General features: G+C 37.7%; 1 protein-coding gene and 1 long non-coding RNA gene across 6 annotated transcripts; both read right to left on the bottom strand.

Moving 5' to 3' along the window:
- Positions 1–46,300: 46,300 nt before the first annotated feature.
- On the bottom strand, positions 46,301–53,426 carry LOC104108492 (uncharacterized). 5 transcript variants are annotated; one of them, XM_018775066.3, is made up of 5 exons: positions 53,053–53,425; positions 49,391–49,596; positions 48,921–48,959; positions 48,615–48,784; positions 46,301–46,918 (listed from the first exon to the last, which is right to left on the bottom strand). In XM_018775066.3, the coding sequence occupies exons 4-5, from the start codon at positions 48,778–48,780 to the stop codon at positions 46,371–46,373; spliced, it is 714 nt and encodes a 237-aa protein (XP_018630582.1). In that variant the 5' UTR covers positions 48,781–48,784; positions 48,921–48,959; positions 49,391–49,596; positions 53,053–53,425; the 3' UTR covers positions 46,301–46,370. The 5 variants fall into 5 exon arrangements, with proteins under 5 accessions (XP_018630582.1, XP_018630606.1, XP_009615868.1 ...); XM_018775090.3 differs by lacking the exon at positions 53,053–53,425 and adding an exon at positions 49,993–50,091; XM_009617573.4 differs by lacking the exon at positions 49,391–49,596.
- Positions 47,361–48,608, bottom strand: LOC108947341 (uncharacterized). The gene is made up of 2 exons (XR_001971785.3): positions 48,114–48,608; positions 47,361–47,798 (listed from the first exon to the last, which is right to left on the bottom strand). It is a non-coding gene; the product is annotated as an uncharacterized lncRNA (long non-coding RNA).
- Positions 53,427–72,089: the final 18,663 nt, after the last annotated feature.

Below are 72,089 nucleotides of genomic sequence, written 5' to 3'. Positions count from 1 at the left end.
CCGGGCATGTGAACAGGAGAGGCCCAAATGCACCGGTGAGGAGGTGTGAGAGGTTAGCCCTGGAGGGCCTAAGGAGAGGTAGAGGTAGGCCGAAGAAATATTCGAAAGAGGTGATTATGCAAGATATGACGTTGCTCTAGCTTACTGAGGACATGATCATGGATATGAAGTTGTGGAGGTGGAAAATTAGTAGAGGGTTAGGACAGGTAGCCGCTTGTCCTTGTTAGTAACAGTAGCTTTCGTACGTGATTTAGTGTTATTTATGTATTCTCGTATCCCTTTACTTTGATGATTACTTGTTATTGCTTTCGTGTCGGCTTTGTGATTGCAATACCTAATGTATTTAGTTTTGTATTTTTGCTTCGTTTTCTAATTGCTATGCTTGCCCTTCCTTTTACCTATCCTAAGCCGAAGGTCTTCCAGAAACAATCTTTCAGCCTTGTTAAAGGTAGAGGTAAGGTCTGCATAGACATTATCCTCCTCATACTTAACTTGTGGAATTATACAGAGTTTGTTGCATTAAATTATCTCATCATTGTAACCTGAAATAACTATCCCTTACCAAACGATCCCTTAATATTTCAAAAAATTTATTGCATTTTTTTGTACGAGGTAGGTGTCAATTAACATATAGTACTATATTCAATTATTCTTCATTGAACAAAATTACACGCTTAATCCTATTTGAAAGAGTGGCTTGGGGAAAGCCCAAAACTTCCGTATGACAGTAAAAAGAGCAGTCAAATCGGATGCGGATAATGGTGAGATTTTTTGCCCAAATCCTTTTGTAAAAGTGAAACTACCTCTTTTCTCAACCAAATCCTGGAAATGCTCTTGTTCATTTAAATTAAGCCCGTTTGGACATAATGTTTTTTAAACTTTTGTTCATTTTTTTAAAAATTTTTTCGAAATCATTATTTGGCTATAATTTTTTTTTTTTCAATTGAAGATGAATTTTGAAATTTTTCAAAAATTTCAAAAATTCCAATTTTTTTATTAATTTATAAATTAATAAAATAGCAAAATAATCATAAAAATATATAAAGTACATGAAATTTTTTTAAAAATTAAAAATTTAAAAAGTCACAAAAATAAAATATATAGTATTTTTTATAAATATAAATAATGCAATAATGTTAAAAATTTACTATAAGATAAAAATCAACTATAACGTGTTATCTTTCAAACGATTAATATATCATAATATTTTTAAAAATATTATACAAAATTATACGATTTACCTCTCTAAAAGTTGATAATCAATAAAGTCCATCAATATTGTAACTTGAAATATTACTACTTACGATAAACTCCATCAATTTTTATTATCTTAAATATACTAGTATCTTTATAAAGCTATTTTTAATTCATCTTTAGAATAAAAGAAAAAATGAAAAAAACAAAAACACAAAAAGAAAGAATGAGAAAAGAGAAGAAAGGAAGGAAATCATGTCGAAGGGGAATTAATTAATGAGAGAAACATTCGACAAAATGGAATAACCAACAATCTCACAATTCACTCACATTGGAGAATTTTGGGACCACACGATTTTCCCTTTTTTCTTGCTCACAAAGGCACACACCTGCATATAGATATCACACATACTCACACACAGGGGAGAGAACAAAACAACAGATGATGATTGTCTTGAGCCATTGATCCTTAGAGTGTTATACTGCACTGCCACAGTAAATTAAAATACTGCAGTCTTAAGAAGCTAATATAGTTGTAAAATATATTTTTGAGATGACTGATTTGTGCTATGAAAATTAGCATGCTATTAGGTGTTCAATTTTGGGTTCAAAGTTCAAAAGGCACCATAAATCAATTATGTTATGTAATGAGTAATTTCACAACACTAGAACCCGAAAACAATTCAAGAACGCGTTAGTATGCTTTTAGACACGCTTTTTATTAAGCAAATTATCGTGATTATGTACACGTTCGCGTGACATAATTATGATTCGCAAAATAAATCAAGGTATGCGTTCACGCGACTTTGACCAAACAATTTTAATATTAATTAAATGCTATTAATTGTGTACACGTACGTGTAACATGATTTTTAGCGCACTAAATAAATTGAGTATACGTACGCGTGACTCGTTTCAAGATAATTCAATAATCACGAATAATCGAATAATTAGAAGCGGTAAAAGGTAAAATACATATGTGAGCATGTAATTTTTACATAGGACCAGAAGGAGATCTAGAATTTAAGTTTTATGAGTTCCACTTGTAAAGTTATTAGCATTGAACCCATTGTATTTTTAAAGTTACCGGTTCATATTGCTATATATTGCAATATTATTAAATTTTTACACATAAATTTATGATGCACGCCAAAAATACTGGGTTCAGTTGAACCCGGTACCAATGCCTTGCATCCGACTAGGGAAAATTTCCCCCACACAAGGTTAGACAAGTCACTTACCTCGACTTGCTCCAATTTAACTAAGTATTATGCTTTTTCCTCGAATTTTTGAATCCGATCGACTTGTATCTAGTCATAATTAATTCGATACAGTCAACAAAAACTATAGTAATCAATTTCATAAGAAAATATTACGTTTTCATTAAAATCCGAAATTAGCTCAAAATTTGTCCGTGGGGCCCACATATCGGAATCCAGCGAAACTTACAAAATCCGATAACCCATTCAATTACGAGTCCACCCATACTAATTTTACCAAAATCCGATAAAAACTAGACCTCCAAATCTTAAATTTTCGTTTCTATGAGATTTTCTAAAATATTTCAAATTTCAATCTCAAAACACTAATTAAATGGTGAAAACAATGATATATTCGTGTATATTGACCAAATCTGAGTTAGAATCACTTACCCCAATATTTTTCCTTGAAAATATATCAAATATCGCTTCTGCCCAAGCTCCAAGTTGTTAAAAATGGCGAAATGGACGAAGCCTCCCTGTTTTTATAACTTACAGATTTGTCCAGGGTGACCTCGATCATGGGGTCCGATCATGGAGTCCGATCATGGGGAGTCCGATCATGGGGAGTCCGATTATGGGCTGCCTCGATCATGGGTTGCCTCGATTTGTAAGGGACCTCGATTTTGTAAGGGACCTCGATTTGTAAAGGACCTCGATTTTGTAAGGGACCTCGATTTGTCATGGACCTCGATTTTGTAAGGGACCTCGATTTGTAAGGGACCTCGATTTGTAAGGGACCTCGATTTGTAAGGGACCTCGATTTTGTCAGGGACCTCGATTTGTAAGGGACTTCGATTTATCATGGACCTCGATTTTGTAAGGGACCTCGATTTTGTCAGGGACCTCGATTTGTAAGGGACCTCGATTTGTCATGGACCTCGATTTGTTAGGGACCTCGATTTTGTCAGGGAGCTCGATTTTTGACAGGGAGCTCGATTTTGACAGCAGTCCGATTTTGACAGCATTTTCAGTAGAAAAATTGCAGCAACTTTTGTAGTAACTAAGTCCCATTTTTAATTCGTTAACCATCTGAAACTCACCCGAGGCCCTCGGGACCTCAACCCAAAACACCAACAAATCCTAAAACATCATACGAACCTATTTGAAATCTTAAATCACATCAAACAATGCTAAAATCACGAATCATGCTCCAATTCAATCTCAATGAAACTTAGAATTTCCAACTTCTACATTCGATGTCGAAACCTCTCAAATCAAGTCCGATTGACTTCAAATTTTGCACACAAGTCATAAATGACATAACGGAGCTGTGAAAAGTTTTAGAACTGAATTCTGAGCCCGATATCAAAAAGTCAACTCCCTGGTCAAACTTCCAAACTCTAAATTCCTATTTTAGCCACTTCAAGCCTAATTTTACTACGAACTTCCAAATAAAATTCTGATCATGCTCCTAAGTCCAAAATCACTATACAGAGCTGTTGGAATCATCAAAACTCTATTCCGGGGTCATTTGCACATAATTCGACATCCGGTAACAATTTAACTTAATCTTTAAATTTTTCATCAAAATTCCATATCTCGGGCTAGGGACCTCGGAATTTGATTCCGGGCATATGCCCAAGTCCCAAATCACGATACGGACCTACTGGAGCTGTCGAAATACTGATCCGAATCCGTTTGCTCAAAATATTGATCAAAGTCAACTCAATTGAGTTTTAAACATCTAATTCACATTTTAATCCATTTTTCGCCTGAAAACTTTCCGAATTTAAAGACGGTAATGATTCGAGTAATGGTAAATAGTTCTTAGATCACATAATTAATCATTAAATTTAAAGATGACATTTTGGGTCATCACATTCTGCATCTCTAAAACAAACGTTCGTCCTCGAACGGAGTTAGAAAAAGTACTTGAGCTGATGAATAAGTATGGATAACAACTGCGTAAATCATGCTCGACCTCCCAAGGCGCCTCCTAGACCGGATGACCCCTCCACTCAACCTCGGAAACAATGTTCTTTGACCTCAGTTTTCGAACCTGCCTATCTAAAATAGCCATTGGTTCCTCAACGTAAGATAGATCCTTGTCCAACTGAACCGAACTGAAGTCTAACACATGAGACAGATCGCCGTGATATTTTCGAAGCATAGAAACATGGAATACCGGATGAACCGCAGAAAGACTAGGTGGTAGTGCAAGTTTGTAAGCCACCTCTCCAACTCTCTCAAGAATCTCAAAAGGCCCAATATACCTAGGGCACAACTTTCCCTTCTTCCCGAACCTCATCACACCCTTCATAGGCGAAACCCGGAGCAATACCCGCTCACCAACCATGAATGCTACATCACGAACCTTCCGATCCGCATAACTCTTCTGTCTAGATTGGGCTGTACGGAGTCGATCCTGAATCAACTTAACCTTTCCAAGGCATCCTAAACCAAGTCTGTACCCAAAAATCAACAAAACCTTTCCAACGCCCATAAAGTAATACTAATACCAAAAAAAAAATCAGGATAAAGGAAGTAGTATTCAATTTTCATATTAAAATACTTTGGTTAATCAACATTTTTGTAAACAAAAACTCCTTTGTGTTTAAGAAAGTTGTGCACCAAATTCTAGTGGAAAAAAAAACGTTGTAGGACCCAGGCTGGAATTAACATGAATTGATTTTAGCAACAGAAAATAGCCTGGTGCAAATGCAAAAAAAGCTGAAAGATGGACAGCCTCTGTTTGTTTTCTTTTTGTCCTTTTGTGTGCATTTCTGTTTAGGCGCGTGGCACAATGGGTATAGTATACAAAACGTACGGATAGCTGAGTGCATTAAATGCTTTAATCTTAACAAGCAAAAGATTTTGATTGGGTGGAACAAAAAATATATACTTTGCTTTTGATCAATTATTTTTATTAACGAAAAACAGTAGAATTTATTCAGGTTAAAAAGTTATTAAATGTATAAAAATATTAAATTTAAAATCCAAATTTCCTTTAGATGAGGTTGTCTTCTAAAATTAAAAAATAAAAAGTTTAAATCCGAACCTCTACTCTATATTCAATTTATGGTTGAAACAACTTGACCAACTATAAAGAAATTTACTATATATGTTAGCACTCGTGAATTGTATTGGATAATACTACTTAGGGGTGTTCAAGTCTGAACCGGAAAATCGCAACAAACCTCAAAAGTCAAACTAAACTAATTAAAAAATTTGAATATGTTTGATTTGATTTGTTTGGTATTGAGTAATAAAACCTAAACAAAACCGACATATAAATATATAACTTTTAATATACTTTTAAGATTTTTTATAGAATTTTCTTTTAAAATGTCTAGAAATATTTTGAATCCTCTTGTGGGATGTAATATTTATCTGAAATGCATTCATTTCTATTTACTTTAAGTAATGGTTGTATCACTTTCTTATCAAGTGATATTAAAATGGGTCAGTTATCTCTTTGTTCTTTCATATTCATATGTCAATATTTCTTATATCTTTTTCGAATTTGAAATAGTATTTCAATAATTTAAAATTAAATAGAATATATTATTATTTAGGTATCATATTGATTTTTATGTTTAAGTACTAAATTTGGTTAACATTGAAAGCGTACATCAACAAATACTTATTATTAAACGCCTAAGAAAATAACTATCATGTGTTACTAAAAATCTCTTCTCTAAGAACATTTTAAAACATCATATATTTGTCAATTTTTTTTACTTTTTACTAAACATATATTCAGTTATGAAAACTTTATCAATAAATTTAACAAAATAAATATTAAAAAAATATTTACATAACAAAAAAACCTGAAAAATTCAAAAAATTCGATAAAACCAAATCAATCCAAACTTATATAGTTTATTTGGTTTGGTTTTTGATAATAACCGAATAAATCCGGTCCATATACACCCCTAATTAGTACTGGTATGAGAATGCAGAAAATGACAAGCTCAATTATGGGGGATAAGTATTTTATAGTGTAGTTATTTTCTTTATTCTAAGAAGTTGTTACACGTGACCTTTGTTATTCCTAGTGAACCCCTCAATGAATATTCCAATATCCATTCTTTAAATGCATGCATTTTAACAAAAATCACTTTCTTTCAAAGAGCATGAAATTGAACTTGCGGATAATGATTTGCTTTTGAACATCACAATGAAAGATTGATGTTTTTTCTTTAGCTTTTTTTTCTTCACGCAATGCTAATATAATGCAAAGGTAAAGCTTAACATTTTAAAATCCATATATAATCAAAATAGTGTTATGTGAAATGAACATCAAGAGTAAATTAAACAACTCTATTGAAACAAGACCATAGAAATTATAATATGTATCAAGTAAAAAAAATTAGTTTGAGTTTGCATTTTAATTGGAGAATGGGATTGAAATGCGCACATCTTTTTGCAATTGGATATAGAATAAATGAATAATCCAATATATGTCAATTAATCAGTTTAAGTTGACTTTGAAATTAAATTTGTATACAATGTGTAATTTAGTGGTGTATTTTATTTGCAGAATTATGCTATTGTTAATTAAAGGTTTAATTTATCAAATTGGTTGAATCTAAAATAGTAATATACTCTTTATTTGGTACGACCCCACTATACATATCGATATATATCTAGATTCACCAACAATATTTCAACAATTCAGCTATATATCATATTTTTGTAGGTATCCGAGTTTTTTTCCTTTGTGTTCCGTGGGAGCTATTAGAGCGAGATCTACTTTCTGAAGAAATGAATTAAAATACTAATAAGAATCTTACTAGTAGAACTTTCATAATTACTGGAGAGATGGTTTACTAACAAATAGAAGGATAATTAAGTCATTAGGTCCAAAAGAAGCAAGTATTATGCTCATCCAACAACAACAACGTATGCAATAGAAATAAGCGGAATAAAGAAAATTACTGATAAAATTTATCGAACAAGAGGAAAACGCCATGATAATATGTATTGGTTAGTTCACATCTCAGGATCACACGTTGTTGAGCACATTGAACTATCCATTGGGCTATTACGTAAAGGGGATTTACTGAAAGTAGAAGTAAAAAGTAAACACAACTGTATGCACTAAATATTTTCAGTGTTTACACTTCCACTACAATTTTACAATGTATGACTACAATTTTTGTATCTCTTATTTATTAGTATTTGTCAAATTTATCAATGAACGAGAGTGAAATTGATAGAGTAATAAAGAGATGAAGAACGGATGAAAACTTGGAGAGAAATCTAACTGATTCTCATTTCTTCTGCATACTACAGTAATGAGGTGTACCTCATATATATACACATATCAGCTAACTAACTCTTCTAACTAACTAAGCTTACTTTTAACATAAATAACCAACTCATTAGCTAATTAACTAATTGCTACACATCAGCTTGCTATGCTCTCAACACTCCCCCTCAAGCTGATACTTTGAATATATTTTCAATTCCAAGTTGATTCAACAAGACTTCATGTTGTGCTTTCCCAATGCTCTTAGTCAGTAAATCTGCTAGCCGATCCTTTAATGAGGGATGATGAGTTGTAATTACTCCTTGGCTCAGTTTTTCTCTCACAAAGTGACAATCAATATTTATGTGTTTGGTTCATTCATGAAATATAGGATTTGGTGCTATTGGATTGCAACTTTACTGTTACAGAACAGATCAACATGCTGATGCAATTCAATTCCAAGTTCCCTGAACAAACCTATTAGCCATGTGACTTCAGCTACACAGGATGCCATGCTTCTGAATTCAGCTTCAGCTGAACTTCTGGCCACAATTTCTTATTTCTTTGACTTCCATGACACCAATGCCTCTCTAAATTTTACAAGATAACCTGTGACAGATCTTCTGGTCTACAGACAAGAGCCTCAATCAGAGTCACAGAATGCCTGCAGATGTTTAGTCTCTGTTGATGGCATTAGGAGTCCCATGCATGGTGATGCTTTCAGGTATCTAACAATCCTTAGAGCAACTTCCATGTATGATTATTTTGGGCATGCATATACTGACTTAGAACCTGTACTCCAAATGAGATATCTGGCCTAGTCATGGTCAGATACAAAAGTCTCCCTACAAGCCTTTGATATTCTCTAGCATCATTTAGTATAGGATCTTCATGACCTGCACCTTTGTTGAATGTTCTATCATACTCGATTGAAGTAAGTTTTTGATTGCACTCCAAAGGAGTACCAGCTATATTTGCTCCTCCTAGGCCAATTTCAGAGATCAACTCGAAAGAATACTTCCTTTGACATATATGTATTCCTCTGTTTGACCTGGCAAATTCAATGCCTAAGAATTTTTTTAGTTCTCCTAGGTCTTTCATCTTGAACTTTTTCCAAAGGTCTTCCCTATTTTGACCAACAGATCAGTGTTGCTTCCGGTAATGATCAAATCATCCACATATATTAGGATCACAACTATGTCACCTCCTAACTTCTGTGTGAAAAATGAGTAGTCAAAGTGGCTTTGCACAAAGCCAAGTTGTTGCAAAGCTTCAGTCAACTTGAGATTCTACCGCCTTGGTACTTGTTTCAGACCATACAGTAATTTTTGTAGTTTACAGACTTTTTTGGTCTCCCCATGTCTAGCAAACCCATCTGTAATAGTCATGTAGACCTTTTTCTAACAGATCTCCTTGCTAGAAAGTATTGTGAACATCCATTTGATAGATGAACTAATATCTTGAAGCTGCCACAACCACCACAGATCTAACATTAACCATTTTAGCTACTGGTGAAAAAGTTTCTTTGTAGTCCAATCATGCTTGTTGGCTATAGCCCTTAGCTACCAATCGTGCCTTATACCTCTCCACTTCTCCTGATGATTTATATTTAACCTTGAACACCCATTTGTACCCAATGAGAGTCTTTTCCTTAAGAAGGTCCACAATGCTCCAGGTGTTATTTTCTTCTAGTGCTGCAATCTCTAATTTCATGGCTTCAATCCACTTTGGATTTGTAGTTATTTCTTTGTAACTGGAAGGGTCCACAATAGATGAATAGGAATTTAAGGCAGCCTTATAGGATGGAGTGAGATGTTTATAACAGACATATGATGATAGAGGATAGGCACAATTGATTTTTTTTGTTAGTGACAAAATTATGCATCCACAAAGGTTGTTTTACAGTTCTAGAAGATTTTCTAATTGTTTCAGGTTGTTGTTGCTCAGTAATAGGTAACGAACTGATGATAGATTCATCAGTTATTGTGCTATTAGGGAGAGCTAGTCATATAAAGTGATCTACAGCTGTGAAAGGGATTGAAGATGAAGGGCTTTCTGTGACTCAGTCTTCTTGAGTGGGTGGAGGAATTGTTATGTTGCTAGGTATTGTGTTTGGAAAAGTTCTTGGTGGATAGGTGCAAGGTCTAGCACTGGAAACAGAGGTATAATAGAGGGTGTGAAGTGTCTGAAAGGGAACAGGTCTTCTCTGAAGACTACATTTCTACTGACAAAGAAAGATATAGCATGTAGGTCATAGAGTTTGTACCTCTTTTGAGTGGAAGAGTATCCCATTAATGCAGAAGAAATGGCTTTAGGTGACATTTTATCAGTAATATTAGGATTTGATGTATAGGCAAGACAATCAAAGGTTCTCAAATGGCCAAGGTTAGGAGGATGTGAATGCAATATTTCAAAAGAGGATTTATACTGTAAGATAGCAGAGGGTAACCTATTGAGTAGATAGACAGCTGTAGCAACACATTCTCTTAAGAACTTCAAAGGCATAGCTCCTTGAAACCTTAAGGACCTGGCTACATTAAAATTGATCTATGCTTCCTCTCTACTACACCATTCTGCTGAGCTGTATAGACACAGGAGCTCTGGTGTACAATACCATTTTCCTTTATCAACTCATCAAACTGAGAGTTAAAAAATTCATAGCCATTGTCTGTGCTCAAGATCTGAACATTAGAATTGAACATATTCTTTACTAAAGCTAGAAACCGCTTCACAATAACAAAGGTTTCAGTCTGTGCTCAAGATCTGAGTGCATTAAATGCTTTAATCTTAACAAGCAAAAGATTATTTGTTCATAAATGACATGAATTTCACGTTTTTCTGACATTTATTTCAAATGTCGCTAAATAAATGTCGTCGTATCCTCACTTTCTTGTAGTGATAGTTGGTGAATCTGTGCTTAGCTTGCTTTTTTTCTTCAACAATTGTATGTATTCATGTGGATATAGGGTTTCATTGTTGGTTCGCTTTTAATTTGCTCTGTCAACATAGTTGATTGAACTATGCTTTGCTTGCTTTTTTTCTTCAACGATTGTATGTATCTGCTGCTCTAAGGAATCATTTCATTTTTGGTCGTCTATTGTTATATCCACTAATAGAGCTGTGTGATTGGATTGCTCTTATGTAATTGACTGTAGTATCATTTTGAGTGATGCTTCATCTTGCAAATGTTACGTTCTTTCACCTTGATACTTAACAGCGAATTCTTAAATGGTGGAAAGTACATGTTATGTCTTTGAGCCATGCAGTTGTGTAGTTACCACAAACAAAACTTACATTTGAATTGAACTTCTGCTAGCCTTTTCAGAAAAAATGTTATCTACTCAATATTTGAAGTAGATTCTCATGAAGGTTTTGTTACTTGTTCTCCTTGTTCAGAATCTTGTTTTATTATTAGGAGGTAGTTTTTTAACATTTGGAAATGCTGCAAGTTTATCTGTCATTATACACAACTATTGGTCACGATAAAAAATCCCAACTTGTTGTGATGTCGCATATCTTGATACTAGGCAAGCCGATAATATCCATGATCAACAATTTCTTTCAAGTTTGAAAATATAATATTTAAATACAATACAAAATCCCACAAATACTAATATGAACACTCCCCAAAACCTGGTGTCACTGAGTACATGAGCATCTACTATGAATACAAGTCTGGAAAAGTACGGTCTACAATAGTCTAAGACCAAAATACAGTAATACAGAGATAGGGAAGGAGAGAAAAGGTCTGCGAAACACGGCAGCTACCTATGAATCTCCGAAAAATTAGCTGTATGGAAGAATCAACACCCGTTATATCCGGAAACACCTGGGTTTGCACACGAAATACAGGGTGTAGTATGAGTACAACCAACTCAGCAAGTAACAATAATAACTAAGGAACTGAAGATAATGACGAGCTACACAATTATAGTTAACTTTAAGTAATTCCAGCAAAGAATAGACATGCTTTCAAATCCGACAGTTTAAGTCAAATCAATTTTATACAGTTCAATTTCATGTAATCCGGATATAAAATCTTTCAGAGATTTCACAACAATGACAGATAGCAACCAAGTGCAACAACAAATGCAAAGCAAGTATAGCCTCTCACGCAACAGTCACTCAACTCATCACTCGGCTCTCAGCCTTCAACACTCACACTCAATGGGTACCCGCGCTCACTGGGGGTGCACAGACTCCGGAGGGGCTCCTACAGCCCAAGCGCCATAATCTGCACGGACAACTCACGTGCTGCACAGATAACTCATGTGCTATAATATCCTGCACGGACAACTCACGTGCCATAATATCCTTACCTCACCGACAGGCCCTCGGCCTTACTCAGTCCTCAACCTCTCTAGTCTCTCATGCTCTCCGAAATCACAAAGATCAGCCCAAACAAAGACAACATAATGCATCAACAAATATCAAGAAAATCTGAGGTATGATACGCAAGTAAAATTATGACTGGGCACAAGATAGAAATTAGCAAATAATTCAATAAGTACGTGCCCTCTGTGAGTCCTAACATTACTATCACATAGCCTAAGTATGATTTCTAACCTGATTTATAGTCAAATTTCTTCAACACATAGAGAGCATATAGCTAACAACAAATTATTCAACTTTACAGTTTAATGGGAGAGACCAAGTCGGAATCTCCTCGGTGCACGCCCACACGCCTGTCACCTAGCATCTGCATCACCTCTAAAATAATCACATGACACAAATCCGGGGTTTCATACCCTCAGGACCATATTTATAACTTTTACTTACCTAAAGCCATGAAATTCTTATTCTGCAATGTCCTTTCCTCGTGAATTGGCCTCCAAATGCCTCGAATCTAACCATAAATAATTCGTTTCAGTCAATAAAATTCATTGGAATTAATTCCATAAGAAAATGCTACTTTTCCATAAAAATCGGAATTTTAGCTCAAAAATCTCCAGTGGGGCCCACGTCTCGGAACCCGACAAAAGTTACAAAATCCGAAATCTCATTCCACCATGAGTCTAACCATACTAATTTTACCAAAATCCGACATCAACTCGACCTCCAAATCATCAAATCTTATTTCAAGTCCCTAAGTTCAAAACCCTTGATTTACACCTCAAAAACATATAATCTAGTCGGATTATTCGATGATAATTTAATATTATGGAGTAGAAATGATCACAAGGGACTTACCTCAAGTTTTCCCGTGAAAACCTAGCTCAAAATCGCCCAATCCTAGCTTGAAATGCCCAAAAATGGCAAAAGCTCGGAACCCCTCTATTTTTGTATTGTCCAGGGATTTTCGCATTTGCGGAAAATTGGCCGCTTCTGCGCCAACTGCACATGCGGAAAAAGTCCCACATCTGCGCCTTTTCCCGCATCTGCGCGCCTATTTGCGCTCATGCGCAAGACGCTTCTGCGCGAGTCCCTCCGCATCTGCGCTCACACAGGTGCGGAATTTCCCTCGCACCTACGACCACTGCCCCACAGTCCATCTGCGCTTGCTAGGCTCGCTTTTGCGAGTTCGCAACTGCGATGGAATTTCCGCAGGTGCGATTGCAGCAGAGGGCAGAAACTTTAGCTTTTCTTCTAAGTCCGAATTTGATCCGTTAACCATCTGAAACTCACCCGAGGCCCCCGGGACCTCAATTAAATGTACCAACAAGTCCTAAAATATCATACGAACTTAGTCGAACCTTCAAATCACATCCAACAATACTAAAACACGAATTACAGATAGATTCAAGTCTAATGAACTTTGAAATTTCCAATTTCTACAAACGACTTCGGAACCTATCAAATCACGTCCGATTGACCTCAAATTTTGCACACAAGTCATAAATGACATAATAGAGGTATTTCAATTCTTAGAATCAGATTCTAAATCCGATATAAAAAAGTTAACCTCCAGTCAAATTTTCCAAAAATTAAACTTTCGGCATTTCAAGCCTAATTCTACTACGGACCTCCAAATAATATTTCGGACACGCTTCTAAGCCCAAAATCACCATACGAAACTGTTGGAATCATCAAAATTCAAATCCGAGGTTTATTAGACATAAGTCCACATCCGGTCAACTTTTCTAGCTTAAATTTCAATTATGAGACTAAGTGTCTCATTTCATTCTGAATTCCTTCTGGACCCGAACCAACTAACTCGGTAAGTCATAAAATAACTATAAAGCATAAATTGAGCAGTAAATGGGGGAACGGAGTTATATCAAAATGACCGGCCGGATCGTTACACTATTGGTTCCATGGTCGATCAGATTTCTAGTAGATCCAGCAATTTATAGGACACACTGTTCATCTCAAGTTTGAAGGTATCTATTGTTTGCTTTGTACCTGAGTAGCTGGTTCAATACAATGAATTTTCTTAGAAGTGATCTTGTTTCTGTTGGGAATAAACCCCCTACAAAAATAATATTTACAGTAATAAAAGCGGAATAATAACATAGCACCGAGATACGATAATTAACAAGAATAGAAGAGTGACAACGACACCAAGAGTTTTACGTGAAAACTCCTTTTGAATAAGGGAAAAGCTACGGCCCTGAGAGGAGCAAGTGATATCACTATAGCAAGGAATTTTACACTTTCTAGGTCCGAGTAAAATACTCCAAAGACCACTACAACACTCAAAAGAAATAACCCTCTTTTGATATTCTCACCTTACTACAATATCGCACTCTCTATTTTCGTCACAGACTATTTTCTTATACCTTGTCTGTGAAACCTCACTCTTTCTTTCTCTCTTTGTTGGTGTGTGTTACAATGAGAGCAAGACACATATTTATAGTGTTTAGGATTGCTTCATTGATGTCATCAATGATATCTTGAGTTTGGCAAGAGTCAAATATTCAATGTGAACCCAAAGAAATATTTGCCATAAAATCTTCCTTACTATTCCTTTAGTTGGCTTGACAACTTGTCACGACCCCAAATTCCCTCCGTAGGAAGTCGTGATGGCACCTAGTCTCTAAGACTAGGTAAGCCTATAAATGCGGAATAATCATAAATATCTGAAATAAATAAACTACAATTCAAATAATTACAACTCCCAAAATTCGGTAGAAATAAGTCACAAGCTTCTAAGAATTTATTCTCAATGTGTCTATATGTCAAGGTCTAAATAAAATATAAGGAAGCAACATAGAAGGGGACTCCGAAATCTGCGGATGTTGGCAGATATACCTCGAAGTCTCTGTGCGCAGGTAACTCACTGACGTCTAGGCTGGTAAAATATACCTGGATCTGCACAAAAAGATGTGCAGAAGCGTAGTATGAGTAAACCACAGCGGTACCCAGTAAGTGCCAAGCCTAACCTCGGTAGTTGAGTGACGAAGTTAGGTGAGGCCCTACTGGAATATAATAATGGCATGGTAAAATATTTATCAATGTAGTAAAATAAAATGACATTGGAAATGAATCAAATAGTATGTTACATTTAATGACACCAAATAATTGCAAATAATATCTCGTGGAATCAAAACAGAATTTTCTTCAACTTTATGAAAATCACAATAATTAATCAAAGGCAACTGCGGCCATAAATCAATATCAACAAGGGCACTACCAAGGTACCGCCTCGTAGTCCCAAATTATAAATAATTTCACAATATCTCATTTTCTTATATCACCGCGGGAGCCTTCATACTTTATTTAAAAAAAATATTTTTTCCCGAAATAGCATCCCGCGTTTTAGCCTCCCTTATCACACCGCATGACTTCTAGTAGTCACCCCTACTAATCACGCGTATCAAGCCACCCTTATCTCACCGCATGTGTTTCAATCCCCAGACCTTATACCACCGCATGCGTATCAATATCACAATTTGCACTTCAAGTGCCCAATATTTCAATTTTCCAAAAATAAATCAACAACAATATTCTTTCAACAATAAAGAGCTCACGGCTCATACCAAAATAATTCAAAAATAATAGTTTTTCACAATAAAGAGCTCACAGCTCCATCACAATGAGTACCAAAAATCTTGCGAAAATAATCAGGAATAAAATAATTCAGGAAAAAAATATTTCATATTAATAATACTTAATTTAAAGAAAAATCAACCTTCAAATAATGCACACTATAAAAGAAACCAAGTTTCAATCAAATAGGTAAAACAATTAACAGGAAAATGTCAAGCAAATTTAAGGCATACAAATCAAATCATTAATGGAGAATATAACAAGATTTAATAATTTAATTAATATGTAACAGTGATCTTCATAATTTGAACACATAATCCTTCACATTTAGTCCGTGTACACACTCGTCACCTCGTGTACACGACTTTCATCACATTACAATTAATACCAATCCTAGGATAATTTCCCCCACACAAGGTTAGACAAGTCACTTACCTCGACTTGCTCCAATTTAACCAAGTATTCTGCTTTTTCCTCAATTTTTCGACTCCGATCGACTCGTATCTAGTCATAAGTAATTCGATACAGTCAACAAAAATTATAGGAATCAATTTCATAAGAAAATACTATATTTTTCAATAAAATCCGAAATTAGCTCAAAATTTGTCTGTGGGGCCCACATATCGGAATCCGGCAAAACTTATAAAATCCGACAACCCATTCAATTACGAGTTCAACTATACCAGTTTCACTCCAATCGGACTCCAGATCGACACTGAAATCTCAAAAATTCATTTCTATGAGATTTCTAAAAAAATTCAATTTTCAATCTCAAAACACTAATTAAATGGTAAAAACAATGATATATTTGTGTATATAGACCAAATCCGAGTTGGAATCACTTACCCCAAATGTCTTTCCTTGAAAATCTGTCAAAAGTCGCCTCTGTTCCAGCTCAAGTTTGTCAAAAATGGCAAATGTTGAATGACACTATTTTTTATAACTTATAAATCTGTCTAATTCGATCTTGAGAGCTCGATCTGTCTAGTTCGATCTTGGGAGCTCGATCTTATCAGGGAGCTCGATTTTGTCAGGGAACTCGATTTTTACGGGGACCTCGATTTTGAAAGGCAGCCCGATTTTGACAGCATTTCCAGCAGAAAAATTGCTGCAGCTTTTGTAGCAGCTAAGTCCCACTTTTGATCTGTTAACCATCCGAAACTCACCCGAGGCCCTCGGGACCTCAATCCAAAATACCAACAAGTCCTAAAACATCACACAAACTTATTTGAAACCTCAAATCACATCAAACAACGCTAAAATCACGAATCATGCTCCAATTCAAGCTTAATGAAACTAATAATTTCCAACTTCTACATTCGATGTCGAAACTTATCAAATCAAGTCCGATTGACCTCAAATTTTGCATCCAAGTCATAAATGACATAACGGAGCGGTGAAAAATTTCAGAATTGGATTCCGACCTCGATATCAAAAAGTCAACTCCCCGGTCAAACTTTAAATTCCTATTTTAGCCATTTCAAGCCTAATTTCACTACGGACTTCCAAATAAAATTTCGCTCACGCTCCTAAGTCCAAAATCACCATACGGAGCTGTTGGAATCATCAAAATTCTATTCCGGGGTTATTTACACATAATTCGACATCCGATCACTATTTGAACTCAAACTTTAAATTTTTTATCAAAATTCCATATCTCGGGCTAGGGACCTCGGAATTTGGTTCTGGACATACGCCCAAATCCCAATTCACGATACGGACCTATCGGAACTGTCAAAACACTGATCCGAATTCGTTTGCTCAAAATGTTGACCAACGTCAACTCAGTTGTGTTTTAAACATCTAATTCACATTTTAATCCATTTTTCACCTGAAAACTTTCCGGAAATTTTTTACGGACTGCACACGCAAGTCGAGTAATGGTAAATAGTGCTTAGATCACATAATTAATCATTAAATTTAAAGATGACATTTTGGGTCATCACACAATTTAAAGCCAAAAGGAAGATGTCTTCCTTACACATGGATGGACCATCAGTTTCATACTCAAATTTCCATTTTAACTACCTGCTTAGTGCTTGGGCATGCTATTTTTGTATTATTTTGCATTTAGATCATTCTAAATTCTCTTTGGAAGAAGTGAAGGGTTTCCTTTTCTTACTTGAATGTGATTTAGTTTTAGACTCAAAATATATTTGGACTATCTGTTTAGTGCATGTTTGTTTTGTATACCTGAAACATCTTAGGACTACAGATAATGTTGCTCGATAGAAGATTACAGCACCAAGGCACAGTTCAATGTGCTGTTGAGAAAGCATTGGAATGTAAATCTTTCACACAAAATATCACTCATCTCACCTCAATGTCTATGGTATCTCCTTCTGCTCCTTCAAAATCCTATGTCATACTATAATATGACTCATAATTCTTGTTACTTCCGTTTTGAATAAATAAATTATATAGATACTGCAGATTTTTGTGCAAATTAAGCGTTTCACACCTCTTACATCTCTTTGTGAAGTAACATAGCTAATTTAAGGCTCATATACTCTATTGTGGGATAGGAACATCCTCAAATGAAAGCAACAATAACGCTACCACTTAGTAACCGTCGTTAGCATCAACTACGATTTTTGGATCTTGTTGTAGTGAATAACTCTTTAGAAGTTTAATACTTTTGATAGCGTAATTTTAGAGTACTTTATGTTTTTGTGTAATGGATATTTTCTTATTTAATCTTTTATAATTGTGTTGTAATTATTAAAGGCATTATAGAAGCTTGGATGCATTCGGTGTTTTAAATAAAATATAAAAGTGGGATGTCAAGAATAAATATATTTATACATTGGCAGTAAAGAAACGCAAAATTTCGGGCAGGAGAAGACGATAGTGGTGGTTTAGAATAGCCAGTTTAAAAGCAAATCAAATACAATACATAATTGGATTCGATTACGGCGGTTTACACCCGTCGCAATTAAGCAATTGGAAACGCCACATGAAGAACTAGTTATTAGAGCGGTTATACGATTGGATTACGGCGGTTTTCGGAACCGCCACAAATACTGTTTTGGCGGAAGAGATTACGGCGTTTTTGTAAGCCGCCAGTCTTGTGTATTGCAGCGGTTTGAAACCGCCACTAAAGGCAAATATAACCGCCGCATATACACATTTTTTTGATAGTGAAATTATAAGAACAAATTACTTGTGATCTTTTCGGCAAGAAATGTAAATTTAATATGTTTTGCAGGCCAGCGTGAGAGATATTGCTCTCTTGGCAATATTAAAGGTATGTAATATTGATTTTAAGGTTTTAGTAGCATTATTATTACGTCCTACTAGTTTTTGCAGGAAAGTTGATATAGTAGGGCTACAGTTGAATTTCTGCTATTAGACTGTATATATAGTCTAACTCTCTCTCTCTCTAGATCTCTCTCTATATATGTGTAGATATAACCGCTATAACTATCAACACTTAGCTTTAAACAAACAAACAAAAAAGGCGCTATATGTAACACTGTTTCTTTCATTTTTTCCACAACTTTTTGATTCTTAAAAGTTAGAATTATGTATACCACCAAAGGATGTGGTGCAGCACATTCGGCTGCTCCTCCTTAATCAGAAGTTTCGGGTTCGAGCCCTGGGTATGGTAAAATCTTTAGTAAATAGCGCTTTCCCACGAATGGGGTACTATCCGGCGTAAATTCGAATATAGTCGGGCTCCAATACGGATACCGAACACCCAGTGAGAAACAAAAAAAAAAAGAATTATGTATTACTTTGGTTTCGGACTCGTCAATAATACCATTCTATGAGCTATATTACAGTTTATTCTTTTTTAGTTAATCAATTCCTCATGTTAGGTGGAAACTCTGCGATTGTCAATTTGTCATCATGTCAAGCAATGGCTGTGAGCTATGCATATAATGTGTTGCAAATCCTTTAACATAAGATTATATTAGGCTACTAATTGTTCTTAAAAAAGTTTTAAATGAATTATGAGATCTATTTGCGTTATCTATATTGTGATTTTTTTATTTATTTTTTGTTTATCAACATATGCAAAGAACGTCGCAAAAGTGATGGTATTGTACGCGGCCTTACCCCTACCCTGGAAGGGCAAAGAGATTGTTTCCGATAGACCCTCGACTAAAGAAGGTGAAAGAAGCCCCGATAGATTACATGACAAAGAAGCCCTGATAGATTACATGACAAAAAAGACTAAAATAGCTCATAAATTATGAGATATCATAAATTAAAAAGTACACGAAATTAGTCCTCTACGGACACATTCAGATCAACAAGGTAGCTGCTCCAACTCCTTTTTACGAGGAACAGGTAGTTCAGGAGCACAATACGTCATGTATCTATAGAAACATAAAACAAAGCAGAAGCTCAAAGCCAAAGCTCTAACTAACAATTCTACGTTCAGCATGTAAGCAAGAACCTGCATGACTATTCCCAGCAATACGTCTATTCCCCCGATATCATATGCTAAGTGCAAGAAGTGGGCAAAGGCGTAAAAATATGTGGTGCAGCATAGCAGTAGAGCGAGATACCCATAATTGAACTCCAAAAGGTGATGCAAGGCTGCTGCAGTTATCATAGGAATGACCTCAATCATAAATTTCGCCTTGGCACCAATTAACCGGAAAGGCATGTGCTGATGCCAATAAACAATAGAGTATAGCACAGCCAAATGAAAAAAATAGCTCCCAACTAACATAATTAGTACGATGAAAGATATCGGATAACGAACAAAATTCAGAACGGCAGTGACCATGCAACCGTAGGGAAGGATGCCCAAAGACCACCACAACATCTCAACGCCCATTACGAGAGGCCCTGAAAAACACGAGAAAAATCTATTTACGTCATAAAGAAAGTTACGAAAACACAAAATCGAGCACAAGAGACTATGAACAAGCACAATTGGAAATTTGGAGCGGGCAACTTTTCACAAAAATCACCACTTCAAAGTCTAAAAAGAAGCAGTATCTCGTCTCCAAAGAGTATCAGTAAAGTAATTGTGGCATTGATCTGACGCTCAAGCAAGAAAGCACCATATAAAGCTACTCATCTTTTTTTCGTGAGTATGGTTAACCAAGAAGTTTAGTAAATATCTTCACAACTGTAACATGTCAAATTGCAGAAAGGTAAGAAACGTTGAAGTAACTCTTCATAAGTGAGACAGGAATAGATATGTAAAACCTGTGTTACAGTACTCTCCCAAAAGGAAAAATGTAATGAACCCAAATCCAAAGTAACAGTAACTGAACCACTTAGCAGTTAAACTCTATAAATAAGGACGGCCTTGTCGAAATTCAAATTTTTACGCTCTCTTCACTTCTCTTTTGGAATTTCCTTTCCTTTTTCATAAGGTTTCGCCGTATTTCTGATATCCTTCTCTGTCTCCTTCCTAATCTGCATGGCTATGTCAAACGTTTCGTCTGAAACCGTTATGGAGGATCATTCCCTTCCTTTGGCCGTCGTATTCCCCGTTTATGTGGAAGATGGTGTCGCCCCAGTTGAGGATGAAACTCTCCCCTATGTGGAGGAGATTATACCTCGATACCCTGACGCTAAACCTGATTTCCAAAAATCATCGGAAGTGGTGACCGAAAAAGTTCCAATCCACGATAACGGCCGAGCGCTTAGCTGAACTTAAGATTAAGTTTGGCTTTCCCGACCACGTAAAGTTGGTTCCTGCTGGTGATGATGAAGTGCAGGTCTATCGTCCCGGATATTGTGCCCTCTATGCATATCCGTTCACCATCAGTTACTCGTCCCCCTCCCCTTCATTGGTAGAAGAGTTTTTCGGCCACTAAAACGTGTGCCATGAGCAGCTCGTCCCCTACGTTTTCAAGGTGGTCAAAATGTTGGCGAAGTTCGTTGAACTAGCCAAAGTCGAGGTCAAGGTGCGCCACTTGGTTCATCTTTCTGCACCCCCATTTCTATCGAGGAACAATGTTGAATCTTCAACACAGAGGAGGAAAGTGTTGGTGGTGAAGATAGATGACAAGGGTAGTCGATATTTCTAGCTCGAATACTTCTTCGTCAGGACTGAGATCGTGGTGTCTGACGTTGCTGGCTTCTCTGAGGCCCGGAACCACACACTTAAGTGTTTGTGTTGTTGTGTTTCTTCTTTTCTTTAAAACTCTTTTTGTTGTGGGTTGATCAAATAACCCTTCTCTTTCTGCAGCTACTAATCGACCTCCTTATTTAGTAGAGGTCTCGGGTATGGAAAAATCTTTAGTAGGGAGCGCTTCTACCTGAATGGGACCCTATGCGGCGCGAATTCGAATATAATCGGGCTCCAATACGGATACCGAATTCCGACTGGGAAACAAAAAAAAATCTAGAAAAGATGCAGGGCAACAATCATCTTTGATGTTAAATGCTTCCATAAGTCACAATAAAATGACCTTTTGAGGATAAAATATTGTTATGACAACAACTACATTTTGTGTTGTCTTAAGTTATTTTTTGGCAACAACTTTGAGAGAAAGCAATACGGATATAATCGGGTTCCAATAAAGGTACCGAATACCAGGTGAGAAACCTTTAAAAAGAAATCTAGAAAAGATGCAAGGCAACAATTGTCTTTGTTGCTAAATGCTTCCATAAGTCACAATAAAATGACCTTTTGAGGACAAAATATTTTTGTGACAACAACTACATTTTTTGTTGTCTTTAAGTTATTTTTTCAACAACTTTGAGAGAAAACAAAAGAAATGGTTATTGCTACGAATTTCCACCATGGTTATTTCGTATTTCAATTCGTACTAAGATAACATTAAGAGGTATCCAATGTTTTAATTTTTCAAATTACACGTGATTTTTAAGAAGTACCATAATTTTTCTTTATTATCTTAGTTCTATCATAATTAATTTTTATGATAGTTATTGTTACGGCTTGGAGGAAGCCCAGAGGCAGCTCAAGAAAAATTGTGACCTAAAACCAGACTTTATTAATATGCCTTAAGCTTTAATATATATATATATATATATATATATATATATTATATATATATATATATATATATATATATATATATATATATATATATATATATATATTGTTCTAATTGTACTTTTCCATTTGAAAATATAAATAATACATTTAATCTTCTTGAGATCATTATTTAGTGAATCCTCTTTTAGTTGTATTAAAGTTTCAAGAATAATCTTATTTAACTTTTGAGTAATCTTTTTCATATTGACATACTTGAATTCTAATATATAAGGGAAAAAGGCAATATACACCTATGAAGTAAAAACTGCAAAGCAGAATTTCACTATTTTAATTAGTTTTGCTTGATATCGCGCTGAAAACATGAGAATAATGACAATAAATGTACAGTTTAATTTATGTCATTGGCCTTGTTTTTTAGGGAATAAAATAGCTAGCTTAGTAAGGGAAGAAAAGAAAATACAAATTACAAGTTTTATTATGAAAAAAGGGGAAATATTAATGCCTTAAGGTAAACTAACATTCATTATCAATAATCATGTGATGACCCAAAATGTCATCCTTAAATTTAATAAGTAATTATGTGTTCTAAAATCTCGAAAAGCACCATTTTATCATTCCTCGACTTGCGGAAAGTTTTCATGTAAAAAATGGATTAAAATGTGAAATAGAGTTTTAAAACTCAACTGAGTTGACTTTGGTCAACATATTTAGCAAACGGACCCAGATCGGTATTTTGACAGTTCCGGTAACTCCGTATCGTGATTTGGGACTTGGGCGTATGCCCGAAATTTAATTTGGAGGTTCCTAGCTCAAGTTATGACCATTTAACGGAACTAGCAATTTAAAGGCTACATATTTCCAAGTTTGACCAGGGGGTTGACTTTTTGATATCGGAGCCGGAATCCGATAATGGAAATTTGAACAGCTCTGTTACGTCATTTATGATATGTGTGCCAAATTTGAAGTCATTCCAGATTCATTTAATATGTTTTGGCACGGGATTTGCAAATTGAAAAGTTTAAAACTCAAAGTTTGAATCGGGGCGTGAATTATAATTTCAGCGTTGTTTGACGCGATACGAGACCCCGAGTAAGTCCATATTATGTTATTGGGCTTGTTGGTATATTCGTACGGGGTCCTGAGTACCCCGAGAGTGATACAGATTGAAATCGGATCAAGAATTGGACTTAAACAAAATCTGAAATTTTGCCTTATGTTGTAATCGCACCTGCGGATTTTTGACCGCAGGTGCGAGCTCGCATATGCGCCCAGGCGTGTCAAGGCTTCGATCGCAGTAGCGAACAACTTCTCGCAGAAGCGTGTCCGCAGATGCGGGACTGGGCTGGCCTAGGGTCTTCGGAGGTGCGACCATTTTGCGCAGAAGCGGATGTCGCAGGTGCGACAGCAGTGTACGCAGATGCAGAACTTCACCTGGTAGCATGGCATCGCAAATGCGAGCTTTATCTCGCAAATGCGGAACTTTGATCCGCATATGCGAAAATGACTGGGCAGAGTCCATAGATTCGGAAGTTGCCATTTTCACTCATTTTTGAGTGTCAAGTCTCGGATTTGGGCGATTTCAAGGCGGACTTTCACGACTTTGAATTGGGTAAGTATTCTTTAATCAAAAGTGATTATATTTCACAAATCCATGTCTATATTCATCATTTATTTCGGATTTAGATGTAATAAATTGGACTTTTTATAAAATCTTTCAAAAACGAAAAGTTAAGATTTGAAGGTCCATTTGATATCGGAATTGGATAATTTTTGTATGGATGAACTCGTATCGGAACGGGTGTTCGGATTTCGTGAGTTTTTTCGGGATTTGAGACATGGGTCCCACTGTTGAATATTTAAATGAATTTCAGATTTTTATCCGGAAAATTAGTAAATTAATATGGAATTAATTCCTATGATTAGTATTGAATATATCGAATTGTTTGTAAATAGATTTGAAGCTTTCGGAGATAAATTTAAAAGGAAAAATTGTGGTTGAATAATTGATTGGAATTTGCAAAGCGAGGTATGTATCGTGGTTAACCTTGACTTGAGGGAATAGAACCCTTAAATTAATTGTTATGTGAATTGCATGTGAACGACGTATAGGCGAGGTGACGAGTGCCTATACGTCGTCAAATTAATTATTTGCATAATTATTTGAAAATCCTAAATTTGTTTTAATACATGAATTAATTATTATAATAATTGTTTCTCTCCTATATTTTGCCAAATATTAATTCATAAATTCCTGTAATAATTGCTACATGCTTATTTGAATTATGTGCACTAATTGCTACTTTACATTTAGCATATTAAATATTAAACTATCTATTTTCTCCCTGATTTCCAAAATAAATTGTTATTGCCATTGTTTGTTCATAAATAAATTATAATTATTGTGTGCCTTGATGCTTAATAGTTTCTCATTGGACGTGGTATTTATTGGAGTAATTTTTATTTACATTATCAGTTGTTTAAAGTTATATATATTGGGGGAACGGGTTGCTCGCCGCAACGAAAATGAAAGTAAATATATCTATATTGGGGGATCGGATTGCACGCCGCAATAGACTTATTTAAAAGTCAACATCGGAGAATCGGATTGCACGCTGCAACAGACTTATTTAAAAGTCTCTCTCTCTCGCTATATATATATATATATATATATATATATATATATATATATATATATATACTTGATTGAAATAAATATATGACAGACTTGATTAAAAGGAATATATTGGGAGAGCGGGTTGCACGCTGAAACAGAATTGAATGTGAATATATTGTGAGAGCGGGTTGCACGCTGCAACAGAACTGGTTGAAATAATAATGGATTATGACTGCTGAGTTGGCTTCAATTATTATAAATGAGTTACCTGATTTATTTCTATTATTTGTTGTTCTTGTTATTAATATTGCGTACAGGTTAATGTAAGTGAACCGCCTTAGCCTCGTCACTACTTCGTCGAGATTACGCTCAACACTTACGAGTACATGGGGTCGGTTGTACTGATACTACACTCTGCACTTCTTCTGTAGATTTTGGAGTTGGTCCTAACGACGTACCATCGACTTGCTCGGATTTCAGCTACCAGAGGAGACTTGAGGTATAACTGCATGGCGTCCGTAGTTCTGAAGTCCCCGTCTATTTTATATTAGTTGTGTGTTTATTTCCAGATAACTTTATTTTATTTAGACCTTTATTTGTATTTATTCTAGAAGCTCGTGCACTTGTGACACCAATTATGGAATAGTATTTATACACCGTTGTGTTTATGGGTTATTTTACTATATTTCAAACTTTTCTCCCGCATTTGTTTCTTTGGTTATTAATAATTTAAAGATTTTTTAGAAAATTGGTTAATATTATTCTAACGTTGGTTTGCCTAGCAAGTAAAATGTTAGGCGTCATCACGGTCCGAAGGTTGGAATTTCGGGTCATGACAGTTGGTATTAGAGCACTAGGTTTCATAGGTCTCACGGGTCACGGAGACATCTATACTTATCTCTCAGAGGCTATGAAGTTTAGGAACAATATCACTTCTTTCTTATTTTGTCGTGCGATTTTATTCTATCATCGATGATTGAACCATTCTACTCTTATTCTCTTGCAGATGGTAAGAACACGTAATACCTCTATCGATGAGCAGGGACCAGAACCCCAGGTGGAAACTATAGTCAGTGGTAGAGGTCCAGGTCGAGGTCGTGCTAGAGGCTGAGGCAGAGGCCGTAGTAGAGCTCAATCCAGAGCTCGAGCAGTTGCACCTATTGTAGAATCTCAGGAGGAGGTTCCAGTTCAGAGTGTACCAGCTGGACCAGTTCAGGTCCCAGAAGGATTCATAGCCACCCTAGTACTTCGGGACATTCTAGTCCATTTGGTAAGTCTTATGGAGGGCGTGGCCCAGAATGGTACATTTCCAGTGGCACCAGCCGTCTCACAGGATGGGGGAGGAGCACAAAATCCCACTACTCCCGCTCCAGAGCAGATGGCTCCCCAGAATCAGGCTCCAGCAGCCTCGCCAGTTGGGGTAGTTCAGCAAGTTGTTGTGGCACAGACCGGTGATAGGCCCGCCATGTCTTTTGAGGCCTTATTGAGACTGGATAAGTTTACTAAGCTCTTTACAGTTCACTTCAGTGGTACACCTTCTGAGGACCCACTGGATTATCTTGAATGCTGCCACGAGGTGCTGCGGAACATGGGTATAATTGAGACCAATGTGGTTGATTTTGCTGTATTTTAGATGACGGGTTCCGCTAAAAGATGGTGGAGATATTATACATTGACCAGACCAGTTGGATCGCCTGCACTTACATGGGAGCAGTTCTCTCAGCTATTTCTGGAAAAGTTTCTCCCTATCACACTGAGAGAGGAATTCCGCAAGCAATTTGAGCATCTACAATATGGCAGTATGACTGTTACTCAGTATGAGTCCCGTTTTGTAGATTTGGCCCGACATGCTCTCCTTTTACTACCTACGGAGGGAGAGGGAGTGAGGAGGTTTATTGAGGGACTCACTAACCCTATCAGACTTCAGATGGCCAAGGAGACCGGAATTGATATTTCTTTTCAGGCGGCTGCTAATGTCGCAAGGAGGATCGAGATGGTTCTTGCACATGAGAGAGAACATAGGTCCGATAAGAGGCCTCGTCAGTTCGGTCATTTCAGTGGTGCCTCGTCTGGAGGCAGGGGTAATTTTGGTAGGGGTCATCCTCCCAGACCGTTTCATTCAACACTTCATGTATCTCCCGGTGCTTCAGGGTGTCACAGTCCTATTATGCCTTACTCTGGCAGCCAGTATTCAGGGTACATTCAACTCCTATCAGTACATCACCACTCCAGAGTTATTACAGCGGTTATTCGGCCCATTTGGCTTATCTTCAGTTTCAACAGTCACGACATCAGGATGGGTGTTATGAGTGTGGAAACATTGGTCACATCAGGAGGTATTGCCCTAGATTGGCGAGTAATAGATCTCGGCAAGATTCTCGTGCCATCATGCCGGCACTGGTTGCTTCACCGCCTGTTCAGCCAGCTATAGATAGGGGCCAGGCAGCTAGAGGTGGAGGTTAGGCCATTAGAGGTGGAGGTCAGATCGTTAGAGGTGGAGGCCAGCCAGTTAGAGGTCGTCCCAGGGACGCAGTTCATAATGGTGGGGCCCAGCCCCGATTTTATGCTTTTCCAGCTAGGCCTGAGGCCGAGTCATCTGATGTTGTGATCACAGGTATTATTCCAGTTTGCCATAGAGATGCTTCAGTTCTATTTGATCCAGGATCTACCTATTCATATGTGTCCTCATATTTTGCTTCATATTTAGTTGTGCCTTGTGATTCTCTGAGTGCTTCGGTGTGTGTATCTACACCGGTTGGAGGCTCTGTTGTAGTAGATCATGTCTATCATTTGTGTGTGGTTACTATTGGTAATCTTGAGACTAGTGTGGATCTTCTACTTCTTGATATGGTAGACTTTGATGTCATCTTGGGTATGGATTGGTTGTCCCCTTATCATGCTATATTGGATTGTCATGCCAAGATAGTGACCCTAGCTATGCCGGGGTTACCTTGGTTAGAGTGGAAAACAACTCATGTCCATTCTGCCAACATGGTTATTTCTTATATGAATGCTCGGTGTATGGTAAAAAAGGGTGTTTAGCCTATTTGGCTTATATTCGCGATCCCAGTACGGATGTCCCTTCAATGGACTCAGTACCAATTGTTCGTGAATTTCCAAAAGTATTTCCTGCAGATTTGCCGGGGATTCCACCCGACAGATATATTGACTTCTGTATTGATTTGGCTTCGGGCACTCAGCCCATTTCTATTCCACCATACCGTATGGCCACGCCAGAGTTGAAAGAATTGAAAGATCAGTTACAAGACTTGCTTAATTAGGGATTCATTAGATCCAGTGTCTTGTCCTGGGGTGTACCGATGTTATTTGTAAAGAAAAAAGATGGCTCTATGCGGATGTGTATAGACTATCGACAGTTGAACAAGGCCACTGTCAAAAACAACTATCCGCTGCCAAGAATTGATGACTTATATCAGCTTCAGGGTGCCAAGGTATTTTTGAAGATCGATTTGAGGTTTGGTTACCATCAGTTGAAGATTAGGGTATATGATGTCCCTAAAATAGCTTTTCGAACTCGGTATGGGTATTACGAATTTCTAGTGATGTCATTTGGGTTGACAAATCCCCCAACAACATTTATGGATTTGATGAATCGGGTGTTCAAGCCTTATTTAGATTCCTTTGTGGTTGTATTCATTGATGATATCTTGATCTACTCCAGCAATCGAGAGGAACATGAGCAGCATCTTCGAATTGTGCTTCTCACCTTGAAGAATAATCAGTTATATGCCAAGTTTTCAAAATGTGAGTTTTGGTTAGAATCAGTTGCCTTTTTGGGGCATGTTGTATCGGCAGAAGGCATAAAGATGGATCCTAAGAAGATTGAGGTTGTTTAGAATTTCCCTATACCTACTTCAGTTACATAGATCTGGAGTTTCCTAGGTTTAGCAGGTTATTATCGTCGGTTCATGGAAGGGTTTTCATCTATAGCAAGTCCATTGACCAGATTGACCCAGAAACGTGTCCCATTCAGATGGTCAGACGAGTGTGAGTTGAGATTTCAGAGGCTCAAGTCCGTTTTGACTACGGTGTCAGTGTTGGTATTACCCACAGGTTCAGGATCGTATACAGTATATTGTGACGCATCTCACATTAGGCTTGGTGTAGTATTAATGCAAGATGGCAAGGTAATTGCATATGCATCGCGGAAGTTGAAAGTTCATGAGAAGAATTATCTTATTCATGACTTAGAATTGGCAGCCATTGTTCATGCGCTGAAGATTTGGAGGCATTACCCTATGGTGTCTCGTGTGAGGTATTTACTAATCATCGTAGCCTTCAGTATCTGTTCAAACAAAATGATCTTAATTTGAGGAAAAGAAGATGGTTGGAGTTGTTGAAAGACTATGATATCACCATTTTGTATCACCTCGGAAAGGCCAATGTGGTGATCGATGCTTTGAGTAGAAAGGTTGTGAGTATGGGCAGTCTTGCGTATATTCCGGTTGGTGAGAGGCCATTAGCTGCAGATGTTCAGACTTTTGCTAATCAGTTCGTGAGGTTAGATGTTTCAGAACCTAGTCAGGTTCTAGCTTGCACAGTCGCTCGGTCTTCTTTATATGAGCGCATCAGAGAGAGGCAGTATGATGATCCTTACTTACTTGTTCTTAAGGACACGGTACGGCACGGTGATGCCAAACAAGTTGTTGTGGGGGAAGATGGGGTTATGCGAATGCATGCTCGTATTTGTGTGCTTAATGTAGATGGGCTTCGTGAATTAATTCTTGAAGAAGCACACAGTTCCAGGTATTTTATTCATCCAGGTATCGCCAAAATGTATCAAGATTTGCGGCAACATTATTGGTGAAGGATAATGAAAAAGGATATAGTTGCATATGTAGCTCGGTGTCTGAATTGTCAGCAAGTTAAGTACGAGCATCAGAGACCTTGTGGTTTGCTTCAGAAGTTAGAAATTCCTGAGTGGAAGTGGAAGCGTATCACTTTGGATTTTGTTGTTAGGCTCCCACGGACTCAGAGAAAATTTGACGCAGTTTGGGTCATTGTGGACAGGTTGACCAAGTCAGCACATTTCATTCTAGTGGCAGTTACCAATTCCTCAGATAGGTTAGCTGAAATTTATATTCGTGAGTTTTTTCGCCTTCACGGTGTGCCCGTGTCTATTATTTCAGATCGAGGTACGCAGATTGGAGGGTTGTACATCGTGAGTTAGGAACTTGGGTGGAGTTGAGTACAACATTTCATCCACAGACAGACAGACAGTCAGAGCGCATTATTCAAATATTGAAAGATATACTCCACGCTTGTGTTATAGACTTTGGAGGTTCTTGGGATCATTTCTTGCCACTTGCGGAGTTTGCTTATAATAATAGCTACTAGACGAGCATTCATATGGTTCCATATAAGGCATTATACAGAAGGCGATGTTGATATCCAGTTGGTTGGTTTGAACCGGGAGAGGCTCGGTTGTTGGGTACCGATTTGGTACAGGATGTCTTGGATAAGGTCAAGATTATTCAGGATCGACTTCGCATAGCTCAGTCTAGGAAAAAGAGTTATGCCGACCGTAACGTTCGTGATATTGCATTCATGGTTAGAGAAAGAATATTGCTCTGAGTTTCACCTATGAAAGGTGTAATGAGGTTCGGAAAGAAGGGAAAGTTGTGCCCTAGGTATATCAGACCCTTTGAAATTCTTGAAAGGGTGGGTGAAGTAGCCTACAGGCTTGCATTACCACCTAGTTTATCAGCAGTTCATCCGGTGTTCCATGTGTCTATGCTCCGTAAATATCATGGGGATCTGTCCCATGTGTTAGATTTCAGTTCAGTCCAATTGGACAAAAATTTGACTTACGAGGAGGAGTCGGTGGTTATTCTATCCCGGCATGTCCGACAGTTGAGGTCTAAGAGTTATCCTTCAGTTCGGGTGCAATGGAGAGGTCAGCCGGTAGAGGCATCTACCTGGGAGTTCGAGTCGGACATGCGGAATAAATATCCACACTTATTCACCAACTCACGTACTTTTTTTTTAACGCTGTTCGAGGACGAACGTTTGTTTTAGAGGTGGAGAATGTGATGACCCAAAATATCATATTTAAATTTAATAAGTAATTATGTGTTCTAAGACATCGAAAAGCACCATTTATCATTTCTCGACTTGCGTGCGCAGTCCGTCAAAGTTTTCAGAAAGTTTTCATGTGGAAAATGGATTAAATGTGAAATAGAGCTATAAAACTCAACTAGGTTACTTTGGTCAATATTTTTAGCAAACTGTCACGGCCCAATTTTCCCTCCGTTTGGGTATCGTGATGGCACCTAGACTTAAGGACTAGGTAAGCCTAACAATAATTAAAACAACAACATTATTTAAATAAAACATCTTACAATTCCAAAAACCGGTAGTACTTATCATAAGCCCTATAGAGTGTTTGCTAGAAAACTTCTAAATACAACTGTCCAGAAATAAGTATAAACAGTGCAAAGCGAAAACTGGAAGGTGACTCTGAAGCCTGCGAATGCAGCAACAAGTTTACCTTGAGTCTCCAAAGCAACAGTCCACACAACTAGCTAACAAACAGGTACCTGGATCTGCACAAAAATGTGCAGAAGAGTAGCATGAGCACACCACAACGGTGCCCAGTAAGTTTCAAGACTAACCTCGGTGGAGTAGTGACGAGGAACAGTCAAGACACCCACTTGTCTAATAAACTGAACAAATATAAGTACATGAACAACAGAAGTATGATGTCTACATAAAGACTATGAAATATGGCTCACAGTACAGTAATGGCAATAAGGAAGGAAACAACAAGTATCAGCGGAATATCATGAAAATGATACAGAAAGGTGAAAGGAACACAACCTAAATCTGGAATCACAAATACAACAAGGACAAATAATAACTCAGCAACTGCAACCGCTTTTACATCATGTTTTAGTCAGCAACTCCACGAGGTACCGAACCTCAGACAAATCACAACTTACGGGTCTCAATACCTGAACTCTAACACTTGGCATCATGTGCCCTCATAACATCTCATAACCGCACTGACGACTCACGTGCCAATAGAGTCATTCTCACATAGAAGGCCAGTAAAGAAGGGTGAGCATCTATGCACAACAATATCAAGAACACCTCTTATCCGATAAGAGTGCTTAACTACGTGTATGCTTGTGCAAGTGTACTACCATAGTCCATATCAGCAATTAAGCATAAGGAAAAAGAACAGACATCACGTAGAATATTTTCTCACAACTTTCACAAGATAAGCTCATATAGGTACGCATACCACTACACAAATATCAACAACAAGAATGCCCTCAGGCCAAAAATCATCACAAATCAACCCCTGACACAACCCACCTTGTCTCGCCGCGTGTGAAATAATAAAGTAAGTGCTTGTCTTGTCTCTCCATACGTGCATAACAATGTTCCCACCTTGTCTCGCCACATACACAACCCATATATATATATATATATATATATATATATATATATATATATATATATATATTCCACTTTGTCACGCCGCATGTGCAAATATCAATAGTAACAATAGCACACGGAAGAAACCTCGTGCAACCCCATAACAACAACCGCACGGCAGAAACCTCATGCATCACAATGATAACAACCGCACGTCAGAAACCTCGTGCATCACCACAACAAATACAACAACAATGGCAATAATACAAAGTACGACAAGTAAATCAACTCAAGAACTTTTAAATCACAAGAAAAATGTAAAACCAATTCACAATGAATAACCACAGTATGGAATGCTAGGCGTAAAGAGAACAACTCAACAAGGGAAAACTAATGTGTAGCAACAATCCCACAATATACACCTCAACAACAGGGAAGCTAACACGAGTCAAATAATTCCAAATAAAACAATTCGACTGAGATATAGCATATCTAAACTTCTTTTAAGGTTGAGAAAATTGCGAAGGATATTCAACAATTCAATTAAGGATAAGCAGCGAAAAAATAATCATAACCTCAATTAAGACTGAACAATTATAGGATGAAATAATATTAATTCCAAATAAAGATAAGCAGTTATGAAAAGATAGCATGACAGCAGAGGAGGTAAGATCTTGAGTTAAGTCAAATAAGAGTCAAATAGGCAATAAGAGTGAATCCTGAAGCAATTAGTTCTAATTAAAGCATGTAGAGGTGAAACTAGTAAAAAAGGACTTAATCACATCAAGAACAACTTCATACTCGGTGAATGTAAGGACATAAGAATCCTAAAAGGTCAACTTTCCACAAATAAGTCTGAGCACGTACTCGTCACCTCGCGTACATGGACTACAATCAACATAGAAGACTCAAATCCTAAGGGGAAATCCCCCACACAAGGTTAGGCAAGATACTTACCTCGAACCAAGCTCAAACAATCGGTCACGATGCCTTTTCCACGAATATCCGGCTCTGAATGACCCAAATCTAGCCAAACACAATTGCATAACATGAATACAACAATAATAGACTCATCTAATCAATGAAATCAATATTTTAACAAAAATTCCAAAATTCACCCTAAAAAGTTGACCCGGGCCCACATCTCAGAATCGAGTAAAAATCACAAAATACGAACACCCATTCACTCACGAGTCCAACCATATAACAATTACTCAAATCCAATCACAAATCCCCCTTCAAAACTCCAAATCTTTATTGAAGAAGTTCTTCCAATTTTTTCCCAATTCAACCCCAAAAATCCGAAATTAAATGGAGAAACAACTATAGATTAATGCAATAAAACCAAATTCGAGTAAGAAATCGTTACCCACAAGATTCCTCTGAAAATCCCTCAAAGAATCGCCTTTTCCCGAGCTAAAAATAAAAAATTGAGTGAAAAATGAACTAACCCTCGACTCCAACCCCTTTCTGCCCAACGATCCTTGCACATGCGATCATTTCTCGCACCTGCGCCTACCGCACATGCGGTCTAACCAGTCGCACCTATGAAAGTTACTAATTACCACAACCTCCGCACCTGCGAACCTTATGTGCATCCACGAGCATCGCAGATGCGGAACTTCCTCGCACCTGCGACCCCAGGCCAACTCTCAATTCTCGCATCTGCGCTTCCATCTCCGCACATGCGAGTCCGCTGATGCGCACAAATTCTACGCACCTGCGGAGACTGCCAAGTCCAGCTCTTCTCGCACTTGCGCCTCCATCTTCGCACCTGCGTCCAAGGTCCACAAGTGCGATTACACCAGAACTCAGACCTCCCCAAAACCATGAAAATCATCCGTAACTCGTCCGAAAAACACCCGGGGCCCTCGGAACCCCGTCCAAACATACCAATAAGTTCTATACCCTATCACGAACCCGCTCGAGGTGTCAAATCACATCAAACAATGTTGAAACTACAAATCGCATCATGAATCGAACTTATAAATTTTCAAATCTTTCAACTTCTAAAACTCGTGCCGAAACCTATCAAATCAACCCGGAATGACGTCACATTTTGCAGACAAGTCCTAAATAACATAATGGAGTTGTTCCAACTCTGGAAATCGCATTCCAACCTCAATATCAAAAAGTCCACTTCCAGTCCAAATCTCTAAAAAAAATTGACTTTCACCATTTCAAGCCTTAATCAGCCACAAACCTTGGATTTACAGTCCGAACACGCTCCCAAGTCTAAAATCACCCAACGGAGCTAACGGAACTCCATTCCGGAGTCGTCTTCATATAGTTTCGACTACTGTCGAAATCCTAAGACTTAAGCTTTCGTTTTAGGGACTAAGTGTCCCAAATCACTCTGTAACATCCGGTAACCGAATTCAACCACGCACGTAAGTCAATACACATAATATAAGCTTCTCAGGGCCTTATGACACTGTACGGGACTTAAATTCTCAAAACGACCGGCTGGGTCGTTACATCTTTCCCCTCTTAAACAAACGTTCGTCCTCGAACATGCTAAGAATCGCCTCGAAGTATTCTAATCACTGAAAGTACATATCTAATATACACTCGCGGGTGAATCCACGTCACCCCAATCCACATAAGCCTGACGACACGATCCCAACTGTAATTTATCCTTTCTGCCAACACCGATAAGCCTTAGAGTAAAAAATTCTCACCTTCCATTTATCTTCAAAAGACCCGATTCTAAATCCATAACCGGATTCAGTCTCAACTAGCTGTAACAACTCATGCCTACACCCACAAAGTACGACCACACAATAAGACAGACCACACATAGGCCCATAATAACATTTCTTATCACAATAGCTACTCGTAATCAAAACCATCACCGACAATTAGCCTCATATCCGTTAGAACCCTGTTCATACCTCCACAACACTGACAATGATGCAAGAAACACGAAGACCTCTTGACTATACACCTGAATCAACAAGTCGCAACTAACACCACCGGGCACACACCCCACAAGCTAAAACGCGAGAAGCACAGAATGAAAATGACTGAATATGTAAAGAGAAACACATAAGATAAATATTAAACAAGCCCGTAAGGCACAACTTTCTAACAATACCCTACTACGAATCAATTCAAAAGGAAAAATCAAAGTACATGAACAAATCATAAGGATCTCATCCTGGTATCACCCTCCACCGTGGCACGCAGCCCGGCTCAAACATTTCAAATCACATGGAGTCGCGAGGGTCTCGCCCTCAACTTTGAATCACAAGTCGAATACACATCATACCAATGAAAATCTTCCACTAACGCAATTCTTCCAATAAAATCTCAACACTTGCTAAACTCTCACCCCGGTAGAGTACCAAATCACAAATTATAACCAATTTACTCAGGAATCACATCAAACCTACCATAATGGACAACGTGAATCCACTTATAGTCTCGTAACTTTCAAAACTGAATAGAAACAAACAATAGACACGGGCTACCACTCATAGAGTCTCCCAATAGGGGTAAACATCTAAACATAATACTAAGTCATGAACTCAACCATAGGTGGGATAACAAATAGGGGAACCTACCCCGTCAAGCAGAATCGAATCAAAATACGAATAGTTCCCCTCTATAACAAATCAAAAGCATACATGTATAATATCATCTGGCGCAATGGACTCAAGCCTACTATATGAAACACATCAACGGGTCGGGTCTTCCCCTCTTGGGTGCCCTCTACTCGCCTGAATACTCCGATGTGACACACCTGTCCGGAGTCTAGGACAATCTCTCACCTTGTGGCTGGTATATCCACACTCGAAGTAGCCTCTCTACTGACGTGGTTGGGAGAACTGTGCGGTACGGGTACTCTAAGACCCATGAGCACCTGAAATACTGTGCAAAGCCTGAAGTGCAAACTGAACTGGCTGACCACAAAACCTCTACCATGTCGTACCCTGCCTCCAAAATAAGGACCAGTAGATCTCTCCAGTCTACGAGGCCTCCTCACCTACATGTCCTATCTCTCCTGGTCTCGCATGTACTCTCTTTCATGGCCTCGTCTATCTTCTCTCTCCTGGTCCCACATTCCCTCTACTCGGCGAGCGATGCCTACCACCTGCTGAAACGAAACATCTGACTCTAACTCCTGAGCCATGCTGAACCGAATATCATGCCTGAGTCCCTCAATGAATCTACAGACACACTCTTTAACTTTGGCGACCAAAGCAGGTGCATGCCTGGCCAAATCATTGAAACTCATGGCATACTCTCACACTGACATAGTGCCCTGGCACAACTGCTCAAACTCCGCGCGTCATGCATCTCGAAGGGACTAAGGTACAAACTCTCTCAAAAACACCTCTAAAAATTGAACCCATGTAAGTAAAGCTAAATCGGCTGGGCTAACCAACTCATATGCCCGCCACCACTAATAAGTCGCTCCCCTGAGCTGGAATGTAGTAAAAACAACCCCGCTTGTCTCCACAATACCCATAGTACGGAGAATGCGGTGACACTCCTCCAGAAAACCATGTGCACTCTCTGAAGCCAAACCACTGAATGTAGGAGGGTCATATTTTTTGAACCTTGCAAGTCTAAGCTGCTCTTCCTCAGATGATGTTTCCCTGACCACGGGCTGAACTGGAACCACAGGCTGTGTCGCCATGACACCTGGAACCTGACCAACATGAACTCGCTGCTCTGGGGTGTGGGCGGCAGGAGTTTGGGTTACTCTCCCGGTCTGTGAAGTAGCTGGTGCAACCAGAATCAACCCCGCCTGAGCCAATGTACCAAACATACTCAGGAACTGTGCTAAGGTCTCCTGAAGTCCAGGGGTAATAACAGGCGCCTCCGGTACCTCCTCCTTGACTGGAACTACCGGAGGCTCCTCAACTGTTGCTCTGGTTGGTTCTCTGGCTGCGACACTTACTCCTCGTCGGCCTCTGCCTCTGCCTCTAGCAATACTTGCTCCAGGAGAAACGTCGTCTATAACTGTAGCTCGTGTCCTCACCATCTGTGAGTGAATGGAATGATAAAAGTTCGAACTCCGAGATCAATAAGCTCGCATGATAGGAATCAAATAAGTGAGATTGTCCTAATAGTTTTGTTGCCCCTCGAAGATAAGTACAGACGTCTCCGTACCGATCCGCAAGACTCTACTAACTCGCTTATGACTCGTAGCACCTATGAACCTAGAGCTCTAATACCAACTTGTCACGACCCAATTTCCCATCCGTTTGGGTATCAGGATGGCACCTAGACTTAAGGACTAGATAAGACTAACAATAATTAAAACAACAACATTATTTATATAGAATCTCTTACAATTCCCAAAACCGATAGTACAAGTCATAAGCTCTACAGAGTGTTTGCTAGAAAACTACTAAATACAATTGTCCAGAAATAAGAATAAACAGTGCAAAACAAAAACTGGAAGGTGATTCTGAAGCCTGCGAACGCAGCAGCAGGTTTACCTTGAGTCTCCACAGCAACAGTCCACACATCTAGCTAACGAACAAGTACCTGGATCTGCACAAAAATGTGCAAAAGAGTAGCATGAGCACACCACAACGGTGCCTAGTAAGTATCAAGACTAACCTCGGTGGAGTAGTGACGAGGAACAGTCAAGACACCCACGTGTCTAATAAACTGAACAGATATAAGTACATGAACAATAGAAGTATGATGTCTACATAAAGACTATGCAATATGGCTCACAGTACAGTAATGGCAATAAGGAAGGAAACAACAAGTATAAGCGGAATATCATGAAAATGACACAGAAAGGTGAATGGAACACAACCTAAAGCCGAAATCACAAATACAGCAAGGACAAATAATAACTCGGCAACTGCAACCGATTTTACATCAGGTTTTAGTCATCAACTCCACGAGGTACCGAACCTCAAACAAATCATAACTTACGGGTATCAATACCTGAACTCTAACACTTGGCATCATGTTCCCTCATAACATCTCAAAACCGCACTGACGACTCACGTACCAATAGAGTCATTCTCACATAGAAGGCCAGTAAAGAAGGGTGAGCATCTATGCTCAACAATATCAAGAACACCTCTTATCCGATAAGAGTGCTTAACTATGTGTATGCTTGTGCAAATGTACTACCATAGTCCATATCAGTAATTAAGCATAAGGAAAAAGAACGGACATCACGTAGAATATTTTCTCACAACTTTCACAAGATAAAGCTCACACAGGTATGCATAATACCCACCTTGTCTTGCCACATGTGCAATAATAAAGTAAGTGCATGCCTTATCTCACCATACGTGCATAACAATGTTCCAACCTTGTCTCTCCCTATATATATATATATATATATATATATATATATATATATATATATATATATATATATATATATCCCACATTGTCACGATGTATGTGCAAATATCAATAGTAACAATAGCACGACAGAAACCTCGTGCAACCCCATAACAACAACCGCACGGTAGAAACCTCGTGCATCACAATAATAACAACCGCACGATAGAAATCTCGTGCATCACCACAACAAATACAACAACAATGGCAATAATACAAAGTACGACAAGTAAATCAACTCAAGAACTTTTAAATCACAAGAAAAATGTAGAACCAATTCACAAGGAATAACCACAGTCTGGAATGCTAGTCGTAAAGAGAACAACTCAACAAGGGAAAACTAATGTGTAGCAACGATCCCACAATATACACCTCAACAACAGGGAAGATAACACGAGTCAAATATTTTCATATAAAACAAGTCGGCTGAGATATAGGTTATCTAAACTTCTTTTAAGGTTGAGAAAATTACGAAGGATATTCAACAATTCAATTAAGGATAAGCAGCGGAAAAATAATCATAACCTCAATTAAGACTGAACAATTATAAGATGAAATACTATTTATTCCAAATAAAGATAAGTAGTTATGAAAAGATAGCATGACAACAGATGAGGTAAAATCTAGAGTTAAGTCAAATATGAAAAGATAAGGAGTTATGAAAAGATAGCATGACCACAGAATCCGCACCTGCGAGCCTTCTGCGTATCCGCGAGCATCGCAGATGCGAAACTTCCTCGCACCTGCGACCCTAGGCCAACTCTCAATTCTCGCATCTGCGATTCCATCTCCGCGCGTGCGAGTCCGCTGATGCGCACAAATTCTCCGCACCTACGGACACTGCCAAGTCCAGCTCTTCTCGCACTTGCGCCTCCATCTTCGCACATGCGCCCAAGGTGCGCAGGTGCGATTACACCAGAACTCAGACCTCCCCAAAACCATAGAAATCATCCGCAACTCGTCTGAAAAACACCTTTGGCCCTCGGGACCCAGTCCAAACATACCAACAAGTTATATACCTTAACACGGACCCGCTCGAAGTCTCAAATCACATCAAACAACGTTAAAACTACAAATTGCACTATGAATCGAACTTATAAATTTTCAAATCTTTCAACTTCTAAAACCCGTGCCGAAACCTATCAAATCAACCGGGAATGACGTCACATTTTGCACGCAAGTCCTAAATAACATAACAGAGCTGTTCCAACTCTCGAAATCGCATTCCGGCCCTGATATCAAAAAGTCCACTTTCGGTCCAAATCTCCAAAAAATCGACTTTCGTCGTTTCAAATCTAAATCAGCCACAGACCTCAGATTTACAGTTCGGACACGCTCCTAAGTCCAAAATCATCCAACGGAGCTAATGGAACTGACGAAACTCTATTCTAGAGTCGTCTTGATATAGTTCCGACTACGGTCGAAATCCTAAGACTTCAACTTCTGTTTTAGGGACTAAGTGTCCCAAATCACTCTTAAACATCTGGTAACCGAATTCAACCACACACGCAAGTCAATACACATAATATGCATCTACTTAGAGCCTTATGCCGTCGGACGGAACTTCAATTCTCAAAACGACCGATCGGGTCGTTACAAAAATAGACTTGGATCAGTATTTTGATAGTTTCGGTAGATCCGTATCGTGATTTTTGACTTGGTCATATGCCTGGAATTTAATTTTGAGGTTCCTAGCTCAAGTTATGACCATTTAACGGAACTAACAATTTAAAGGCTAAAGATTTCCAAGTTTGACCACGGGGTTGACTTTTTGATATCGGAGCCAGAATCCGAATCTGGAAATTTGAACAGCTCTGTTATGTCATTTATGACTTGTGTGCCAAATTTGAAGTCATTCCGGATTCATTTAATATGTTTTGGCACGAGATTTGCAAATTGAAAAGTTTTAAACTCAAAGTTTGAATCGGGGTGTGAATTGTAATTTTATCGTTGTTTGACGCGATATGAGACCCCGAGTAAGTCTGTATTATGTTATTGGACTTGTTGGTATATTCGTACGGGGTCTCTAGTACCCCGAGTGTGATACGGATTGAAATCAGATCATGAATTGGACTTAAGCAAAATCTGAAATTTTGCCTTCTGTTGTAATCGCGCCTGCGGATTTTTGACTGCAGGTGCGAGCCTTCCATCGCATATGCGCCCAGGTATGTCAAGGCTTCAATCGTAGAAGCGAAAAACTTCTTGCATAAGCGTGTCCGCAGATGCGCACCAAATCACGCAGATGCGGGATTGGGCTGGCTTGGGGTCTTCGCAGGTGCGACCATTTTGCGCAGAAGCGGATGTCGCAGGTGCGACAGCAGTGTCCACAGATGCGGAAATTCACCTGGCATCCTGGCATCGCAAATGCGAGCTTTGTCTCGCAAATGCGGAACTTTGATACGCAGATGCGAAAATGACTGGGCATAGCCCATAAATTCGAAAGTCGTCATTTTACTCATTTTTGAATTTCAAGTCTCGGATTTGGGCGATTTCAAGGGGAATTTTCACGACTTTGAATTGGGTAAGTATTCTTTAACCAAAAGTGATTATATTTCACAAATCCATGTCTATATTCATCATTTATTTCGGATTTAGTTGGAAGAAATTGGACTTTTTATAAAATCTTTCAAAAATGAAAAGTTAAGATTTGAAGGTCCATTTGATATCGGAATTGGACAATTTTTGTATGGTTGAACTCGTATCGTAATGGGTGTTCGGATTTCATGAGTTTTTCCGAGATTTAATATGTGGGTCCCACTGTCGAATATTTAAATGAATTTTGGATTTCTATCTAGAAAATTAGTAAATTCATATGGAATTAATTACTATGATTAGTATTGAATATATCGAATTGTTTGTGAATAGATTTGAAGCTTTCAGAGACAAATTTAAAAGGAAAAATATATGGTTGAATAATTGATTGAAATTTGCAAAGCGAGGTAAGTGTCGTGGTTAACCTTGACTTGAGGGAATAGAACCCTTAAATTAATTGTTATGTGAACAGCATGTGAACGATGTATAGGCGAGGTGACGAGTGCCTATACGTCGTCAAATTAATTGTTTGCATAATTATTTGAAAATCCCAAATTTTTTTAATACATTAATTAATTGTTATAATAATTATTTCTCTCTTATTCTATGCCAAATATTAATTCTTAAATTCCTGTAATAATTGCTACATGCTTATTTGAATTATGTGCACTAATTGCTACTTGACATTTAACATATTAAATATTAAACTGTCTATTTTCTCCCTGATTTCCAAAATAAATTATTATTGCCATTGTTTGTTCATAAATAAATTTTAATTATTGTGTGTCTTGATGCTTAATAGTTTCTCATTGGATGTGGTATTTATTGGAGTAATTTTTATTTACATTATGAGCTGTTTAAAGTTATATATATTGGGGGAACGGGTTGCACGTCGTAACAGAAATGAAAGTAAATATATTTATATTGGGGGATCGGATTGCACGCCGCAATAGACTTATTTAAAAGTCAATATTGGGGAATCGGATTGCACGCCGCAATAGACTTATTTAAAAGTCAATATTGGGGGATCGGATTGCATGCCGCAATAGACTTATTTAAAAGTCAATATCGGGGGATCGGATTGCACGTTGCAACAGACTTATTTAAAAGTCTATATATATATATATACTTGATTGAAATAAATATATGGCAGACTTGATTAAAAGGAATATATTGGGAGAGCGGATTGCACGCTGCAACAGAATTGAATGTGAATATATTATGAGAGCGGGTTGCACGCTGCAACAGAATTGGTTGAAATAATAATGAATTATGACTGTTGAGTTGGCTTCAATTATTATAAATGAGTTACCTGGTTTATTTCTATCATTTGTTGTTGTTGTTGTTATTAATATTGCGCACATGTTAAAGTAAGTGAACCGCCTTAGCCTCGTCACTACTTCGTCGAGGTTAGGCTCAACACTTACCAGTACATGGGGCCGGCTGTACTGATACTACACTTTGCATTTCTTGTGCAGATTTTGGAGTTGGTCCCAACGACGTACCATAGACTTGCTCGGATTTCAGCTACCATAGGAGACTTGAGGTATAACTGCATGGCGTCCGCAGTTCTGAAGTCCCCGTCTATTTTACATTAGTTGTGTGTTTATTTCCAGACATCTTTATTTTATTCAGACCTTTATTTGTATTTATTCTAGAAGCTCGTGCACTTGTGACACCAATTCTGGGATGGTATTTAGACACAGTTATTTATTTCACTATATTTCAAACTTTGCTTCCGCATTTGTTTCTTTGATTATTAATAATTTAAAGATTGTTTAAAAATTGGTTAATATTATTCTAACGTTGGCTTGCCTAGCAAGTGAAATGTTAGGCGCTATCACGGTCCGAAGGTGGGAATTTCGGATCGTGACAAATCCGCGAGTAAATAGCTATGTTTCCTTTTCTATAACTATTTTATACTTTTTGACCTTATGATATTCAATAATTTTGAAAAAGAAAATTAATCATAAAGACACAATAAAGAAAGGGATTGTTACACAAATAGCCGTCCAGATTCACAGTTTATTTTTTCTAACCGGTATACATAGATTATATATTATTTATATATAGTTATACACATATTATACATGAATTTTACCTACATTATAAATCCCCCGGCTACTTTTAGTTTAAGAAATCAAGGGGTGTCTATTTGTATTAATTCTTCATAAAGGAAAACGGGTCCACAAAGAATTGGAGGCCCAGGGGAAGGTTTCATGATATACACCCATTCGTGAAATTTACTTTCATGATATACCTCAATTTTAAAATTACATTAATCCCAAAAGTATTAGTACATGATATAACTCCAAATCTTTCCATATATTCTGAAAATATACAACAATATTCTAATTTAAAATACATTATTCAAACCAAAGATACTATAGTATTCTAATTTGGAATACATAATTCACAATTTTTTTAATTCGGAATATAATATTCAAATCAAACACATTATAATGTTCTGATTTGGAATACAATATCCAAATCAGACATACCATAATATTCTAAAATTATAATACACACTATATGATTTGGTCATATTAAATCAGATTTAAGTCCATAAGATTTTCCCTATTGCATTATAAAAACAGTGAGGTAAAAAGGGTTTTTAAGGCGAGCCCTAGGGTGAGGTGTAGTAAAAATACACTAGGGAGATCCGATGGAGCGAAAGTATCAAGAGGTGTAAACTCCGTTGTTACGGACGTACGCTTAGGCGTTGGACAAGTTTTTCTTTTGGGGCGGAAGCCAGAAAATATTTCCAAATTAAGATTAAAATTACTAAAAAGGTCATTAATTTAATACTAAAAACACAAAATTCAACTTGTTATTACATTCTTAAAAGCAACAAAAAAAAAAAAAAAAAAAGGGAACTTAAGAGTATAGAAATACTTTATTCTTTCTCTTCATCTTCTATCGCGTAAAGAAAAAATGACCAATTTGCAAACTATAAAATAAAAACATATCTTCCTTCATGATTCGCTCTGGTTCAAAGCATCTGATTTATGTGCCTACTTTGGTTCTTTATTTTTAAGTTATTTTGCTCTTTTAAGTTAGTTTATAAATTTTTACTCAATTTTTTCAAAGTCTAATAATTTTTGTATAAAGCAATTTTGGATTAAATATTTAGTCAATTGCTGAGCAAATTAGCTTTAAGATAAAGTAGTTGTATCATTTATTTTATAATTTCTTTAAATTTCTAAAATCTCTTTGTAATTTTGTCTTATTTTAGTATATATTTTATTATATTAATTTTAAAAATATTAAAATTTTAAAAACGCATGGGGCTCAAGTCCAACGCCTCGAGGCTTGCACCTTGCTATATCCTATAAAATACCTCGCCTCGTGCCCGCCCTTTTTAAAATACTATATAAAAAATGTTTTACTATTTATTAAATTCTTGAATTATGTGGCATATTATTGGTATATTTAAAAGTGTTTCGAAATTTAAATATACCTCTTGGATAAGAAACAAATTTAAATTCTCTTTTTCCTTTTGTAGGTTCAGGTTTTGACCTTTTGTTTCTTTGATTATGTCTGTTTTCCAATGGCTATATTATACGGTATCCAATGGATTAAACCCTTAGGGGTCGTTTGGTTGGAAAAAGTTATCCCAGGATTAATTCCGGAATTAGTTATTCCACTTTTTTATGGGGATAAATAAAACTACAATTTTGGGATAACTAATTCCTGGATTAATTATACCGTAATTTTCTCCCAACCAAACATGGGATAAACTCTTCTTAAATTTTGTCTCGAAATTAATTATTCCTTATCTCCCATACCAAACGAGCTCTTAATGTAGGTGCGTAAATTAAAACTTAGAACAAATTTAGCCGGAAGTCTATTCATCCGGCTAAAAATTTGGGGGTGATTGATAAGATGACCCTATAAGGGTTGGTCTTTAAATATTATTTTTATTTTTAATGTGTTTAATATGAGCTTCGGATCCGCACACAGTTATTGTTCTTCAGGGATTTCTTTACCAGATTGAAAGATTTTATACTATATTTACTCATTCTGTATTGTTAATTGTTCATAAATTCTATTCAGTTGGATCGAATTTGTATAGTTCAGTTGTTCACCAAATTCTACCTAACTTTTATGTTATATGCATTAGACCTATTTGTTAAATTGTAAATAAAAGTCTACTCGGTTGGCATGATTTCGTGCTTATTCAACTATTCACCAAACTCTACTAAATTGGCATGACGTTATATATCTGCAATCGATTTGTTTGTTAAATTGTTCAACAATGTATATTCAGTTGGCATAATTTTTCAATGTTGTTCATAAAGTATCATTCGAATTTTCAATTTCAATTTCGATAAAACCACCCCAAATCTGATTCAAGTAATTTGAAATTTTAAACAAAGTACTCTTCAAATTTTTAATTCTATTCCGATATAAACAACCCAAATGTGGTTCAAGTGATCAAAATTTTTAAACAGACTCTAAATACCAACACAAATAATCTCCGATCGTCTTTAGTCAAATAACACTTTTGTGAGAAGTTTGTATTGCAGCTGCAGGCCTACAGCAATGTACTCTTTTAAGTTTTAGCCAAGAACATATAAAGAATGCTATAAAGAATGCTATCTAGATGTTTGTCCTTTTCTCCATTGATATGGTTGTACATGTAAGGGCAGAAGATAAGCAAGAACAGCAGAGGTGTGAACTAAGGGCACATTACATGACAACAACAACAACCGTCCAATATAATACCACAAGTGAGGTCTGGGAAGGGTAGGATGTACACAGCCTTACCCCTACCCTGAAAGGCAAGAGAGATTGTTTCCGATAGACCCTCGGCTAAAGGTGAAAGAAGTCCTGATAGATTAAACAGACAAAAAATAGATTACATGACAAAGAAGCCCTGATAGATTACATGACAAAAAAGACTAAAATAGCTCATAAATTATGAGATATCATAAATTAAAAAGTACACGAAATTAGTCCTCTACGGACACATTCAGATCAACAAGGTAGCTGCTCCAACTCCTTTTTACGAGGAACAGGTAGTTCAGGAGCACAATACGTCATGTATCTATAGAAACATAAAACAAAGCAGAAGCTCAAAGCCAAAGCTCTAACTAACAATTCTACGTTCAGCATGTAAGCAAGAACCTGCATGACTATTCCCAGCAATACGTCTATTCCCCCGATATCATATGCTAAGTGCAAGAAGTGGGCAAAGGCGTAAAAATATGTGGTGCAGCATAGCAGTAGAGCGAGATACCCATAATTGAACTCCAAAAGGTGATGCAAGGCTGCTGCAGTTATCATAGGAATGACCTCAATCATAAATTTCGCCTTGGCACCAATTAACCGGAAAGGCATGTGCTGATGCCAATAAACAATAGAGTATAGCACAGCCAAATGAAAAAAATAGCTCCCAACTAACATAATTAGTACGATGAGAGATATCGGATAACGAACAAAATTCAGAACGGCAGCGACCATGCAACCGTAGGGAAGGATGCCCAAAGACCACCACAACATCTCAACGCCCATTACGAGAGGCCCTGAAAAACACGAGAAAAATCTAAGAAAGTTACAAAAACACAAAATCGAGCACAAGAGACTATGAACAAGCACAATTGGAAATTTGGAGCGGGCAACTTTACACAAAAAATCACCACTTCAAAGTCTAAAAAGTAGTATCTCGTCTCCAAAGAGTATCAGTAAAGTAATTGTGGCATTGATCTGACGCTCAAGCAAGAAAGCACCATATAAAGCTACTCATTTTTTTTCGTGAGTATGGTTAACCAAGAAGTTTAGTAAATATCTTCACAACTGTAACATGTCAAATTGCAGAAAGGTAATGGCTAGAAATGACCAAGGAAACGTTGAAGTAGCTCTTCATAAGTGAGACAGGAATAGCTATGTAAAACCTGTGTTACAGTACTCTCCCAAAAGGAAAAATGTAATGAACCCAAATCTAGAGTAACAGTAACTGAACCTCTCTACTCTATTAATAAGACTGAAATGTGATTACAACTCAAATATCAAAATGCAACAACTTAGTAGCAGAATTACAATAGAAATTGCAGGAAGTAAAGTAACTAGGGATAGATAGAAGAAGGGAATAAGAAGATTAGACTCAGAGAATGGAAGACAAGGAGAAGCTGACACCTTCCTCAACAATATGCCTCATCCCAAAATAACCGACCAGTCCCCCTTTTAACAGAACCATCCTTGCGTCATATACTCAACCTGGATCTCAATTTAACTTGACCCTATTACTTGTTCTCGGCCCAAAAGCTCTTCTCAGCAGTCAGCCTAATAGCTACTTGTGAGACATTGGGCTGGGGCTGGTTCATAACAAAAAAGATGTGTCTGTCAGGTTCGGTTCTTCTTAGTTGGGTTGGGCGGGTTCGACCAGAAAAGCTATACTTACAGAAACTTTTTCATAAAAGAACTTCAAAGGAAATCCTATGACCAAATGGGAGTGAGCAGCACGCACAAACTTGATGCACTATTATTACCCCCCCCCCCCCTTCAAATAAAATCTCATAAATTTATGTCAATGTCAATGACAAGACTATAACAGACTGACTACAGTATCAAACTTATGCATTCCTCAATTGCCAGATCTTCACTTAGCAGTATTCCCACTCACGTTATGCATTACATCTCTGAAAGAGCATAACCAAGATTATTAATAGAACCCAAAGTAACTCTGGGGTTCTACTGATACAAAGAGAAAAAAAGCTCCACCTCTTAAATTCCGACATTATCACGAAGCATAAGAATGTTGGTGGCCTTGGCCTCCAAGAAGCTTATGGTAAACGGAAAAAAACAAGCTTTACATGCCAGCCTAGTTGGATAATATTTAAAAATCCTACTGCCTTTTTGGGCTACCATTCTTATCAAAAATTTATTGCAGGCCAAACACCATGTCCGCAAGTGTTGCTTCAACCATTAACTTTGGGGGACCTGGAAAAACATCCTACATGGTTGGGAACTTTGCAAAAGTCAACGATGTCGCGCAAACTAGAATTTGGAATCTCAATGACATATCCTTTGCACTCCCAAGTTCTTTTACCAACATATAATCAGCATTCACATAAGTCCTGCAAATCATGCTGTGACTACATCCCTATATGGTCTCTGACCTCAAGCCTTATACAGATCTATAAGACTTGTATCTATCTGTTCGTATGTGATAAACCGCTAGGTTGAACCTTATAATATCAATCTTTAGGTAAAGAGACTTACTACCACCGGATGGTGGACCACCCAATGAAGCTGGCCATGCCCACCTAAACTTCTTAACAAATGAAACCACAGTCTTCAAGCTCTGCCAGCACTTCTGATAGGAAACCGTCCAAGTGCAGAGGAATAAGCCACGAGCAGAGGCACACAGAGGAAGAACTTCACCCATCTAGCTGCAGATAGATAGATACATACATTTAATTATAAATTTTTTATTTATATTGATACAAGTTTTGCCAGTCTTACATTAAAGAGATATAAGGTTCACTAGAAAGGGATAAAATTAAGGAGAAGGATACGCTGGAGAACCTGTTAACAGGATTTCACTTCTTCTCATAAAGTTCACAGCTGCAACAGAACAAAAACAAGCAAAAATGTAGAAAAGAATAAATGCAGAGGGACAATTGGAAACAAAAGTGTATAGCTACATTTTGTGCTTCAACAAACAAATCCCACAAAAGAAAGCAACTAAGCAAAGAATAAATAAAACACTCATGGCAGCATCAATATTTAAGAATCAATCAAATTCACACAGTCAAAATCAAAACATTATCAATTTCTTGGAAATCTTCCCACCTAATTCCAAGAACCCAAACTACTTGTCCTCGTGATGATATTAGCTGAAGACAATTATCAAACTCGAATGATGATAATATTAGCTGATAAGATATTCACAATTCAGTTAGAGATTTATGATCCAAAATTAAGTTCAGAAGCAATCAATCAATCATATGAGCAAATTAAGGGGAAAACGGCACCAAACAACTACATGCCACTACCTTAATTAAACACTAGTAAATAAATTTTGCAGAAACATTACAGATTAGTCAAAAATTGTAAGTCTATGTCATAACGGCCAGGCAATGCAGCCCGGTACACGAAACATCCCGTGTTTACGTAGGGTCCGGGGAAGGACCGCATATGATGTAAGCAGTCTATCCTGATGCAAGCACGAGTGGTTGATTCCACGGCTCGAACCCGTAACCTATAGGTCATACAGAGACAAAGTTTAACGTTGCTCCAAGGCTCACCTTCAATGTCATAACGAATGAAATAATAGTTTTAAAAAAAGTAGTAATCCAAAAATATATTATAGCAGAGCAGGATCATCCCAAGTTCAAAATATTTACCAAAATAGAAAAACGTTCCAAACTTTGGAACCAAAGATTGGATCTTTATATTTATTTTTACAGAATTTATGTTGGTTAAGAGTTTAAAGGCTGAAAATTTGCTTCGACAAACACAAAGGAGGAGGAACAAATAGAAATTGCAGGCCCCAATTTTATGTTCGTTTTAGGGTTCAAAGGCTGAAATTTTTGCTTAGACAAAACATAAATATTATAGAAATTGCAAAAACAAATACTATATTGAATTAGTTTACCCGTGTCCTGGAGGAAATGATCCAAACCCAGCAACAGTTGAAGACAAATGGGTTTTTAGGGTTAAAATAAGAACAAAAGGAAGAGGGGGGGGGGGGGGGCACGTGTCAGACTGTAGCAGTTTATGATTTGGAATAATATCCAAGAAGGTTCAGATCAAGTACGGTCCAAGTTGAGGAACATTTGCCATGGTTGTGGCTTTAAACTTCATAACCTTGCGATGCATGTTGTCTATTGCCATGATAGAGGTCATTACTATTGTTTGATCCAAAATTTAGATTTAAGTTTAAATAATTAGATTTTCCAATAGAATATAGTTAATCTTAGGAAATATTAATACTCGAAAGGTTGTTCTGATTTCGTAACGATTCTGTTAGATAATAATGAACATGTAACAATGATAATATTTAATGACCCAAGAACACATAAGGCAGCATTAAGTAGGAGAGCATTCGTTCTCGACCAAGACATCTGTTGATTCCTCGACCTCGCCTTCGTCATTTGTTGAAATTACATCGCTAATGTTGACTTGGCCCATACGTAACTAGGATAATTTTTGGCCCATACAGTTAGTCCCTCTGATGGTTGAGGTCGTCTTCATGGGGCGAGTTCAATGAGCGGATAATATCGTTCGTGGCCGTCTTTGTAGTCGAGTTCGCTGAACATATGACATTGGTTGTCTTTGTTGTGACGAGCAGGCGACATGGTTCTTCGTGGGCCGCATATTTTAAATCCTTGAATTTTTAGGGTGATTTGTTGGAACCATTTGGCCCAACGAAAGAAGTGATGTCATGATGTCATAGTGACGCTAATTCCCTACGCATTGCGTCAATTCTCGCGTGATCTCTTATTGGCTCTGCCGTTTCGATTCACATTTCAATTATGGCAAACCATTTTGATTTTGGTGCTTTAAACTCTATAAATAAGGATGGCCTTGTCGAAATTCAAGTTTTTACGCTCTCTTCACTTCTCTTTTGGAATTTCCTTTCCTTTTTCATAAGGTTTCGCCGTATTTCTGATTTCCTTCTCTGTCTCCTTCCTAATCTACATAACTATGTCAAACCTTTCGTCTGATACCAGTGAGGAGGATCATTCCGTTCCTTTGGCCGTCTTATTCCCCGTTCATGTGGAAGATGTTGTCGCCCTAGTTGAGGATGAAACTCTCCCCTCTGTGGAGGAGATTATACCTTGATACCCTGACGCTAAACCTGATTTCCAAAAATCACTGGAAGTGGTGACCGAAAAAGTTCCAATCCACGATAACGACCGAGCGCTTAGCTGAGCTTAAGATTAAGTTTGGCTTTCCCGACCACATTGAGTTGGTTCCTGCTGGTGATGATGAAGTGCAGGTCTATTGTCCCGGATATTGTGCCCTCTACGCCTATCAGTTCACCATCGGCTACTTATCCCCCTTCCCTCCACTGGTAGAAGAGTTTTTCTGCCACTACAACGTGTGTCATGCGCAGCTCGTCCCATACGTTTTCAAGGTAGTCAAGATGTTGGCGAAGTTCGTTGAACTAGCCAAAGTCGAGGTCACAGTGCGCCATTTGGTTCATCTTTTCGCACCCCCATTTCTGTCGAGGAACAATGCTGAATCTTCACCATCGAGGAGAAAAGTGTTGGTGGTGAAGATAGATGACAAGGGTAGTCGACATTTCTAGCTCGAATACTTCTTCGTCGGGACTGAGATCGTGGTGTCTGACGTTACTGGCTTCCCTGAGGCCTGGAACCCCACATGTAGGTGTTTGTGTTGTTGTGTTTCTTCTTTTCTTTAAAACTCTTTTTGTTGTAGGCTGATCAAATGACCCTTCTCTTTCTGCAGCTACTAATTGACTGACCTCTTCAGTTGGTAGAGGTCTCGGGTTCGAGCCTTGGGGGTATGAAAAAATTCTTGGTAGGGAGCGCTTCTCTTCGAATGGGGCTTTATGCGGCACGAATTCGGATATAATCGGGCTCCAATTAAGGTACCGGATTCTGAGTGGGAAACAAAAAAAAATCTAGAAAAGATGCAGGGCAACAATCATCTTTGTTGCTAAATGCTTCCATAAGTCACAATAAAATGACCTTTTGAGGGCAAAATATTGTTATGACAACAACTACATTTTGTGTTGTCTTAAGTTATTTTTTGGCAACAACTTTGAGAGAAAGCAATACGGATATAATCGGGCTCTAATACGGGTACCGAATACGGGGTGGGAAACCTTAAAAAAAATCTAGAAAAGATGCAAGGCAACAATGTCTTTGTTGCTAAATGCTTCCATAAGTCACAATAAAATGACCTTTTGAGGACAAAATATTTTTGTGACAACTACTACATTTTTTGTTGTCTTTAAGTTATTTTTTCAACAACTTTGAGAGAAAACAAAAGAAATGGTTATTGCTACGAATTTCCACCATGGTTATTTCGTATTTCAATTCGTACTAAGATAAGATTAAGAGGAAAACGGCACCAAACAACTACATGCCACTACCTTAATTAAATACTAGTAGTAAATAAATTTTGCAGAAACATTACATTTTAGTCAAAAATTGTAAGTCTATTTCATAACGGACAGGCAAGGCAACCCGGTGCACGAAACATCCCTCGTTTACGTAGGGTCCGGGGAAGGACCACATGTGATGTAAGCAGCCTACCCTGATGCAAGTAAACAATGGAAGATTCCACGGCTCGAACCCGTAACCTATAGGTCACACGGATACAATTTTAACGTTGCCCCAAGGCTCCCTTCAATGTCATAACGAATGAAATAATAGTTTAAAAAAAAGTAGTAATCCAAAAATATATTATAGCAGAGCAGGATCATCCCAAGTTCAAAATATTTACCAAAATAGAAAAAAGTTCCAAAGATTGGATTTTTATATTTATTTTTACAGAATTTATGTTGGTTAAGAGTTTAAAGGCTGAAAATATGCTTCGACAAACACAAAGGAGGAGGAACAAATAGAAATTGCAGGCCCCAATTTTATGTTCGTTTTAGGGTTCAAAGACTGAAATTGTTTCTTAGACAAAACACAAATATTATAGAAATTGCAAAAACAAATACTATATAGAATTAGTTTACCCGTGTCCTGGAGGAAACGATCCAAACCCAGCAACAGTTGAAGACAAATGGGTTTCTTTCTAGGGTTAAAATAAGAACAAAAGGAAGAGATGATTTTCTTTTCCTTTTTTTCTGTGAAAAGGTGTCTGTAGGGGGGAGAGACTGTAGCAGTTTAGGATTTGGATTACTATCCAAGAAGGTTCAGATCAAGTAGTTCAATAAAGATCCTACGCTCAACGTTAAGGAACATTTGCTATGGTTGTGGCTTTAAACTTCATAACCTTGCGCTGCACTGTGTTGTCTATTGGCAAATTTGGCATCGCGGCATGCCTTTCCTTTCTAGTTAAATTGGTGCCAAGGCTAAATTTATGATCGAGGTCATTACTATTGTTTGATCTAAAATTTTGATTTAGGTTTAAACTATTAGATTTTTTAATATAATAGGGTTAATCTTAGCCAATATTAATCCGAAAGTTCGTTCAACAGATTTCATGACAATAATGACTCATATAACAATAAATATGTAACAATGATAATATTTAATGGGCAAAATACCTTAACACCCCCATAAACTTAACACGGATTTTAGTTACAGCCTCAAACTATTCGTGGTCTTAATTATCCCCATCAACTTGGCATTTTGAGAGTCATTACCCCCTTGGACGCTCATGTGGCAAAGAGTGTGAGTGCATTCGCCTGACACGTGAATTTTTCTGTATATGTGGCATTTTTTTTAAAAATAAAATATATTTTTACCTTATTAAGTATGTTACTTTTTTGGATAATTTTTTTCGAATACAGTTTATAATAAAACTTGGATAGAACTACATTATTTAGGCTAGATTTTTTTATTTGGCTAAAAATAATAAAGTTTTAGTTAATCTTTTTTTGAATTTGATCAGAAAATAAAGATTTATACAATTAAAATAAATAGTCATGTGTATTTGTTTATAACTTTTTAGATGCCTTGACTATTTATAAGATATACTCGTGACAGTTATCTCATACTTTTTTTAAAATTATTTTTTCTTCTTGTAATCCTTTTGTCATGTCAAGGATTTACACTTGCACTTGCAATTATCAAATTTTCAAATGAATATAATGGAAATGAGATAATTAGGCAATTTGACATAAATACTTTATGTAGAGGTCCATTATTTCTTGTCAGAAGATGTCCATAGGTTTAAACAAAATTTTCAAAATAACTAAACCAATTAATCTGAAATCTCTAATAAAATAAACCAAACTGAGATTATTTGGGTTGGTATTTCATAACCGAAAAATTGAACCGGAGTTTTCATAATCCAATTTGAAGTGCCTGATGTCAGAAGAAACGAAAAGTCATGTGTATTTTTTTTATAACTTTTTAGATGCCTTGACTATTTTATTTCAATTGTATAAATTTTTATTTTCAGGTCAAATTTAAAAAAAGATTATCCAAAAAAGTAACATACTTAAAAAGGTAAAAATATATATTTTTTTTTAAAAGGCCACATATACAGAAAAATCCATGTGGCAGGCGAGTGCACCCACACTCTTTGTCACATTAGCGTCCAGGGGAGTAATGGTTCTAAAAAGGCCACGTTGAGGAGGTAATTAAGACCACGAATAGTTTAAGGCTATAACTTATAATATGTGTCAAGTTTAGGGGAGCAAAGGTATTTTTCCTATTTAATGACCCAAGAACATACAAGGCACCATTAAATAGTATAAATAAAATATAATGGCATTTAAGTAAATAAATGGAAGTGGGATAACCGAAAAAGGGTTGAATCTGGTGATGTTCCTCCTAACAATGATAAGTGATTGAAAAACCATTGAATATTAGTATTCCTCTCGGATCGTGAGAGAATGGTTAAAGTGAGATATGAGGAAAAAACATATTTGTTATGTTTATAAAGCAAAAATCTTCAAAGAATGTCAAAGTGTTGTTCTTTTACAATGAACGTCCCATCCCCCTATAAATACATATCTTTATATTTATAAAGGAACATGGACCACAAATCCCTAATTGTACAGATTCCACGTATATTCATTAGAATATTCTTTCTAAAGTCTTATCTCTAAAACTAGTTGTTACTGCTCCGTTAAGGAGAGCGCTCGTCCTCGACCAAGACATCTGTTGACTCCTCGACCTCGCCTTCGTCCTTTGTTGAAATTACACTGGTAAAACGTGGCAGCCTTCAAAGGCTCTCCTAATGTTGATTTGGCCCATACGTAACTAGGATAATTTTTGGCCCATACAGTTAATCCCCACTGCTTGTTGAGGTCATCTTCGTGGGGCGAGTTCAATGAGCGGATAATATCGTTCGTGGTCGTCTTTGTAGTCGAGTTCGTTGAACATATGACATTGGTTGTCTTTGTTGTGACGACCATGCGACATGGTTCTTCGTGGGCCGCATATTTTAAATCCTTGAATATTTAGGGTGATTTGTTGGAACCATTTGGTCTAACGAAAGAAGTGATGTCATGACGTCATGCGTCATAGTGACGCTAATTCCCGATGCAATGCGTCGATTCTCGCGTGATCTCTTATTAGCTCTGCCATTTCGATTCACATTCCAATTATGGAGAACCATTTTGATTTTGGTGCTTTAAACTCTATAAATAAGGATGACCTTATCGAAATTCAAATTTTTACGCTCTCTTCACTTATCTTTTGGAATTTCCTTTTTTCATACGGTTTCGCCGTATTTCTGATTTCCTTCTCTGTCTCCTTCCTAATCTGCATGACTATGTCAGACCTTCCGTCTGATACCAGTGTGGATGATTATTCTGTTCCTTTGGACGTCGTATTCCCCGTTCATGTGGAAGATGTTGTCGCCCCAGTTGAGGATGAAACTCTCCCCTTTGTGGAGGAGATTATACCTCGATACCCTGACGTTACACCTGATTTTCAAAAATCACCATAAGTGGTGACTGGAAAAGTTCCAATCCACGATAACGTTTGAGCACTTAGCTGAGCTTAAGATTAAGTTTGGCTTTCCCGACCACGCGGAGTTGGTTCCTATTGGTGATGATGAAGTGCAGGTCTATCATCCCGGATATTGTTCCCTCTACGCCTATCCGTTCACCATCGACTACTCGTCCCCCTTCCCTCTGCTGGTAGAAGAGTTTTTCCGCCACTACAACGTGTGTCATGCGCAGCTCGTCCCCTACGTTTTCAAGGTGATCAAGATATTGGCGAAGTTCGTTGAACTAGCCAAAGTCGAGGTCACAGTGCACCATTTGGTTCATCTTTTCGCACCCCTATTTCTACCGAGGAACAATGTTGAATCTTCGCCACCAAGGAGGAAAGTGTTATTGGTGAATATAGATAACAATGGTAGTCGACATTTCTAGCTCGAGTACTTCTTCGTCAGGACCGAGATCGTGATGTCTGACGTTGCTGGCTTCCCTGAGGCCTGGAACCCCACATGTAAGTGTTTGTGTTGTTGTGTTTCTTCTTTTCTTTAAAACTCTTTTTGTTGTAGGCTGATCAAATGACCCTTCTTCAGTTGGTAGAGGTATCGGGTTCGAGCCTTGGGGGTATGAATTTTTTTTTGGTAGGGAGCGCTTCTCTTCGAATGGGACTTTATGCGGCACGAATTCGGATATAATCGGACTCCAATACGGATATGGGATTCCGAGTAGGAAACGAAAAAAAATCTAGAAAAGATGCAGGGCAACAACCATCTTCGTTGTTTAATGCTTCCACAAGTCACACTAACATGACCTTTTGAAGACAAAATACTGTCTTAAGTTATTTTTTGGCAACAACTTTAAGAGAAAACAAAAGAAATGTTTATTGCTACGAATTTCCACCATGGTGTTTTCGTATTTCAATTCGTACGATGATAAGATTAAGAGATATCTAAACATAAATAAGGTTAACATAGTCAAAAAATTCTCCTAATTAAGAGAAATATAACAGATAATTTGAAACAAACGAAGAATTTGTGAAATCCCAAATTATTGGGATATAATTAGTTGTGAATTTTTTTTATTGTCCCAACTTCTTAACGCTGATAGGTTAGGTGAGATTGTGCGACTCCAGATACTTAGATATTGCAATTCTGGTAAATTTTCTTTTCTAGACTAAATTATATGGTGTTATTTTAAAACATCTATTGTATTGGTTCTTAATTAACGATGCTTGTGTTCGTATTGGTTTATTTTGTATATAGTTACGTTATTGTGTTTATGGACGGCCATGTTAGTAAGATTTTACTATTATAAGACATGAATTGGATTTTGATCACGCCCAACTATGCCTTATAAAAATAACTAAGCGGTCGCTGCAAATATAATACGGTTTACAAATCCGGAGTCGAATCCCACAGAGAACTAAGGCTTAGCTACAGTTATTGACTATCACTAAGAAGATAAGCTCGAACAATTCCTAAGTTATAAATATTAAGATTCTTATATCTAATTAACTAAATAATTAAAGTAGTAGATTAACAACTAAAGATACTACGGGTTGGAGAAAAGATTAAGGAGGTCTAGAGTTATGATTTCCCCAATTCTCAAAATCCTTTCCGCTACGTCTTCTATAATTTTGCCTAAATATTCTCTACCGATCATGAGCGCTCTGAGTGTCGTAATTCTCTCTTGAGTAACTACCACAATTTACTAGACATATTCTTCCGAACTACGCTAGCTGGCACTAAGTTACGGCTCATTCGGATCGCACCAAGATTTCGTTATTCCTAATCCCACCTTTAAACCCTCTGTATTGATCCCTCATATACGTTAGGAGGCATGTTGTTCAACAACTACCTAAATATGTACTCTCTTCCGAGTAATACACACTAAATAGGCACAGTCGATTGCGAGCTCTTCAACCAACCACAATATAAATGTAGTTGAACAAATAGAGAAATTCAACAGCTCAATTATATAAAACCATAATAAGAATTTATCCTACAAAAGGTACTATCAAAACTCTAGATAACAAATTAACTATTCATAATAGTATGCATAACTAGAATACTATGAAAGTACAAGATGGGGGTGAATTATAGCTTTTTAAAATTTCTAGTCGACTACTCTTCAGACCTAGTCGACTTATGCTGAGATAGCCTGCACCAAAACTGTTAGTACTTCAATTTAAATAGATACTACTCACAACAAACAGTAAGGTGTATAATAAAATATGAGAGCAATAAAATAAATGACACCAGAAATTTTATACTAATTCGGAACAAATGTGGTATCCTAATCCAGTCTCCTTGGGTTGCAAGGATGTTATCTCTTGAGCTCTTTGTAATTTGGGTTAAGTACAACTTGTGTGATTCAACGTTCACCACCAATGTTTACAGGGTTGGTTTTCACTCGCTCACCAACAACGGACAAGGGTTGGTTTTCACTCGCTCAACAACAACAACCATGTGGTTTTCACTCGCTCACCAAAGAAACGAACAATGACACAACCTCTCGGACACACTGCCTCTCCAATATTTTTCTGTCTTTTTTTTTTTTTTTGTACACAGTAAATCTAAAAGTGAATTACAATGCTTGTTAAGAGTAGAATAAAGAACTTGTAGTTGGGTAGACAATTGTATAGAAGGTTGCGTATCTTCTTCTTTCCCACTCTCTCGTTTTTATAGTCTTCAATAGTTTCTGACTGTTGGGCTTGATTTTGCTGACCTCTTGATTTCGGTGATATTCAATCAGAAGATTTGCTCCTTTGATTGAGTGGATACCAACGTGACTTCCTATTAATTCCTTTGCTCAATTCCATTTGCACCTTCAAATTAATTTGAAATCCTTTCACCATTCACTGCTTTATTGGAATACATTCCTTATATCTTGTACCTATTGATTGAAGATGTGTCTTGCTAATGGACTCAAATATATTTCCAATTTGCTGATATTCTAGATTCCTGTCACGACCCAAAATCCCAACCTGTCGTGATGACGCCTATCTCGATACTAGGTAAGCCGAAAATCTCAACAAAACACAATTTCTCTTAAGTTTCAAAATATAATATTTATATACAATACAAAATCCCACAAATAATGATACGAACACTGTCCAAAACCTGGTATCACTGAATACATGAGCATCTAATCTGAATACATGTCTAGAAAATACGGTCTATACGACTAAATACAGTAAACAAGGAGATAGGGAAAGAGAGAAAAGGTCTGCAAAACACTACAGCTACCTCTGAATCTCCGAAAAATAAATTATTCGAGAAAATCAACACCCGCTATGTCCAAAAGTACCTGGATCTACACACGAAGTGCAAGGTGTAGTATGAGTACAACCAACTTGTAATGACCCAACCAGTCGTTTAGACTTTTAGAACCATGTTTCCCTAAATAAGACTCACTGTATGTGCTTTTACTAATTTATGATTTGCGGGGATGTTGGTTCGGAATTTGGAAGTGATCGGGTTGAAATCGGAATAATTGGTTCCTTAGTTTGGCTTTAAAAGGGCAAGTTTGACTTCAGTCAATATTTTGAGAAAACGACCCCGGAATCGGGATTTGAAGGTTCTAACATGTTCGTATGATGATTTTGGACTTAGGCGTATGTCCGAATCGAGTTTTGGATGACCCGAGAGCGTTTCGGCGCCTATTGTGGAAGTTAACATTTTGGAAGAATTTCATAAATTTGGGTTGAAGTACATTTCAATGTTATCAATGTCCGTTTGGGATTCTGAGCATGGGAATAGCTCCGTATAATGATTATGGTAGTGGGAGCACGTCCGGAGTGGATTCGGAGGTCCGTAGAACATTTTGGAGTCATTTGGCGAAAGTTGGAAATTTGGTTAATTTTGGAAGTTTGACCAGGGAGTTGGCTTTTTGATACCGGAGTCAGAACTCAGTTCTAAAATTTTGCATAGCTCCATTATGTCAATTATGACTTGTGTGCAAAATTTGAGGACAATCGGACGTGATTTGATAGGTTTCGGTATCGATTGTATAAGTTGAAGTTTCAAAGTTCATTAGGCATGGAATGGGATGCGATTCATGAATTCGACGTTGTTTGATATGATTTTAAGGCTCGACTAAGTTCGTAATTTGTTTTGGGACGTGTTGGTATAATTGGTTAAGGTACCGAGGGCCACCGGGTGGATTCCTGGTCGTTAACAGATCGAATTTGGAATTTGAAGAAAAGTTGAGGCAACTCATATCTGGTGTGATCTCAGGTGCAAAAACTCCATCGCGGGTGCGAAGCCGCAGGTGCGAAAAACTATCGCGGGTGTGAAGCTGCAGGTGCGAAAAACTATCGCGGGTGTGAAGCCGCAGGTGCGAAAAATCCATCTCGGGTGTGAAGCCGCAAGTGCGAAATATCTATCGCGAGTGCGAAGCCACATGTGCGAAAAATATATCGCGGGTGCGAAGCCGCATGTGCGAAAATTTAAATAGTATGCATAACTAGAATACTATGAAAGTACAAGAAGGGGGGGTGAATTGTAGCCTTTTAAAATTTCTAGTCGACTACTCTTCAGACCTAGTCGACTTATGCGGAGACATCCTGCACCAAAACTGTTAGTACTTCAATTTAAACAGATACTACTCACAACAAATAGTAAGGTGTATAATGAAATATGAGAGCAGTAAAATAAATGACACCAGGAATTTTATACTGGTTCGGAATCAATGTGGTATCCTAATCCAGTCTCCTTAAGTTGCAAGGATGTTATCTCTTGAGCTCTTTGTAATTTGGGTTAAGTACAACTTGTGTGATTTTCAACGTTCACCACCAACGTTTACATGGTTGGTTTTCACTCGCTCACCAACAAGGACAAGGATTGGTTTTCACTCGCTCAACAACAACGACCCTTTGGTTTTCACTTGCTCACCAAAGAAACGAAGAATGACACAACCTCTCGGACACACTGCCTCTCCAATATTTTTCTGTCTCTCTTCTCCTTTTTTTTGTACACAGTAAATTTAAAAGTGAATTACAATGCTTGTTAAGAGTAGAACAAATAACTTGTAGTTAGGTAGACAATTGTATAGAAGGTTGCGTATCTTCTTCTTTCCCACTCTCTCGTTTTAATAGTCTTCAATAGCTTATGGCTGTTGGGCTTGATTTTGTTGACCCCTTGATTTCGGTGATATTCAATCAGAAGATTTGCTCCTTTGATTGAGTGGATACCAGCGTGACTTCCTATTAATTCCTTTGCTCAGTTCCATTTGCACCTTCATACTAATTTGAAATCCTTCCACCAATCACTGATTTATTAGAGTACATTCCTTATATCTTGTGCCTATTGATTGAAGATGTGTCTTGCTAATGGACTCAAATATAATTCCAATTTGCTGATATTCTAGATTTCTGTCACGACCCAAAATCACATCCTGTCGTGATGGCGCCTATCTCGATACTAGGCAAGCCGAAAATCTCAACAAAACACAATTTCTCTTAAGTTTAAAAATATAATATTTATATACAATACAAAATCCCACAAATATTGATACGAACACTCTCCAAAACCTGGTGTCACTGAATACATGAGCATCTAATCTGAATACATGTCTAGAAAATACAGTCTATACTAGTCTACGACTAAATACAGTAAATAAGGAGATAGGGAAAGAGAGACAAGGTCTGCGAAACACGACAACTACCTCTGAATCTCCGGAAAATAAACTGTTCGAGAAAATCAAAACTTGCTATGTCCAAAATCACCTGGATCTGCACACGAAGTGCAAGGTGTTGTGTGAGTGCAACCAACTTGTCACGCCCCAACCAGTCATTTCGACTTTTAGAACTCTGTTTCCCTAAATAAGACTCTATGTATGTGCTTTTACTAATTTATGACTTGCGGGGATGGTTGGTTCGGAATTTGAAAGTGATCGGGTTGAAATTGGAACAATTGATTTCTTAGTTTGGCTTTAAAAAGACAAGTTTGATTTCGATCAATATTTTGAGAAGATGACCCCGGAATCGGGATTTGAAGGTTCCAACAGGTTCGTATGATGATTTTGGACTTAGGCGTATGTCCGTATCGAGTTTTGGATGACACAGGAGCGTTTCGGCGCCTATTGTGGAAGTTGACATTTTTGAAGAATTTCATAAATTTGGGTTGAAGTATATTTCAATGTTATTGTCACGACCCAAAATTCTCACATTCGGACCGTGATGGCACCTAACATTTCACTTGCTAGGCAAGCCAACGTTAGAATAATATCAACCATTTTTAAAATTATTTTTAAGTTTATCATTAACAAGGAAACAAATGCGGAAGCAGAGTTTGAAATATAGGGAAATAATCCATCAAAACAACGATGACTAAATACCATCCCAGAATTGATGTCACAAGTACACGAGCTTCTAGAATAAATACAAATAAAGGTCTGAATAAAGTAAAGTTATCTGGAAATAAACACACCGCTAAAGTAAAATAGACGGGGACTTCAGAAATACGAACGTCGTGCAGTTATACATCAAGTCTCCTCTGAATAGCTGAAATTCGAGCAAGTCTACGGTACGCCGCTAGGACCAACTCCAAAATCTGCACAAGAAGTGCAGAGTGTAGTATCAGTACAACCGACCCCATGTACTGGTAAGTGCTGAGCCTAACCTCAACAAAGTAGTGGCGAGGCTAAGGCGGGTCACTTACATTACCTGTACGCAATATTAGAAACAACAACAATAACAGAAATAAATCAAGTAACTCATCTATAATAATCGAAGCCAACTCAGCAGTCATAACCAAGTATCATTTCCATCAATTCAGTTGCAGCGTGCAACCCGCTCTCACAATATATTCACATTCAATTCTGTTTCAGCATGCAACCCACTCTCACAAAATATTCGCATTCGGTTCTGTTGCGGCGTGCAACCCGCTCCTCCAACATATTCATTTTAATCAAGTCTGTTGCGGCGTGCAATCTGATTCCTCAATATAGATATGTATGTCGACTTTTAAATAAGTCTGTTGCGGCGTGCAACCCGATCCTCCAATATGTACTTTTGATAAGTCTGTTGCGGCGTGCAATATGATCCTCCAATATGGACTTTTAATAAGTATGTTGCGGCGTGCAACCCGATCCTCCAACATATTCATTACCAATTCTTATAGAAGAAATTTCTCAAATAATTACAACAATTGATATAAAATTATAAGACAACAAGCATACAATAATTATGAAACAAACAATGACAAATATCAAATTATTATGGAAATCAGGGAGCAAATAGGCAGTTTAATATTTAATATGCTAAATGTCAAATAACAATTAAGGCACATAATTCAAATAGCATGTAACAATTAATGCAGGAATTCAAGAATTAATATTTGACAAAGAATAAGAGAGAAACAATTATTATAAGTAAGCAGGAAAATAATTAATTTGACGACGTATAGACACTCGTCACCTCGCCTATACGTCGTTCACATGTAATTCACATAACAAATAATTTAAGGGTTCTATTCCCTCAAGTCAAGGTTAACCACGACACTTACCTCGCTTTGCAAATTCCAATTAATTATCAAACCACAACTTTTCCTTTTAAATTTGCCTCTGAAAGCTTCAAATCTATTCACAAACAATTCGATATATTCAATACAAATCATAGGAATTAATTCCATATGAATTTATAAATTTTTCGGATAAAAATTTGAAATTCATTAAAATATTTCACAGTGGGACCCACGTCTCAAATCTCGAAAAAAACTCACAAAATCCGAACACCCGTTCCGATACGAGTTTAACCATACCAAATTTGTCCAATTCCGATATCAATGGACCTTCAAATCTTAATTTTTTTGTTTTTTGGAAAGTCTTACAAAAATTCCAATTTCTTCTATTTAAATTCGAAATAAATGATGAATATAGACATGGATTTGTGAAATATAATCACTTTTGGTTATAGAACACTTACCCAATTCAAATTCGTTAAAATCTCCTTTGCAATTGCTCAAATCCGAGACTCAAAACTCAAAAATGATTAAAAATGGCTAAGACCCGATTTTATGTATTCTGCCCAACATTTTCGCATCTGCAGGCCATATTTTCGCACCTGCTGTCTCGCATTTGCGAAACAGGGCAGCTTGACTAGTGGCCACATATGCGCTAAAAAATGTCACACCTGCGACGTCCGCTTCTGCGCAAAAGGGACGCACCTACGAAGACCGCATCTGCGATGGAAGTCTCGCTTCTGCGAGCTCGCACCTGCGGTCAAAATTCCACAAGTGCGATTACACCAGAACCCAAAATTTCATATTTTGCTTAAGTTCAATTATTGTTCCGATTTCGATCCGTTTCACTCTTGGGGTACTCGGGACCCCGTCCGAATATACCTGTCACGACCCAAATTTCCCCTCTGTATAATGTCGTGATGGCACTAGTCTCTACGACTAGGTAAGCCTAACAATCGTGGAATAATAAAATGAAAACAAAAATTTTAACACCCAGCTGTTCAAAAATACACAGCAAAATCCCAAAACCCGGAACATCGTGAATCACAACCTACAGAAGGAAAAAATAATCTAGTGTCTCTATACATTAGAATTCTAACAAGGAAAATATAGAAGATAATGGACATGAGAAGGAGTAGAAGGGGACTCTGAGGTCTGCGGACGCGACAAATTTACCTTGAAGTCTCCAAAGTTGTCCCGGCTCACTGATAGTGCGACTGATAAGGTGCACATGGATCTGCACACAAAAAAACATATGCAGAGAGTATCATGAGCACATCACAATCGGTACCCAGTAAGTGCCAAGCCTAACCTTGGTCGAGTAGTGACGAGGTCAGGTCAGGGCCCTACTGGTAATTATATAATAAAATAATATAGAGTGTAATACCGCAATAAAATAAAACTTGAAATTTAACAACAATGGAATCATAGAAGGTAACAGCTCAGTACACAGAAATACAACAGGGGATCTCCCGAGATACTGTCTCGTAGTCCTAAACGTAAATGAGCGAGGGATCTCCCGGAATACCGTTCCGTAGTTCCAAAGTAAATGTGCAGGGGAATCTCCCGGAATACCGTTCAGTAGTCCCAAAGTAAATGTGCAGGGGAATCTCACGGAATACCGTTCCGTAGTCCCAAAGTAAATATGTATCAAGAGTGATAGAAATACAACTACATCACGAAACTCTTACAATTTAGCCTAAGTACCAGTCAGGGAAGAAGCAGAAAAATTAACTAAGCATGCTGCACATAATTCACATAAATAATTAAGACACGTAGACATGTTGTATTAGACTAAACATGATAGCTACACCTATTGGAATAACTCAATTAAGAATGAAAATAGATTACTATTCATTAAAATGGTATAACTCAAAATAACAGGAAAACATGTTGCTGCTCGGCAAGAAAATCGGGTTTTACCATAACTAGCCCGTGTACGTACTCGTCACCTCATGTACACGGCGCTCACATAGCACAATAGTTCCAATTCTTAAGGGGATTTCCCCCACGCAAAGTTAGGCAAGCCACTTACCTCAAACCAAGCTCAATCAATCGGTCACAATGCCTTTTCCACGAGTATCCGGCTCTGAATGGCCCAAATCTAGCCAAAAGCAATTACATATCATAAATACAACAATAATAGACTCATCTAATTAACGAAATCAACATTTTAACGAAAATTTCGAAATTCACTCAAAATCGTCTGTGAGGCCCACATCTAGGAACCCAACAAAAGTTACAGAATATGAACGCCCATCCAACCATGAGTACAACCATACAAAATTCACCAAAATCCGATATCAACTCGAACCTCAAATCTTCAACTAAAGTCTGAAGATTTCTACCATTTTCAACCCAATCTTTACCCATTTGAACTTAAAAAATCTTTCCACAAGCTTATTGGTATGTATACATAATACTCTTACACCCAAGAATCATACTATAAATCATCCATTTTTACTCCAAACCCGAAATTGAAGAACTGAGAAAAGGAATACTTACCTCTTTGAAGCCCTAGCAAGATCCTTGTGAAATCTTCAAACCTTGAACGAGAATTGATGGATAAATGACTAAGTCTTCACTTTATCTCTCTAAAATGCTCTCACCTCTCTCTAATATATCATATTTTGGCTAAAAATGAGCTTCAAGGGCTATAAATCAAAATTGGGTCGAGTCAAAATTAGAAAGAATGGAAGCTCCGATCGCATATGCGATCGCATAATTTGGCCTCCAAAGCTGGGCGTTACTGACCCGGTATGCGGTCATTATGCGGTCTGCATATTTGTTATGCGGTCGCATAATGCACCGCAAAACAGGTCTGCGGTCGCATAGTGCACCGCAGATTTTCCTCAAATCTTGCCCCTCTACTGATCCACTTTGTGACCATTATGCGGTCCGCATAGTGATTCTGCGACCGCATAGTGGTCGCAGAAATGACCTTTTTCCGAAAAAAATTTCCTTTACACATCGGTGCATTGTTCAACCCAAAAGTTCCGAGTCACTAATTGATCCACCTCGGCACTACCAAACCTTAATTTCCTTAGCGAAGATGTACCAGGACTTGAGGCGGCACTATTGGTGGAGAAGAATGAAAAGGGATATAGTTGGGTTTGTGGCCAAGTGTCTCAATTGTCAGTAGGTTAAATATGAGCATCAGAGACCGGGTGGATAACTTCAGAGGTTAGAGATCCGAGAGTGTAAGTGGGAGCGGATCACCATGGACTTTGTGGTTGGACTTCCTCGAACTTTGAGAAAGTTCGATGTTATTTGGGTGATCGTGGATCGGCTGACTAAGTCAGCCCATTTCATTCTAGTGTTGACTACATATTCTTCCGAGAGGTTGGCTGAGATTTATATTAGAGAGATTGTCCGCATTCATGGTATTCCAGTATCCATCATTTCAGACAGAGGTACAGAGTTCACATCACGGTTTTGGAGAGTCGTACAACAGGAGTTGGGTACTAGGGTGGAGTTGAGCACAACCTTTCACCCTCAGACGGACGGGCAATCTGAGCACACGATTCAGATTCTTGAGGATATGCTCCGTGCCTGTGTGATGGAGTTCGGAAGGTCATGGGACAAATACTTGCCACTTGCAGAGTTAGCTTACAATAACAGTTATCAGTCCAGCATTCAGATGGCACCGTATGAGGCTTTGTATGGTAGGCGGTTCTGGTCCCCTATGGGATGGTTTGAGCCGGGCGAGGCCCGATTGTTGGGTACAGACTTGGTCCAGGATGTTTTGGATAAGGTGAAGGTGATTCAGGAGAGACTTCGCACAGCCCAATCTAGGCAGAAGAGTCATGCGGACCAGAAGGTTTGTGACTTGGTATTTATGGTTGGTGAGCGGGTCTTGCTTCGGGTATCGCCTATAAAGGGTGTCATGAGGTTCAGGAAGAAGGGCAAGCTGAGCCCGAGGTTCATTGGTACTTTTGAGATATTGCGGCGAGTTGGGGAGGTTACTTATGAGATTGCCTTGCCTCCCAGCCTAGCAAGATTTCACTCGGTATTCCACGTGTCTATGCTCCGGAAGTATCACGGTGATCCGACTCATGTATTGGATTTCAGCTCAGTCCAGTTGGATAAAGATCTATCTTATGTTGAGGAGCCAGGAGCCATTTTGGACAGGCAGGTCAGAAAGCTCAGGTCAAAGAATATTGCTTCAATAAAGGTCCAGTGGAGGGGTCAGCCAGTCGAGGAGGTGACTTGGGAGACCGAGCAGGATATGTGCAACCAGTACCCTCATCTTTTCATAGTTTCATGTATGTCTTTATACTCGTTCGAGGACGAGCGATTGTTTTAAGAGTGGGAGGATGTAACGACCCGGCCAGTCGTTTTAAGAATTTGAGCCCCGATCCCCTGATAACTGTTTTCCCCACGTTTGTTTCCGCACATGAGGAGATGGAAGCGCAGATGCGAGAAGTCAAGAGTTGGCCTGGGGTCGCAGGTGCGAGGAAGTTCCGCATCTGCGATACCCGCAAATGCACAAGGTTGTTCGCAAATGCACAAGATGCGCAGAAGCGAAAGGGATGTCTGCAGGCGCAAGTGCGCAGGTGCGGCCCTTTCGTCGCAGGTGCGAAGGCAGAGGGGGCAAGTGAGTTGTGCAGATGCGCACGTTTTCCGCACAAGTACACCCGCAGGTGCGAGCCCAGGTTCCGCAGGTGCGGAAATACCTAGGCAGTGATTAAAACTAAAGGGCTTCACAATTTTTATCATTTTTGGCTTTGCAAACTCGGGTTAGGGCGATTTTGAGAGAATTTTCGAGGAATTTCTTGAGTTAAGTTCTTTGTGCTTATTTTTGGTCAATAATCTTGCCTTGCCTTTTATTTTTCCACCTAGTTAATGTGTATTTAAGGTGGAAATTAGAAGTTGGAGGCTAGAGATTTGGAAGTTTGAATTGTGGATTGGAGGACCATTTGGTGTCGGATTTTAGTAAATTTGATATGGTTAGACTCGTGAGTGAATGAGATTTCTAGTTTTGTGATTTTTTTTGGGTTTCGAGACGTGGGCTCGGGGGCTGGGTTTTGGCCTAATTTATGTAGTGTTTCTTGTGGGATTCATTCTATTAGCGCGTATTGATGGTATTGTACTGTTTTGAATAGATTCTGGCCATTTGGAGTCGGATACTCGTGGCAAAAACGTGATATCGAGTTGATTTGAGCGGTTCGAAGTAAGTGACTTGCCTAACCTTGTGTTGGGGACTTTTCCCTTAAGGTGTTTGATATTAATTGATGTGTGGGCGCCGTGTACGTGAGGTGACGAGTACGTACACGGGCTATTATTGCAAAAATCACAATTTTCCTTTCTAAATCATAAATTGTTTTTCCTTATTAAATTGCACTGATACGTTTAATTGTGGAACTTAGACTAGAGAAGCATGCTTACGTGTTTTAACTGTCTAATTGACATTATGTGCGTCATGTTTAGTTAAGTCCTTATTTGCCTTATCTGTGTCCAGTATAAACTGTATAACTCGATGATATACCTGTCATTTCATCTTGCGTTGCATATTTAAATTGGGACTACAGACGTATTCCGGGAGATCCCCCTGTACTGCATATTTACTTTGGGACTACAGACGTATTCTGGGAGATCCCCCTGTACTGCATATTTACTTTGGGACTACGGATGTATTCCGGAAGATCCCCCACTGCATATTTACTTTGGGACTACGGACGTATTCTGGGAGATCCCCCAGCACTGCATATTTACTTTGGAACTACGGACGTATTCCAGGAGATCCCCCTGTACTGTATATTTATTTGAAACTACGGGACAGTATCCCGAGAGATTCGACATTGTGTTTACCTTGTTTTGAGCCGAGGGATCCCTTAACTGTTAAATTTTCGAGAATTTCTTTAATTGTGTTACCGTAAAGTTTACATATATCTTTCACTGTTTAATTTATTATATTTACTCTGGTAGGGCCTTGACCTAACCTCGTCACTACTTGACCGAGGTTAGGCTTGGAACTTACTAGGTACCATTGTGGTGTACTCATGCCCTTTCCTGCACATGTTTTCGTGTGCAGATCCAGGTACGAGATATCAACCTTGGGGTTAGCGTGTGCTGCTGATTCTAGTAGACTTCAAGGTACTTTTGCTTGCGTCCGCAGATCTTCGGAGTCCCTTTCTACTCCCTCACCTAGAGACTTTCTTTATTATATTCAGACTTTTGTATAGAGCTACATAGATTATAGTAGCTTGTGACTTAGTGATATTCCGGGTCTTGAAAAATTAATTTGTATATGCCGAGTGGTACTACTCTTGGCTATTTAAAAATATGTTGTTTATCTTTAAAATGTTGTGTTTTCTCTATATTTCCCGTAATATTAGGCTTACATAGTCGTAAAGACTAGGTGCCATCATGACACCTTACGGAGGATTAATTTGGGTCGTGATAGTCACAATCCCCTCGGTGCACGACCACACGCCCGTCACCTAGCATGTACGTCACCTCCAAAATAATCACATGATAACAAAATCTAGGGTTTCATACCCTCAGGACCAGATTTATAACTGTTACTTACCTCAAATCTTGTAATTCTTTATTCCGCTATGCCCTTGCCATGAGAATTGGTCTCTGAAAGCCTCATATATAGCCACAATTAATTCTATTCAGTCAATACCAATTATTGTAATTAATTCCATAAGGAGATACTAATTTTCCAATAAAATTCGAAATTAACTCAAAAATCACCCGTAGGACCCACATCTCGGAACCCGATAAAAGTTACAAAATATGAACGCCCATCCAACCACGAGTCCAACCATATAAATTTCACCAAATTCCGACATCAACTCGACCCTCAAATCTTCAATTAAAGTCTTTGAAGATTTCTACCATTTTCAACCCAATCTTTACCCATTTGAACTCAACAATCTTTTCATAAACCTTATTGATATGTATAAATAATACTATTACACTCAAGAATCATACTCTTAATCACTCATTTTTAGCCAAACTCAAAATTGAAGACTAGGGGTTAGAACCTTACCTCTTGGGTGAAGATCTTGTGATATTTCCTTGTTGGATTTCAAAGCTTGAACAAGATCTTTGATGAACAAAGCACTTGAGATTCTTCCTCTCTCTATAACACTCTCCCTTCTCTCTAAAAATGTCATATTTTTTGCTCCAAAATGAGTCCCAAAGCCTATTTATCAAAATGGGATCGGGTTATAAAAATAGAAAAATTAACCCTCCGAAAGCAGGTATGCGGTCGTATAATGGGTATGCAGGCCGCAAAGTTGATCAAAAAATTGGTGCCGAGAACTGGGCTCTTCTGGTCCATTATGCGACCAGTTTGCGGTCGCAAAAACAGTTTTGCGATCGCATAATTGGTCGCAGAATTGCATTTTTCCAGCCTTTGGTAATTTGGTCATAACCTCTTGTAGGAATGTCCAAATGATAAACGGTTTGAAGCGTTAGAAACTAGATTTAAAGATCTTTCATTTTATAGGTAATAAACCATGTAACACTTCGTATAACGAGAGTTATGCTTATTTGAAGTTGGATCTTGCGCGAACTCACTTGAACTTTAGTCTATTATGAAATTTCCAACTTCTACATTCGATGCCGAAACCTGTCGAATCAAGTCTGATTGACCTAAAATTTTGCACACAAGTCATAAATGACATAACGAACCTATTCCAACTTCTGAAATCGGATTCCGACCCCGATATCAAAATATCAACCACCCAGTTAAACTTTCCAAAAATTCAACTTTCGCCATTTCAAGCCTAATTCTACTACGGTCCTCCAAATAATTTTCCGGACACGCTCCTAAGTCCATAATCACCATACAAAGCTATTGGAATCATCAAAACTCTATTCTGAGTTGTTTACACATAAGTCAACATCCGGTCAACTAGTTCAACTTAAGCTTCCAACATAAAATTCATTCTTCCAAGCTAACTTCGAAATACCTTAAAACCAAAACCGACAATTCACACAAGTCATAATGTCTCGTAAAAATTTATGCAAGACCTCAAATAGTTGACATGAGCGTAAATGCTCAAAACGACCGGTCGGATCGTTACAAGATCTCCCCGGATACAGCTACTAGTGGAGACTTGAGGTATAATTGCATAACGTTCGCAGTTGTATAGTCCCCTTCTATATTATCTCAATTGTGTACTATATTTCAAACAACTTGAATTTTATTTAGACCTTTATTTATATTATTCTAGAAGCTCATGCACATGTGACTCATGTTCTGGGATGGTATTTAGATATCGCGATTATTATGGATTATTCACTATATTTCAGATTTTATTTCCGTATTTGTCTTCTTGTTATTTAATTTTTTTTAAATAGCTAATTATATTCTAACGTTGGCTTTCCTAGCAAGTGAAATATTAGGCGCCATCACGGTCCTGAAGGTGAGAATTTCGGATCGTGACAAGTGCTCCACATAATCTATCTATATCTATACTATATTAAAAGCACGAAGGCCCTTAGTGAAATGTCGTTTGCTTTTTTTACCCTTTTAAAATAGAGTTCATATTGGACAAAATAATCATTCGATTAATTTTCCTAATATTTATGAGTAGCGTTTAATAAATTTTTTACTAATTAGGAATAGTCATTTAATTATTTTTCTTATAACTGGTTTTTTAAATCATTCTTTATTTGAACTAAGTAAGAAGTTTTAATATTTAAAATTATAAGGACTTTAAAGTTCGTTAC

This window comes from Nicotiana tomentosiformis, chromosome 9, assembly GCF_000390325.3.
Source record: "Nicotiana tomentosiformis chromosome 9, ASM39032v3, whole genome shotgun sequence".
Taxonomy (NCBI): Eukaryota; Viridiplantae; Streptophyta; class Magnoliopsida; order Solanales; family Solanaceae; genus Nicotiana; species Nicotiana tomentosiformis.
Note: the sequence above shows the minus strand (reverse complement) of the source record. Positions and strands in the feature narration are given on the sequence as shown.

Bases quoted from the DNA above. Each gene is read 5' to 3' on its own strand.
- LOC104108492 (XM_009617691.4), bottom strand. From the start codon at position 48,780: ATGGGTGAAGTTCTTCCTCTGTGTGCCTCTGCTCGTGGCTTATTCCTC. The intron at 46,919-48,614 runs GTAAGTCTCTTT...CGTGTTTTTCAG, and splicing joins TGGTCCACCATCCGGTGGTA to GGCCTCTCGTAATGGGCGTT.